Genomic DNA, 72,089 nt, shown 5'->3' with positions numbered 1-72,089 from the left:
ATATGTCCATTATCATATCGCAATACACTGCATTGCACTCCTATGTATCAACTACGGACAAACCATACTTTGTTGCACGAATATAAATGAACAGGTCAAAATAAAAACAAAGTATCCCTTAAAGTGATGACAATAGACATAATGTAGCAACCCTAAACACTTTGTATAAAGAAGGAGAGATATAAATAATATCTCTATCCAAACATGAAGGGAGACCACCCACCTATCTGAAGTAATCAAGATAGTGAATCACCTATCAAATGTGGAGTATGAAATGGAGGGGCATTGTGTTGGAATGGTAGAAGGCAATATAAAAAAAAATATCTGTTAATGTATAGCCTCAAATCGGGGGACATATCACATAGATGAAAGCAATGAAGGTAAAGGTGTACTATGGAAAATACGGATTTAACCCTATAAATTTCACAATAGTAATTATGGGTGAAAATCCGCCGTGGAAAAGGAAGTGCAGTTGATAACTTGTTAGCTATATCCCACAATGTTGAAAATGATCTATAGTCATCAACATGAATCCAGGACAAAGAACAATGTGCAAATAGCAAAGTGAGATAAGACAAATTCACCCAAGACGAAGGAGGTGTAATACTGGTATAGCGATGTAGTTGCCACTAGTTACAAACATCCACCAATTCACCCCACTGCCAGACTCCCATACATCACTTGCAGAGACAATGAACAGTCTTTTGCTGGTTTTATTTTTTGTTTATTGGGGAATACAACTTGGTTGGGGAAAAGGGTATATGGGATGCCCATAGAATAGTTAACTTCTGCCATCATATTTAAAGGTTTTAAAAGTTAGTAAATATTTGAGCCTGAAGAAATGATATGCATTTATGGTAGCTATGATCTTCCTCCTGCATTCCCTTCTGCATCAGCATGCAGACTATCGCTCCTCCTCTGCTTAACTCCCACAGACTATTGCTTCCAGGCATTCCACAGCCATGACTGTGTAAGGGTGAGGACATCACTCTTGACCATGTAAGGGTGATGTTCCTAGAGATCTTCTCCTCCTGCACAAACATATCATGACATTGTTAGTGAAGTAATATGTCACATCTTCTTCTGTATGTTAGAAGGACCCACTCTAAATAGTTCCTCTGACTGGCTCTTGTTGCTCGCTGCTAGTGCAGAGGCCTGCAGTACCTCTCCCCGGAGGCCCAGTAGTTTAGAAGCACATGTTGGGTGATGGACTACTGTTCCCAGCTAGCCCAGCTTGCAAATCCTGGGCCCTCAGGCCACATCGATTTGACACATCTCCCCACAGTCTCTCCTCTGACCCAGGACTCCTCATCATTTACCGTGTAATGATGACTTTGCTAATGACCGTGTAGAAGCAAAGTTCCCTCACAAACTTTCTGGCACATCCAGCCCTCCACTGTGGTACACTCACCGACCTCTCTCTGCCCTGAGTCCTTGATGGAGAACTTGACTGGACCATACGTTCCGACAGCTTCACCTGCCCCTCTGCTCCAGGAGTTCTTTATCAACGACCGTGTGATGATAAAGACATTGCCAATGACCATGTAGAGGCAAAGTTCCTTCCCAGCTCTCCCCGGGCCTCCTCCTACGATCGGCGCACCCTCCCCAGATGGGTGTGCCCTCCTTCTGCTGTCTAGTATTCCATCCTCCACTTCACTCAGCCGACAACTCTCCCTAGTGGCATGTTACCTCAGCTTATATAGGAGGCCCGCCCCCTGCCAATACCAGTTGGGGATTGGTCAGGGCTCCCACATGAGCAGCCTGCCACTCCAGTTCCAGGCCCTGCCCCTCTTCCAGAACATTCTCCCTGGAAGCAGGGGAGGCACCGTAGAACTAGAGCACAGGTGGTCACACCCACCGCTACTCTAAACACTCCCAGCCCCCAGATCAAAACAGACAGGCCTAGCTTGTAGCATAGGCCTGCCTTAAAAAAAAAAAAAAAAAAATATATATATATATATATATATATACACATATAAATATACATACACATATATATATATATATATATATATCTCATGTCACACATATATATATATATATATATATATATATATATATATCATGTCACATATATATATATACCGTATTTATCGGCGTATAACACGCACCCCAAGTTTAGGAGGGAATTTTAAGGAAAAAAACTTACATTTAAATGCCCATCAATGCAGCCTTATCAGTGTCATTGAAGCCTTGTCAGTGCAGCCTTGTTAGTGCAGCCTTGTTAGTGCAGCCTTTCCCAGTGTCCATTGCAGCCTTGTCCCAGTGCAGCCTTGCAGCCATGTCAGTGCAGCCTTGTTAGTGCAGCCTTCCCCAGTGTCCAGTACAGCCTTGCAGCCATGTCAGTGCAGCCTTGTTAGTGCAGCCTTCCCCAGTGTCCATTGCAGCCTTGCCCCAGTGCAGCCTTGCAATCCCCGCTGATCTCCGCTCATTTTTTGCGATCGCGCCGACATACACAGTGTACAGATTCAAATATGGCGCCGGAGGACTCGGCGGAGCAGAGCGAGCGCCGCAAAGATTGGAGGGACTGGGCGGAGCCGAGATACACATACCCTAGTGTACTCGGCTCTTTTCGGCTCCGCTCACAGTCACGCCCAGGGCGGGACTGGGCGTGACTGTGAGCAGAGCCGAAAAGAGCCGAGTACATTCGGCTATGTGTATTTCGGCTCCGCCCAGTCCCTCTGATCTCTGTGGCGCTCGCTCTGCTCCGCCGAGTCAGCCGGCGCCATATTTGAATCTGTACACTCGGATGTGTATGTCGGCGCGATCAAAAAAAATCAGTGGAGATTGGCGGGGATCGGCGTATAACACGCACCCACGATTTTCCCCTGATTTTAAGGGGAAAAAAGTGTGTGTTATACGCCGATAAATACGGTATATCATGTCACATATATCATGTGACAACTCTGATGAAATGACACTTTGCTACAATGTAAAGTAGTGAGTGTACAGCTTGCAGTGTAAATTTGCTGTCCCCTCAAAATAACTCAACACACAGCCATTAATGTCTAAACCGCTGGCAACAAAAGTGAGTACACCCCTAAGTGAAAAGTCCAAATTGGGCACAATTAGCCATTTTCCCTCCCTGGTGTCATGTGACTTGTTAGTGTTACAAGGTCTCAGGTGTGAATGGGGAGCAGGAAGTTTTTTTAATTTGGTGTTATCGCTCTCACTCTCTCAAACTGGTCACTGGAAGTTCAATTTGGCACCTCATGGCAAAGAACTCGCTGAGGATCTGAAAAAAAGAATTGTTGCTCTATATAACAATGGCCTAGGCTATAAGAAGATTGCTAGGACCCTGCAACTGAGCTGCAGCATGATGGCCAAGACCCTACTGCAGTTTAAAAGGACAGGTTCTACTTAGAACAGGCCTCGCCATGGTCGATCGAAGAAGTTGAGTGCTCGTGCTCAGCGTCATATCCAGAGGTTGTCTTTGGGAAATAGACATACGAGTGCTGCCAACATGGCTGCAGAGGTTGAAAGGGTGGGGGGTCAGCCTGTCAGTGCTCAGACCATATGCCGCATGTGACAGACCTAGCCGGGAGAGAGAGTTTTGGAGGGGACTGTATGCTAGCCTCTTGCCGATCGATCGTGGGCCCTAGCATTTGGGGGAACGGTGCTCTTTGTGAGCTGTATGCCTGGGGACCCTTGAGGCGGTATTATGCCCCGTACACACGGTCGGATTTTCCGATGGACAATGTCCGATCGGAGCGTGTTGTCGGAAATTCCGACCGTGTGTGGGCGCCATCGGACATTTTCCATCGGATTTTCCGACACACAAAGTTGGACAGCAGGAGATAAAATTTTCCGACAACAAAATCCGATCGCGTCAATTCCGACCGTGTGTGGCCTGTTCCGACGCACAAAGTGCCACGCATGCTCAGAAGAAATTCCGAGACGGGACAGCTCGTTCTGGTAAACTTAGCGTTCGCAATGGATACAGCACTTTCGTCACGCTGCAATGTTCAAAATGGTTTAATACAGCGCACTCTCTTCTTCTTTATAATGTGACAAGAATTAAGTAGTTTTGATGCTCATATTCACACACACTTCTCACAAACTTCTTTCGTTACTATTTATCGGGATTCCCTCAATATATTTTGATTTCTCACATCTGACAACATATTTTTGTATATATTTTTTTTTTTTTGGTGATTTTGATTTGTACTCCCGAAAATGTTTGTGTGTTTTTTGTGACAAGTTCCCACAACACCATTGATATGTTGTTCTATTTAATCTGTAAGAGATTGTTTGGTGTTGTTGTCCCTTGTTAATTTCACATTTTATGTTAGAAATGTACCTGAATCCTCACCAACAAACTGTCCTTTTTGGATGAAAACACACACAGGAGAGTAGAATTTACCTAAAAAAAATTTATTAAGGGGTCACAACTATAAAAAAAACAAAGAGGGAGGCAACGCTGGAGAAACTGCAGAAGTGGGCGAAGCCTTGGACCCCCAGGGCAGACATCAATTATTTAAAAGCAAAATTGGTGGCCTGAGGAGTCCATATCATAAGGGAGGGCAGTCTGGTCCAGAAGTCCCAGAGATCCGGAAAGCAGCAGATGACATCTGTGTCCCCAGGCTGTGGTCATACGAGAGACTGCATCTTCTGTCAGACCAGACTGAACCCAGGGCAATCACTCTTTGGTCTTCTTTCCACGCCTCCTTCCACGTGGTGGCTCTGGTGGTGGAGTTGTGGCAGCAGGAGGAGGAGGAGGAGGAGGAGGATCGTCGATCTCAATGACATCCGTCTTGGGTGTCAGTTCCCCACTCTCCCCCTTACGTAGGACTTTATAAATCAGGTCCTCAGAGAGCTTGCGTTGGCCCTCCTGCATGCCCCGCAATTTGGTGGCAGCCATGCAGGCAAAGGCCTCTGCAGGACTGGGGAAGGCTCTGAGGGACGCAGAAGCCTCCTGGATCAGCCTGTATGCTGAATCCTGCACAGGACTGGGAGTGGCCTTCCTGGCCCTTTTGTATGGCAGGTGGAGGGGAGGAACCTGAGACTCAGTCAGGCTGCGACTTGTCCCAGGCTTCTCTTGGCTGACACCTAGCCCCGCCTCCTCCTGGCTGACACTAATCCCTGCCTCCTCCTGGCTGCCACATTCCACAGCCTCCTCCTGGCTGAGGTCTTCCTGTGTATGAAAAAGGGACATAGTTTTAGTATTTTTTCCATCAATCACACACAATTTTCACCTCCTGACTGCTGCAAATTGAATGTTAACAAATATAACAGACTATCCTTCTGAGCCCAGCAGTTTTCATTCTTGTCCCAATTTTGGGTGCCCACTACTGTCTATTGATATGTAAAACACTTTCAATTAATGATCAATAATAACATCTAGTAAACATCATTTATTTATTGCCCAGAAATCTGTAGAGGAATGCTATACCTGACTCCAGCTGGGCTCCTCCACTTCTTCCTGGATGGAAGGCCCAGGTTGGACATCGGAAGCCTCAGCTGGTATGGAAGGAAGTGTGGAAGGAAGAGTAGAGAGGGATTCCCTGACTTCAGTGTGGTCTGACAGAAATCGCAGTCTCTCATAGTACCACAGCCTGGGGACATAAATGTCATCTGCTGCAGCTCTGGACCTCTGGGAATCTGTGACCTTCTTGCGCTCCCTAAGATAAGTGCTCCTCAGGCCACCAATTTTAGCTTTTAAATAAGGGATGGTTGCTGTGGGGACCACCGGCTTCACCAACTCCAGCAGTTTCTCCAGCGCTGCCTGCCTCTTTTGTTTATGGTTATAGTGGGGGGGTCTCACCTGCCACAGACAGGGCAGCTCCCTGTACTTGTCTATGAACAGGGGCAGGAAATTGTGGTCATTGAACCCATCCATTTTCTCTGCAAGACACAACACAAGACAAACCCTAATGTCAGGCCAAACTCCCCTAATCTTGTTACAATATAGGCTTCCATTTCGAAGCAGTATAGGCCCAAGTTTAGATCCTACCTTCGTTATCACGATCGGCGTCTCCGATGCTCCTTCCTCCGCTCACAGATCGTACGTGTTACGATTTATACACACTGCGCATGCGTATAACTCCGCCCGCCCCTGACGTTCTTTCTAGTCTATTCCCCGCCCCTTTTCATTCGGCGCAGTGGGGGAAGAGCACATGGCGGATAGACAGCAGGATCGTGCTAATTGTAGCAACGAGGAGGAGGAGGAGGAGGAGGAGGAGCCTGAAACGTCCCAATCCAGAAGGAGATTGAAGGACTCAAATATGTCCTTTGGGGAGATGTTGGAGATGGTGGACATCCTGAAGAAGGCCGACTATGATGGAAAGTATGGGCCTTACCCCAACCCCAATGTCCGAAAGGCCAAGATCATGGCGAAAGTGGTCAGGAGTCTGCACCGGAAATTCGGGGTACGACGATCGAAAGATCAGCTCAGGAAGCGGTGGTCGGACCTGAAATTACGAGAACATGAGCAGTACAGAAAGATCCGGAGAGTGCTGCAAAAAAGTAAGTAGTTGTGCTGTGTTCCTATTGTTTTTGTGTTTATTACGTTTGTGCTGCTCCATGTGCTTTTAGGAACTGTTGTACAGTTTAAAATGGCAACTTTCATGTTCATGGGCACATTATTCGTTCGGATCACACATTTTTATTTCGGACTATAAAATACCATTGTTTAGCCCATATGCATTTGGCCACCATTTTGACGCCCTATACTTGGCTTCAAAGAATTGGGTTGTGTAGATGGCTTTGTTACTAGAATGAAAGGCAAACTAGATTGTGTGTAAGGAGAGGACACTGAGCAGCTGTTTTCACATCTGGACACTGGAGCACTAGTGTGGGACACAAAAACACCATTTTTATTAGGGGGGGGCACACAGGTGCTCCAGTGTATACTATAGGGGGGGCTACATCTGTGAAGCTTGTACTAAACAGGTAAAGTATAGCAGCTTGACAAAGGACACTATAAAAGCTACATCTTGGAACTCGGCTAAAATAGATAATTGTACCCCACTTCCAAGCAATGTTTCATCTTTATAGTTCTGACATTAAATATCTGTGTGCTAATTATACCATTTTTGTTTTACATAGGGGATAAAAGACTCGGAGGACACCCCTCATCCGAGGAGACCAGAGCCCCCCCCCCCTCTAGAAGAAGGGGAAATCCCACCAACACAAGATGAGCAGGAGGATGAAGACGTGGTGGAACTAGTCACCACAACAGGTGAGTATCTGCGACCACAGGCTCAGATAAGAGATGGATGGCGGCATTTTTTTGGAAACCTAATTTATTTTGGGTTCCTCTCTTTTTAGGTGATCGTGAGGTTGTGGATGAAGATCCTTTCACATCCGAAAGTGCCCAGGTCCTGATCGGGGAGATCATGGGGTGTAATTTACAATTGGAAATCATCAAGCAAAACATCAATGATGTTATTCCAAAATATAAAAACATCATTGATGTTTTGGGGCGAGTTTAAAGCCCCTCCAAATCACTTTCTTCTTTTGTCTGCTACAATGTGCGAAATTTTTTTGTGATTTTTCCCAAAGCCAAATTTGGAGGATGCACACAGTGTGTCAACATGTGCTATCTGCCATCACGGGAGATCAATGGACGCGTTTTGGGGGTGCAACCCCTTCCTCAATAATAAAGTAGCGGTGAGGAAGGGCTTTCTCCCCCAAAACACGTCCCTTGATCCCCCCTGATGGCAGATAGCACATGTTGACATTGGGAAATTTGTGTGCATCTTCCAAATTTGGCTTTTCCAGGGGTGATTTCCCCCCATCTGAACGCAATATCAAACCCAGTTCCTAAATACTCATGTCTGATATTGCCTTCAAGTTCTACCAAATGTGAACTTTGTAAGATCAAGATTTGTGTCTTTCTTGTTGGTTTTACACAGGCCTGTTTTCTATAAAATGCACATTTTGATTTTGGATAATGACACCACAAAAATTGTTATACAACAAACATGTTGGTTTGTCAGAAAAACCTTTGGTAAATGCACATGTGATTGTGCAGGTATTAAAAAGATTGTTCATCAAGAATGTGTGGATTATTGTCTCAACGCTACAACACTTTTGGGATGATGTAATTGTTTTATGAGAAAATGGGGGTTATTTCCTAAGGGCAAATCCACTTTGCACTACAAGTGCAGTTTCAGTGCAGTTGCAAGTGCACTTGTAGTGAAAAGTGTCTTTGCATTTAGTAAATAACAGCCAACAGTGCTTTGTATAAGGTTACACAATCACGACATTTTCTGGACTCCACACATTTCTGTCAGGGTCAGCTAAAACAAACATAAACAATAGAAATGAACTCAGCGCTGACTCATTAATGGACAATGCAATGAGTAAATGCAAGCAAGCACAAAGGTAAATTCAACAAAAGACCTCAGAAAACATATATTTAAAAAGGTGCTGCGCAAATAAATTGTCCTTAAATAATATATCAAGATTGAACGGACGTAGACAGGAGATGGGGACACCAGTGGATAATCAAAACGCCAGGGGTTGAATCAAAGGTGACTAATATCCCTTCACCATACATAGATGGCCCCTCACCTGCAACCTTCGACCTGAAACAGGTCACATAGCGTAAGCAGACAAGCTGATCCAGGCAATAATGACTCCGTTCTTAGAATCCAACTCCCCCTCACGTCAGATAACTCAGGTGTTGCATATGCAAATGAAACATACAGAATATAGTGCTCTCTGTACAAACTTTATTCAAAAAAATGGTAATTGAAGTGCACTCACATATACCGGCACTCAGGTCCGTGGGGCCCCACGCTGATGAAGTCCCGCCCACGGACGTAACGCGTACGGGGGCCAGGTAGCGCATGACGTCACCCGCGGCTGTCAGCCTGTGTCTACGATCACACGCCAGTTAGCCGGCACTCGGACCTGAGTGCCGGTATATGTGAGTGCACTTCAATTACCATTTTTTTGAATAAAGTTTGTACAGAGAGCACTATATTCTGTATGTTTCATTTGCATATGCAACACCTGAGTTATCTGACGTGAGGGGGAGTTGGATTCTAAGAACGGAGTCATTATTGCCTGGATCAGCTTGTCTGCTTACGCTATGTGACCTGTTTCAGGTCGAAGGTTGCAGGTGAGGGGCCATCTATGTATGGTGAAGGGATATTAGTCACCTTTGATTCAACCCCTGGCGTTTTGATTATCCACTGGTGTCCCCATCTCCTGTCTACGTCCGTTCAGCTAAAACAAACACAAGCAGTAAATGTCCACAAAGAAGAGCCTGGGGGGAGATGCCTGTCGAGAACTTGAGGTCCTGCAGGCTTCTCCCTGTGGCCAAATACCGCAAGGTAGCGACCAACCTCTGCTCCGGAGTGATGGCTTGCCTCATGCAGGTATCCTGCCTGCTGATATAGGGGGTCAGCGAAGCCAACAAACGGTGAAATACGGGGTCCGTCATCCTGAGAAAGTTCCTGAAATCATCAGGATTATTCTCACGGATCTCACGGAGCAAAGGCATATGACAGAACTGGTCACGCTGAAGCAACCAATTCTTGGTCCATGAACTCCTCCCCACCCTGTTCATGGACTGGACTTGTGTCAAGGTCAGGACCCCAACACCAAGCCCCCGCACAGCACGAACTGTACGAGGAGTACGCATACGAAACATGCCTAGAAAACGGTCGGCTGCTCAGAACGAAGTAACAGAACGCACTGAAGAACAGCAAGGCCTGTGAAGAGCGACCTGAAAACCAGTAACGAACGAACAAGAATACAATGACTACCTAAAGTCACGTGGAACTTGCTGCACGCACTGAAGAGCAGATACAAACCCACAAGCACAAACTGAACGGCAGAAAACGATCTGAAAGCCACGAGTCTGAAAAAGCGCGAATCGTCTCTCACCAAACTTTTACTAACACGAGATTAGCAAAAGGAGCCCAAAGGGTGCCGCGCTTGGTTCTGAACCGGCCTTTTCTAGTCTCGTCGTACGTGGTGTACGTGACCGCGTGGTTGGCGATCGGAAATTCTGACAACTTTGTGCGACCGTGTGTAGGCAAAACAAGTTTGAGCCAACATCCGACGGAAAAAATCCTAGGATTTTGTTGTCGGAATGTCCGAACAAAGTCCGACCATGTGTACGGGGCATTACTGTGGATTCGGGTCCTGGTCCCCCAGGACACACAGACTCTGGGGACCCTGGATTTGCCATATTAGAAATAGTGGCTGATTCATAATGCTGGGACAGATACTGTTAGGAGATGCTGATGTATATTCCAACACCTGTCTGTCTGTTGTCTGCTAAAATGTGTATTATAAATAAGTCTCTAGTATGGGATCTAAGAGTCATTAGATCCCCATTGTTGTTTTTGTTAATTAACTCTGCTATTGTGTGAAGAAGAGTCTATGTTGATTGTGATAATGTTGATTGGATTTTCTGAACTACAAGAAGGGCAGTCTGGCCTAAAGGTCATGTCTGAGTCATCTAGGCTGTCTAAAGGGATTAGTTAATTAGCTCATGTCAATTAGGTTAATTAGGTTACAGCTGTATTGTTAGAGTAATATGAGCAGGTGGTCTGCACCTCCTCTTTTATTGTATAAATAAGACTGTATTCCTGTCAATAAAGAGAGATTCCTGGTTGAACTTACATACAGCCTGCCTGGTGTTTGTTCTGAGCTACACAACTGGGTTAGAACGGCACATAGCTGAAGTTCTAATCCCGGAGCATTGGATGACCGAACCATCAGACGTTGCAATCTGATTCAATAGCTGCAGAGGAGTGTCGGGAGAGTAGAACCGAGCGAGCAAGGGGCTCGTTACACCGCACATTGCATCAAATTGGTCTGCATGGCTGTCATCCCAGAAGGAAGCCTCTTCTAAAGATGATGCACAAGAAAGCCCACAAACAGAAGACAAGCAGACTAAGGACATGTATTACTGGAACCATGTTCTGTGGTCTGCTGAGACCAAGATAAACTTATTTGCTTCAGATGGTGTCAAGCATGAGTGGCGGCAACCAGGTGAGGAGTACAAAAAAAAGTGTGTCTTGCCTACAGTCAAGCATGGTTGTGGCAGTGTGCATGAGTGCTGCCGGCACTGGGGAGCTACAGTTCATTGAGGGAACCATTAATGCCAACATGTACTGTGACATACTAAAGCTGGGCATGATCCCCTCCCTTTGAAGACTGGGCTGCAGGGCAGTATTCCAACATGATAAGGACACCTCTCAAGTGGCCACTGCCTTGCTAAAGAAGCTGTGGGTAAAGGTGATGGACTGACCAAGCATGTCTCCAGACCTAAACCCTATTGAGAATCTGTGGGGCACCCTCAAACAGAAGGTGGAGGAGCGCAAGGCCTCTAACATCCACCAGCTCCATGATGTCGTCATGGAGGAGTGGAAGAGGACTCCAGTGGCAACCTGTGAAGGTCTGGTGAACTCAATGTCCAAGAGGGTTAAGGTAGTGCTGGAAAATAATGGTGACCACACAAAATATTGATACTTTGGGCCCAATTTGGACATTTTCACTTAGGGGTGTACTCACTTCTGTTGCGGTTTAGACATTAATGACTGTGTGTTGAGTTATTTTGAGGGGACAGCAAATTTACACTGTTATACAAGTTATACACTCATTACTTTACATTGTAGCAAAGTGTCATTTCTTCAGTGTTGTCACATGAAAAGATAGAATAAAATATTTCCAAAATGTGAGGGGTGTACTGTATATATACTGTGTGTGTGTGTGTGTGTGTGTGTGTATATATATATATATATATATATATATATATATATATATATATATACACATACACACATACACACACATATAAAAATACACACATACATATAAAAAAATAAAAACAAAAATAAAAATAAAGAAATATGAAAATAAATAAATAAAAATAAGATGGAGGTGAAAATGAGAACCGAGAGATGTAAATAATTTAGATGAAAATAAGACAGACAAACCATAAGGTATGTGTGTTTTAAACTAAAATCCCTTTTTCACGGTGGATTTTTATGCATAATTACTATTGTGAAATCTATAGGGTTAAATCAGTATTTTCCATAGTATACCTTCACGTTTATTGCTTTTATCTATGTGATATGTCCCCTGATTTGAGGCTATACATTAACAAAAAAATATTTTTATATTGCCTTCTACCATTCCAACACAATGCCCCTCCATTTCATACTCCACATTTGATAGGTGATTCACTATCTTGATTACTTCAGATAGGTGGGTGGTCTCCCTTCATGTTTGGATAGAGATATTATTCTCCTTCTTTATACAAAGTGTTTAGGGTTGCTACATTATGTCCATTGTCATCGCTTTAAAGGGATACTTTGTTATTATTTTGATCTGTTCATTTATTTTTGTGCAACAAAGTATGGTTCGTCCGTAGTTGATACATAGGAGTGCAATGCAGTGTATTGCGATATGATAATGGACATATATCTTACCCGATGTAGACTTTTTATATATATATATATATATATATATATATATATATATATATATATATATATATATATATAAAACTATATATATAATGTGGCAAATACTTATATATAGTACGCATTTTCGTACATGTATCAACAATATGTGTGTGGTTTGTACCACATCACATATATTTTCCATTTGTTTCTCTCTTTGTGCTTTTATCCATTTTCTACTTTTTATTCCTTCTCATATTACTTTGGATATAGGTGACATTTTTTTTTCTCCTTTTTTTTTGTATTGATGTCTAAGTCTATAAAATGTTTTTAATTTGTATGCTTAGGTTATTCCATTTACATATGCATCAGTTGTTTCCTCAGCACAGGTGTCTTTCGGTGCGGCTCAATTTGGGTATGCACTTTAAATATCTTGTGTTGAGATCATAGCAATGTGAACAAGCACAGTATATCCATGTGAAACGCGTTAACTTTGGTCTTGTTTTACTTGTCTGGCATGCAACAATAAAGAATTTCTACAAGCATTTACTTCATTCCATGCACTTTCATGGGCACCCAACACTAACATTGGATCCCAAATATGGTCAGACCATTCCCCCATTTGTCATTACAACTCCCAGACACCACTAAATGCTCTTATTATGACTTATTATTGGACTTACAAAGACTTATTATTAGACCCTCACTGTAAATCTGAGGTTTGTTCTACTATATCTAATTTAATCGCTGACCATGCCTCTGAATATTTAGGGGTTACCTCAAATAAAATGAATATTAAATTAATATAATTAATATAGTAAATAAATAAAAAAAGTGTGAAGTCCCTAAAAACCCATACCAGGCCCTTAATCCAAGTTTGCAACCTGACTGGTCAAAAAAAGGAGGGATAATTATGCGCCCCTGCCCCCCTGAACCATATCAGGTCACATGCCCACAACATGGGGAGTGGGGGGAAGTGCCTTGCTTGGCAAAGCACTTTGTTTCAATTTTGATGAGGACAAGGGCTTCTTCCTCACAACTCTGACTGGTGGTTGCGGGGGTCTGCATGCAGGGGGCTTATCATTTAATAATAAAGGGGCCCCCAGATACAACCCCCCCATGTGAATGTGTATGGGGTACTCATTCACAAAAAATAATTGTAACCTAGAAATAAACACATCCAAATGTTTGACAAGTCCTTTATAAAAAATAAAACAAAAAAAGTTCCTCGATGTAAGCCCATCATCAACCATGATGCCCACCTACTTGCTGAAAAAAATAACCCAACGACCTGGCGCACACCATCATGATGGTACTCATAGCTGAATGGCAGCTCCCCAAGCTGTCATTTGCTGTCGTCAGCTACATACAGTAAGTGAAGGGGTGGGGGTGGCGGTGACATCATTTGAATGGCCAAACAGCCAGTGCAGACCAAACATTCGGCTTATCCCTAGTCTTAATAGAAAGAGATGCATTCCTAATTCTGTCAACCTTCCATCTCTGGTTACCACATACAATCTCATCTCAACTACGCATGGACAGCCTGGCAAGAAAATAATTAAGTGTTCTTGCATAGCAAGACCACTTACTGTTATCTCACATATATATTATTATTATAGCCAAATTTACCACCCTATCGCCTCCCACAGTTTTTACACTACATAGACAAGTAATATACCGAAACGTGCGGATTGTTCTCGATTGGTGTGCTATTACTTTGTGGAACGTTTCGCCAAATGGTTCACGAAATATTGTTGTTTTTGCGGCAAAATTAGTCCCATAGAAATGAATGGCGAAATTTTCAATGTCATTTAATTGGTGTGCTATTACCTTGTGGAACTTTGTGAAAAGCTGAAAAATACCAGTGTGAATCCGAAATCAATGTCATTTAATTGGTGTGCTATTACTTTGTGGAACGTTTCACCGAATGGTTCACGAAATACCGTAGTTTTTGCGGCGAAATTGGTCCCATAGGAATGAATGGCGAAATGTTCAAAACTAGAGTGGGAGGTGACAAAAGCTGACAACCCCATGATCATACCACCCTAACTCCTCCCACAGCTTTTAAACTACATAGACAGTAATATACCGAAACGTGCGGATTGTTCCCGATTGGTGTGCTATTACTTTGTTGAACGTTTCGCCGAATTTTAAGAGTGGTAGGTGACAAAAGCTGACAACCCCATGATCAGCCAAAACATTATGACCACCCCATGATCAGCCAAAACATTATAACCGCCCCATGTAAAAAATTGAAAAAAAAAATTCATTTTTGAAAAAAAAAACATTTTCGAAAAAAAAAATCATTTTGAAAAAATAATTCATAATTTTTGAAAAAAAAAAAACTTTTGAAAAAAATGTTCAGCTCTTTCAGCTAATGATGGGACTTTTCACAGTTACTCCAGCCACTCCAACCACACAACAGTTACTCAAGCCACTCCACCCAGTTACTCCACCCACTCCAGTTGTAGAGGCAAGAACACTTTTCACAATTTCCCCAGAAATTGTAGCTTTTCTAGTTTAAAATGACTATCCTGCTGGTATTGCTCTCAAGAACGACACATATAAAACTGTTTGTGACAAATGGATTCCATGAATTGTTTACATGGGCACAGATAAGTTCAGAGCCCTGGCATAACCAAATCAATTTCATGACCTTATTTTACATTACCCTTATAAAATAATAGTACATGGTTATTTACGAAGACTTCACCCTTTCCTCCTACCTCTAAGACCTTTTAAGTAACTAATTACACATACCTTACATACCCTCTCCTCATTATATAATGAATCCCTCCAGGTCAAAATAGCAATGGGGTGAAATTGTTTAGCTTTGTACACCTGATTTGCTAGCTTATGCTTGTTACAATTATTCAGTTACATGACTTTGTTTTCATTGGATATGTATTTGTTGATCATAGTCACTCTTCATCGTAGTCTTTGATTAGGCGGGTCTGTTGACATTGGTGCTACCCAGCAACCAGGTAAACGCTGCATGACAGTCAATGTGAGATGGCATTGAGAAGATGATCAGCCAACACAGAGAAATAAATTTCTATGAAAGTAGTGGGGGACATCAAACATGTAAAGAAAACAGCACTAAGCTGATTAACCTATAGAGAACCATGAACACAAATAGATTAACAAACTAGGGTGTATGGGGGACACAGAAGGAAAAAGCTGAAAGTAGGGCCCACAAAGGGAAACAAGGTGAAACAATGCAAATACACCTGGTAACAAACAAATTATGATAACAACAGCAAAAAAGCACAAAATAAACATTAGGAAAATAGGAATAAGGATGAGCTAAACATACCTAGTATTATGCAGGTTCAGTGAACATTGCTAAAGTTGAACCCCACTGAAGTCAATGGAGCAATCTGTTAAAAACAGTAATGGACATGTTTTACACTAATACTGTAGTTACAAGTAAGGCTGGGTTCACACTGGTGCGATTTTTAGACATCACATGTAATTCGCAATGTACTGCTGTGCAGGTCACATGCAATGTCTGTGCGATGCAAATTCAGCCATACAAATTGTATGGCTGAATTTGCATCGCATTTGCACCAAAATGGTGCAGGACCCTTTTTTTAGTTCTCACTGGAATCAGATCACATGGGTGTTTACACCCATGCGATCCGATTCCTGCACTATTTGGCAGTTTGCACTGCAATCTGCAAACCGATCTGGAGGTATCATTAAGTGGTCTTGCATAGCAAGACCACTTACTGTTATTTCACATATATATTATTAAGTGTTCTTGCATAGAAAGACCACTTACTGTTATCTCACATATATATTATTATTCTTATTATAGCCAAATTTACCACCCTAACTCCTCCCACAGCTTTTACACTACATAGACAGTAATATACCGAAACGTGCGGATTATTCCCAATTGGTGTGCTATTACTTAGTGGAACGATTCCCCAAATGGTTCACGAAATATCGTCGTTTTTGTGGCAAAATTGGTCCCATAGGAATGAATGGCGAAATGTTTAAAACTAGAGTGGGAGGTGACAAAAGCTGACAACCCCATGATCAGCTAAAACATTATGACCATCCCATGATCAGCCAAAACATTATGACCCCCCCCCCCATGATCAGCCAAAACATTATGACCCCCCCATGATCAGCCAAAACATTATGACCCCCCCATGATCAGCCAAAACATTATGACCCCCCATGATCAGCCAAAACATTATGACCACCCCATGATCAGCCAAAACATTATGACCACAACATGATCAACCAAAATATTATGACCACCCCATGATCAGCCAAATAATTTATGACCACCCCATTATGACCACAACATGATCAGCCAAAATATTATGACCACCCCATGATCAGCCAAAACATTATGGCCACCCCATGAAAAAAAAAATAATAAAAAAAAAATAATAATTTTTGAAAAAAAAAAAAAATTATTTTTGAAAAAAAAAAAAAATTTGAAAAAAAAATCATTTTTGAAAAAAAAAATCATTTGAAAAAAAATTTTTGAAAAAAAAAATCATTTTTGAAAAAAAAAAAAAATCATTTTTGATATTAAGCTTTTTAACACTTTTCACGGTTACTCCAGCCACTCCAACCACACAACATTTACTCAAACCACTCCACCCAGTTACGCCGCTCACTCCGGTTGTAGACTACTGTAAGTGGAGGCAAGAACACTTCACACAATTTCCCCAGGAATTGTAGCTTTTCTAGTGAATAATAGTTTTTATGCCTTTGTAGCACACCCCCTAAAGAGCCGCAGATAACTGGGATCCCCCACACCGCACAGCCAGGTACACCGAATCTTCACAGGCACTCTTGAGTCAGAAAATAGTTTGTGACATTGTTTTCTTTTATTAGTGGGTAATAACTTGGATAGGGATGGAAGATTATGGGATGCCCACTCAACTTTAGCAAAACTTCAGGGATATTCTTCCTATTTCTTATTATTCTTACAGGCAAATTTACCACCCTAACTCCTCCCACAGCTATTACACTACATAGACAGTAATATACTGTTCTTCCCAATTGGTGTGCTATTACATTGTGGAACGTTTCGCCAAATGGTTCACGAAATATCATCATTTTTGTGGTGAAATTGGTCCCATAGGAATGAATGGCGAAAAGTTCAAAACTAGAGTGGGAGGTGACAAAATCTGAAAAATCAGGACATGTTTTCTAAACTGCCACCACTCCCTCATTTTTAAGCCCACCTACACAATCTTATAACAAAACATTCAGCTATCCCTGCTGCCACTAAACATGTCCACGGCTAAGTCATAGTCCTGATAGTTTTCACAATATGACCATTTGTTTGTAACTCACGCCGTCCATTGACATTCATTGAAACTCTACTCTAGCCACTTCAAATTTGAAGGGCAATATCTAAACTGCGACTGTGCCTCCATTTTTAATATTTCAGAGACATACTATGCATCAAAATCTAGGTCTGGGTCTTGTGATTCTCACAATATAAAGCTCTTCGCTGTAGGATTTATAGTTTTTAACCACTAGGCGTCCGCACTATAGCCGAAAGACGGCTACAGCGCGGACTCCAATTGCCGGGAGGGCGTCCCTGGACGTCCTCCTGTTTACTTCCGCGTTGCGCGCTCCCGCGGGCGGGGTCCCTTGGACACAGCCAGTCACAGATCACCGTAAACGGCCAATGAACGCGGCCGTTTACAGTGCGATCGGCGGTGCCAATGAGAAAGGATCTCATATGTAAACATATGAGATCTTCTCTCATCGCCGGCTCTCCCTCCTCTCACAGACAGTGTGTGAGGAGGGAGAGCGAACCGCTGCAGCGGTAAGTAAACAGAAAAAAAAAAAAAACGAAAAAAAAGTGTCAGCACTGTTATCTTCCCCTGCCATCTGTCCTGCCATCTGCCCCTGCCATCTGTCCTGCCATCTGCCCCTGCCATCTGTCTTGCCATCTGTCCCCACTGCCATCTGTCCCCAGTGCCACGTATAAGTGCCATCTGTCATCAGTGCCACATAGTGCCATCTGTCATCAGTGCCACCTGTCAGTGTCACGTGCCATCTGTCATCAGTGTCACGTGTCATCAGTGCCACGTATCAGTGCCATCTGTCACCAGTGTCATCAGTGCCACGTATTAGTGTCATCTGTTATCAGTGCCACGTATTAGTGCCATCTGTCATCAGTGCCACGTATTAGTGCCATCTTTCATCAGTGCCATGTGTCATCAGTGCCACATATTAGTGCCATCTGTCATCAGTGCCATTTGTCATCAGCGCCACATGTCATCAGTGCCACATATTAGTGCCATCTGTCATCAGTGTCACGTGTCATCAGTGCCACGCATTAGTGCCATCTGTCAGTGCCATGTATTAGTGCCATCTGTCATCAGTGCCACGTATTAGTGCCATCTGTTATCAGTGCCACATCAGTGTCACATGTCATTGTCCTGGTTCTCCAGGGCCTTCAAAAGTGTGATAGGTAGTCAGGAAATTAGAGGTGTAATTTATGCTCCTAGAACACGTGATGGTGCTCCCTGCATGTTGGGTCTCTGTATGTGGCCAGGCTGTGAAAAAGTCCCACACATGTGGTATCGTAATACTCAGGAGGAGTAGCAGAATGTATTTTGGGGTGTTATTTGTGGTATATACATGCCATGTGAGAGAAATAACCTATTACAATGACAATTTTGTGGGGGAAAAAAAAATCTTCATTTTGCAAAGAATTGTGGGAAAAAATTACAACATCAAAAACCTCACCATGCATCTTACTAAATACCTTGGAATGTCTACTTTCAAAAAAGGGGTCATTTGGGGGGTATTTGTACTTTCCTGACTTGTTCGGGTCGCAAGAAATGAGATAGGCCACCAGTACATCAGGTGTGATCAATTTTTTATGATTTGCACCATAACTTGTAGACTCTCTAACTTTCACAAAGACCAAATAATATCCACTAATTTGGGTTATTTTTACCAAAGATAGGTAGCATTATAAATTGTGGCCAAAATTTATGAAGAAAAATTACTAATTTGCTAAATTTTATCACAGAAACAGAAAAATGTTCGGTCTTGTTTCATTTATAGCGCAAAAAATAAAAAACCCAGAGGTGATCAAATACTACCAAAATAAAGCTCTATTTGTATGAAAAAAAGGACAACAAATTCATTTGGGTACAGTATTGTACAGTATGACTGAGTAATTGTCATTCAAAGTGTGAGAACGCTGAAAGCTGAAAATTGGTCTGGTCACGAGGGGGGTTTAAGTGCCCAGTTGTCAAGTGGTTAAAATACGACCGTTTGAAGTACTGCACAGTTATTACAGCTATCATGATCCTGTGCATTCTGTTTTGAGCAGTGGTTGTGAAGCATAAACAGGGCATGAGCGTTGCCAGGAAACAGTGGTTGTTCATTTCTCACTCTATCAAGCTTGTCATGTGCACTTTTTAAATTTGATCAATCAATTTGTTAGTGTAATGTTTACTATCTTTACTCACTCCTAACACTCCACACAGTTACTCTGCCCACTCCATAAAGTTACTCTGCCCAGTCCAACCTTTCCACAGTTACTCCAGCCACTCCAACCACACAACAGTTACTCAAGCCACTCCTCCCAGTTACTCCGCCCACTACAGTTGTAGACTACTGGTGGAGGCAAGAACACTTCACACAATTTCCCCAGAAATTGTAGCTTTTCTAGTTAACTTTGCATTAACACCCGCAGCAGTTCGCAGATGTCAGTGTGAACTGCCGGCAGGTGACATGCGATGCGGGAACCCACACTGGAATCACACTGGTTCCCGCATCGCATATATGTGAACTGGGACTAAATTATTACAGCAACTGCATACCTACTATATAGTGTACAGTATATAAGAGCAATATAACGAAACAAAGAATTGGGTGCTGATAATCAAGTCCTCCCTATTCATTAAAAATACAGTTAAATGAGAAGCAATGGACTAGCGGACAATAAATACTGTACATTCCATTTTTTATGCTTATATACTCAAAGGAGAGACCTAGGGGTCTCTGTTGGAGAAGGGTTCTTGCACCCTGAAACATCCCTTTTTTTGAAACCTCACTTTGTTCCTTTCTCTGTGTGGTCATACTACCTAATACTTAACATATGTACAGCCAGGGCCGATAACAGGCGCCTGGGAACAAAAATATTTCTGGTGCCCCCACATGGGCGTGGTCATCTTACTAACTCCTCCACTTTACACATGTTTCTATGGCAATGGCTCAAACACAGAGATGCTTCCTCAAGGAGTTTTCATTACCCTGGGATTCTCCCATGATCTCTTAACAATAAACAAAACACAGGACAAGAAGCAGAGTACTTTTGGGACCTGGAGGGGGGGCTTCTCTGATGGACACAGAGAGGGCTTCTGTTAGAGAGTCTGTCAGAAAGAGCCACCAGACATACTGCAGACATACTACAGAAGATGGTCAGAGACTGCAGACATGATACAGGAGATGATCAGAGACTGCAGACATGATACAGGAGATCAATGCATCAAGTGCAGCCTCATCAGTGCCCATCAATTGCAGCCTACCAGTGCCCACCAAATGCAGCCTACCAGTGCCCATCAAATGCAGCCTTTTCAGTGCCCATAAAAGGCAGCCTACCAGTGCCCACCAAGTGCAGCCTACCAGAACCCACCAATTGCAGCCTTCCAGTGTCCCTGGATCACACAGAGAGGTGACGATCTCCTACTGTCATGGAGCTTGGATTTTAATCTCCTGGGCGACCACTGTAACAAAGTCCCGCCTCCTAGACCGGCTCACGGCTTCTATGATACATGTCAATCAGTGTTCCATCTACTATCACACGAGCCGGTCTAGGGGGGGTGGGACCTTGTTACAGTGCCGCCGACAACACACACAAACCCAGCTCCATGACACACAGCGCTCCCGCTGTGTGTGACAAACAAGAGGAAGAGGCAGTTGCCTGGAGGGGAGCGCTGTAACCTGCAGCCACAGATCAAAGTGGCCCCAGGGCAGGTGGCCTACTGGGAAATTTCCCGGTAGGCCAGTCCGGCCCTGCACATCAGCAGCCACTGAAAAGAAAACTAAAAGAACACTTGTATCAGGAAGAGGAGCGGCCCCTCCCCCCGAGCACTGCCAGGCTGGACGGGCTGCCTTATGCTCACACTGGTATTCTGGACGGACACACACAAGGAGAGTAGGAGGCAGGGCACTGGGAATAAAAACCAGTCCTGGAAAAAATGTCATACCAGCCCAACCTCATAACGACATTATTTTCTTAAAAGGGAAAACCATGCATTTTAAAGCACATTTGAAGAGTGTATTATACAGTATATAGAGAAGGCAGACTTGCCTGGCGGTGCTGTCACTGACCTCCTCTCAGGTGCACCATGCAGGGCTCAGTCAGTCGGCTCCAGCTTGGTGGCTCTGGTTTTATTCTATAGTCTCCTCTCCACAGTCCATACACGTCTGACTTCTCCCATGACCCCCATCCTGGCAGCACTGACACTCTTGGCTCCTTTTCAGGCTCCCCCCTCAGAGACTGCAGACATGATATAAAACAAGAGATGGTCAAAGGTTGCGGACATGATAAAAGAGATGGTTAGAGGCTGCGGTCATGATACAGGAGATGTCAGAGGCTGAGGGCATGATGCAGTAGATGGTTAGAGACTGAGGACATCATAATAAAGATGGTCAGAGACTGCAGACATGATACAGGAGATGGTCACAGACTGCAAACATGATACAAGAGATGGTCAGAGACTGCAGACATAGTACAGGATACGGTCAGAGACTGCAGACATGGTACAAAAGATGGTCAGAGACTGCAGACATAGTGTAGGAGATGATCAGAGACTGCAGACATGATACAGGAGATGGCCAGAGACTGCAGACATGATACAGGAGATGATCAGAGACTGCAGACATGATACAGGAGACGGTCAGAGACCTCTCTCTCCCTCTCTCTCTCCCCCTCTCTCTCTCTCTCTCTATATATATATATATATATATATATATATATAGAGAGAGAGAGAGAGTATATACAGGGTAGAACCCTCAATCCAGTGTCCAGGTTTTGCTTTACTCATTCAGTCTGTGTGAGGGCACAGGTATACAGGGTCATTATCTGAGCATAGATCAGGGCAGGTAGACTTGGAGTTGTTGCAGTTGCTGCAGCTAGCTGGAAGGTGTGCTCCTGTCTGGAGACCAAGGCAAGATCCTTGAGACAGCACTCCGTGTGGGAGAGGTTCCAGACCATTGGACTGAAAGAGTTGGGCCAGCTGAGAGAGTCTGGAAGACTGGGAGAGTTTTGGAGACTAGAGCTGAGGCAACTGGGAGGGATTCCAGGGAAACCAGAAGAATCTTTAAGTCTTGGAGAAGTGAGAGTGCCCGGGGGCATAAGGAGAACCTCTACCTAGAGGCTTAATTGCAGCGAGGTACTGCAATTAAGGCTAAAGGATCCTGAGGAGCCTGTTTTTAGGGATACTATTGCCAACAGTGGCAGAGCTGCTTAACGTAGCCAGGTGGGCTAGCATTTTCATTTGGTGTGAAAATGAACCACCTGTATAGGAAACCCCATGTTATAAAGACTTTGTCTTCTTAACCACTTGACCTCTGGAAGATTTACCCCACTTCATGACCAGGCCATTTTTTATGATATGGCACTGCACTACTTTAGCTGACAATTGCAGGGTCATGCAACACTGTGCCCAAATAAAATGTATGTAATTTTTTCACCACAAATAGAACTTTATTTTGCCCCCCTACAGGCGGAAGTGCAGAATCACGTATATAAACAGTTGTGCTCAAAAGTTTGCATACTCTGGCAGAAATTGTGAAATTTTGATATTAATATTGAAAATATGACTGATCATGCCAAATAAACTGTCTTTTATTTAAGGATAGCAATCACATGAAGCCATTTATAATCACATAGTTTTTTGGATCATTTAAATCATAATGATAACAGAAATAACCCAAATGACCCTGATCAAAAGATTACATACCCTGTAATGTTTGGCCTTGGTACAGACACAGAAGTTGGCACACACAGGTTAAAATGGCAATTAAAGGTTAATTTCCCACATTTGTGGCTTTTTAAATCACAATTAGTATCTGTGTATAAATAGTCAATGAGTTAGCTCTCACATGGATGCACTAAACAGGCTAGACACTGAGCCATGAGGAGGTAGAAAATAACAGTCAAAAGACCTGCGTAACAAGGCAATTAAACTTTACAAAGATGGAAAAGAATATACAAAGATACCCAAAGCCTCAAGTCAGTACTGTTCTATCACTTAATAAGAGGTGGAAAATTTGGGGATCTCTTGATACCAAGCCAAGGTCAGTTAGATCAAGAAAGATTTCAGCCAAAACTAACATGTCACACTTTAAAATTGTGCTCACTCGTGGAATGCTGCCAAACTTCTTTACTTAAAAATATCCTTAGGCTATGCATTAAAATTATTTACAGGTTACCAGTTTAGAGTTACAGAGGAGATCTAGTGCTAGAATTATTGCTCTCACGCTAACGTTCCTGGCAGTACCTCACATGTGTGGTTTGAATAGCGTTTACATATTCGGGTGCGACCTACATATGCATTTGCTTCTGCGTGTAAGCACGAGGGGTGTTTATTTTATTTTTATTTTTTTACACTTTCCCTTTGTTTTTTTAGTTTTTGATCACTTTTATTCCTATTACAAAGAATGTAAACATCCCTTGGAATAGGAATGGGGCATGACAGGTCCTCTTTATGGAGAGATCTGGGTCTTTAAGTCCCCAGATCTCTCCTCTATGCTGGAAAGCCTGAGATCAAAATAAAAAAATAAATAAAAAATCGATCAGTGTTTACATCTGCCGGCGCCATAAGTGACAGTCGTTTCCTGCATCCGAGGGTAATAGAGATGGCCAGGGACCATCTGGTCCATGGCCAGCTCTATAGTAAACCACCGCCGGCAGATTTATTCTCTGGCTCTCCGATCGCACGGGCGAGCCGGAAGTAGCACCGGAGGGCAGCGGTGAGGGGGGGACGTCCCCTCCCACTACCTGCAAAAGCAATCAAGTGGCTGAACAGCCGCTATGATTGCTTTTACATTGCAGGGAATTACCTTAAGTCCAGGACATCATATGATGTCCACCTAAGGATAAGTATCATGTTCATCTTTTTTAACATGTTTATGTAAAAAAATTTTAAAGCGGACCTTTGGTCATTTTTTCATCTTTCCATCTATTAAATCTTCTGCCCTTGCTGTTTTAACTTTGGATAGCAAAACTTTTTTTTCCTTCCAGTAAATGCCTTATACAGCCCACTTCCTGTTTCTTGTCTGGTAAAAAGCCTAGGCTTATGACATCATGCACAGCTCTCTCTCTCACTCTCGTGAGAGTTTGCCAGGAAGGGAGGGGGGATGAGTTATAAGAGGGCCAATGAGAGCTGCAGGGCTGCAGAGCTGGAGATGTGCCTCTGTGTGTCTGTGTAAATCCAGTAAGTGAACAGGCAGCAGCTTCAGTTGCCCACAGTTAAAATGGTTGCAGCCAGACTCAGTGAAGGGAGATTTCTGCAGCATATTTGGCAAGTACAGAATCACAGTATATATAAAATAATATGCAAAGTGGTTGGAGGGAAGCTTCAGAATGGCAAAGATGTTTTTACTACAAATTAGTTGAGCAGACTGAAGTTCCTCTTTAACTATACATCCCCATTATGTTGTGTTATCTAATATGTTTTCGTTTTGTGTCCGCAATACCAGGAGAATTTGCAATGAATCAAGTCGGATGAAATTTGTTATTCTAATGTCCCGTCGGACATTTGTCGGACTTTCCGCCAACAAATGTTGGCTAGCAGGTTCTCAAATTTTCCGCCAACAAATGTTTGTTGTCGGACTTTCCAATCGTGTGTACAAAAGTCCGTCGGACAAAAGTCCATGCATGCTCGGAATTAAGTACGATCCGGAGATATAAATAGCGTTCGTAATGGAGATATCACGTACGTCTAGTACGTCACTACGTTCGTAATTGTTGGCCAACATTTGTGTGACCGTGTGTATGCAAGTCAAGTTGGAGCCAACATCCTTTCAAACAAAAATCCACGCTTTTGTTGTCGGAAAGTCCAATTGTGTGTACGGGGCATAAGAGTTCCTAACTCTTCCTAAAGCTATCCAAAACAATCCAAACCTAAAAATCAGGTACACTAATACAGTTAGGCCTCATGTACACTGCTGCTGGTAAACTGACGTTTAGGAGTAGTTGGGCATTTTTTTCAGCTGCTCCTGAACTCTCCTCAATGTTATCTTATCAGTACATGTACACAGAGTCATTTATAGTCATTTCTAGGCAGTTGAGTTCAGAAGCATTTTTTGGAAAAAAAAAAATCTTGTAAATGTGTGTAAACGTGGTAACTCACGTTTAGCCGTGTTTCGTTTACAGGCATTTTTAATTTTTGACTATTTAAGAGAAAAAAAAAAAAAAGTTTCTAAAACACAAGTGCGGCTAAACGTGGCACGTAAACGTGGCACAACTGACATTTTTAAACATCAGGAGAGGTTGTAAAACGTCCCTTGTACATTAAGCCTAACAATCGCCTCAAGCTAATTTTTTCTGGAAACTTGCCATTTGGAGAAACTTATTAAAGTTTAAAATGTATACTTTCTTTTTCAGAAATTTAGCAGAATTGGTGATTAAAAAAAACAGTAAATAATTGAAATAATGAAACTACACATTTTCAATAACACATCAGTCAGTATTAATTGTATTGTATTATGTGCCTGCTTTCTTGGTATACATTAACCACTTGCTCTTCGGAAGGTTTTCCTTGTCAAAAGAAGTTTATTGAGTATACAATGTTATAAAGATACATAAAGTAAGTTTACAAGGATCTATAAAGTAAGCTCATTGTTTTACAGTAGGGTTTATATAGGTAAATATCATGAAATTTCAAATATTAAACATTGGGTTCACGTAAACCTAAATTAAAGATATATATCATTTCCTTAGTTACTTTTGTAGGTATTTAAATGATTTATACCTACTATACACATTGTTTACAAGTAGAGTGTATATAGGTCAAATAAATTCTGATAATGAGCTTTAATCGTAAGGTGGAGAAAAGGAAAGAGAAAGAAGAAAAAGGGTTGAAAGGTAGAGGTATGGTCCACAAGGTTGTCCCGCTCATCAGTTTATTATTCTTTTTAGTTCTCTTTGAAGCCTTAGAATGGGTGTCTCTGTAAGTCATTTAATCTGTTACCATGGCAACAGGACAGAGTCATTGAAGTTTGACAGGAACTGTTGTTTTATCCAAGGATGCCAAAGTTTTTCAAATTTTGGAATTTGATTTTGATCGATGGCTACCATCTTAGCATGGGACATTGTATTATTCATTCTGTGAATTGTTTCTGCTAGTACCAATGTAGGAGATTTCCATGCCTTGGCCACTGTTTGTTTTGCAGCCGTTATTAGTTGGCTCTTCGGAAGGTTTTAACCCTTCATGATCAGGGCATTTTTTGCTGTTTTGCACTGTGGTACTTTAACTGGCAATTGCGCGATCATGCAATGCTGTACCCAGTTGAAATTTATATATTTTTTTCACACAAATAGAGCTTTCTTTTGGTGGTATTTGATCACCTCTGGGTTTTTTTCTTATATAAACAAAAAAGAAAAAAACAATATTTTATACTTTCTGCTATAAAACATATCCCATAAAAAATATAGAAAGTCAAATCTCCTAATAAATTGTGGCCAAAATGTATTCTGCTACATATCTTTGGTAAAAAAAAAATCCCAGTAAGTGTATATTAATTGGTTTGTGTAAAAGTTATAGTGCCTTATGCAGAACTCTAGACAAGCATACTGGCAATACAATACTCCATGAGGATTCTGCTAAACGACCCTATATGGAAAGATGGGAACAGGACTTGGGAGAAGCACTGGAAGCAGCAGAATGGGGAAAACTGGCTTAACTTAACTTGAAATCTTATACTGTATCAATACCTTCTTGATTGAGGCAAATTACAAAGTTTTTCTACAGTGGTACTTAGTACCAGCCCACTTGGGGTCCTCTATCCTGGGGGCCTCCTCCCAATGTTTCCATGGCTGCGGTCAGGAGGAAACAGTCCTTCCCACTTGGTGGACTTGCTGTAAAGTAAAGCGGTTGTGGATCCACACTTATCATTTTATGTATTCCCTCACTCAGGTAAATCTAACCAAGACCCCGCAGCAGGCTGTTTTAGGGAAGCCAGTGGAGGGAACACTGGTATATGTGAGACACCTGATTGCATTCATTTTCACAGCAGCCAGGGTTTCCATTGCACAGTCCTGCAAATCCCCTTTGAACTTCTAAGGATAAACTGAACTTCTCAGGCCAAACTGACGTGGATTTTGATTGATGAACGCATGGATTCTATCCTCCATGACAGGCTGCCTACTCCGTGAAAACATGGGATCCCTGGATAAAAGATCTCTCAGGACCCTCCTGATCTGGATGGAGGGACATTTGTATAATAGATAGAGGGTGCACGTCTTGTATCTTGTATTTTCTTTTTCTTTTCCTTTTATTTTTCTTTACTTTTTTCTTCCACTTTCTTTTCTTCCGTATGCTGGTTTAACTCTTATGTCATTGTTGGTCCTGTGTGACGTATTTTTCATATGTATTGGAGAAGGGCGAGAAGAGGTCCACAGATTTATATAGGTTGTAGTTAATTACAACTTGAATCAACATTGTGTTGTTTTTTTATTGATGATTGTGGTATTGCTGTTTCCAGTGTGTTTAGGTTTTTTGGTGATTACAGCCCTGCTACCTTACCAAATATTAAGAGGTTACTTATAGGCTGTTTGTTATTTGCTGACACTTTTCTGCAGCCTATACTGTATGTCACGACTGACCAAGAAATTGACGTTCTGCTGTTTTGTACCTTTTTGTTATTGCTGATAACATTAATTAAAATTATTGGAAAAGAAAGTTATAGCGTCTACAACTACGGTATATGTACTGGAATTTTTATTTATTTTTTATACTACTAATGGTAGATATCAGGGACTTATAATAAGACTGTGATAGTGCGGCGGACAATCTGACACTAACTGACGCTGGGGGGGGGCTGACTTACTGCCACTGATATCACCAGTGGCATTATTATAGTGATCAGTGCTAATAATATGCACTTTCAATGTACTAGGTTTACATCTAGGGCAAATCAAGGGGTAAATGTGTGCCTAACAAGTGCTTATGTGTGTACTGTGTGCTGCTTTTCCTGGGGATCTAGTTGTTTTCATTCCCTGCCCAGGCAATGAACAAAACAAGAGATCCCCTGTCACTGAACACAGCTGTGTTGCTTAAACTCACAAAGCTGTGTTTGGGGAAGCTCAGAGCCAATCTCCGGGTGCCGGCGGTCAATCCTTGGCCAGTTACCAACAACATTTTCATTGTTTATATTATAAAATTTTGCAAATAATAATTTTTTTTTCCATAAATTTAGACCAATGATAGGATTCAGCAGCTGGGAGATCAGATACAGTATATGTAGCTACACCAAGAAAACTGGGACCAGACCATATATGCATATCTTTAAAGTGAGATTTATTTACAGTGAATGAAAGATCATCACACACCAGCAAACAATAAACATAAGAACGCATGAAAAGCAAAACGAAATAACAAATGCCTAACCAGCAATTCTAACCACACTTAACTATATAAACTATATTGTTAAAAGTAATGGGACACCTGCCTTTACACGCACATGAACTTGAATGGTATCCCAATCTTAGTACGCAGGGTTCAGTATTGAGTTGGCCCACCCTTTGCAGCTATAATAGCTTCTGGGAGGGCTGTTCACAAGGTTTAGAAGTGTTTCTATGGGAATGTTTGGCTATTCTTCCAGAAGCACATTTGTGAGGTCAGGCACTGATGTTTGATGAGAAGGCCTGGCTTGCAGTCTGCGCTCTAATTCATCCCAAAGGTGTTCTATCAGGTTGAGGTCAGGACTTAAAACTGTGCAGGCCAGTCAAGTTCCTCCAAAGGGTCGGTCAACTCAATATTGAACCCTACGGACTAATGCCCTGTACACACGATTGGACATTCTGACAACAAAATCCATCTGATTTTTTCAGACGGATGTTGGCTCAAACTTGTCTTGCATACACGCGGTCACACAACGTCAAGAACGTGGTGACGTACAATACGTATGACGGGACTATGAAAAGGCAGTCCAATACCAAGTGCGCCACCCTTTGGGCTCCTTTTGCTAATCTCGTGTTAGTAAAAGTTTGGTGAGAGACGATTCGCGCTTTTCAGACTTGTGGTTTTCAGATCGTTTTTCTGCTGTTCAGTTTGTGCTTGTGAGGTTTGTATCTGGTCTTTAGTGCGTGCTGTGAGTTCGTATTTCATTATTCAGTGCGTTCTTGTCCGCTTGTTGCTGATTTTTCAGGTCGCTCTTCACAGGCCTTGCTGTTCTTCAGTGCGTTCTGTTACTTCGTTCTGACCAGCCAACCATTTTGAAGCCATGTTGCGTTTACCTACTCGTCGTAGAGTCCGTGCTGTGCGGGGGCTTGGTGTTGGGGTTCTTACTTTGACACAAGCCCAGTCCATGAACAGGGTGAGGAGGAGTTCATGGATGAAGAATTGGTTGCTCCAGCGTGACCAATTCTCTGAAATGCCTTTGCTCCGTGAGATCCATGAGAATAATCCTGATGATTTCAGGAACTTTCTCTGGATGATAGTCCCCGTTTTTCAACATTTGTTGGCTTTGCTGACCGCTTATATCAGCAGGCAGGATACCTGCATGCGGCAAGCCATCACTCTGGAGCAGAGGCTAGTCACCACGTTCCGGTACTTGGTGACAGGGAGAAGCCTGCAGGACCTCAAGTTCTTGACAGGCATCTCCCCCAGGCTATGGGGATCATTATCCCAGAGATCTGTTCTGCCATCATCCAGGTCCTGCAGAAGGACTATATTAAAGGTAAGTTTTCTCCTTGAAAATCTCATTATATGTATTTAATGCTTGCTAATGTATTGTATTTCTTTCATTATTCCCTAATTACCATGATTGTAATATGCTGTGAATGTCCCCTTTGTCCTATGCATGCTGGAATTTTTTAAAGTTTGTTTTTTGTCCTTCATGCATATTTGCCTTCACTAACCTCTCCAGCATGCTATCCTGGGCCCATATCCACCTAGTCTAGTCACTTAACAATGTATTTTGTCAGCTCAATTGTAGTGCTTTATCCTAAACACCCCCTAAAATGTGTACAAATGTTATTTGTGTCCTTAAATTCATGCAGAGTGCCAGAGGCTTTTTTTTGGGGTCCCAAAAACATTTGGAACCCACCTCCCCCCAACCGCTAAGTCAACCGATACCAATCATCTATCTGCTGACTTTGCCAAACCCATACACACTATACCGACCTCTTTTGTGGTCAGATTTCTGTATGAATTCATCAAAGCATGTAGCGAAAGGGCCTGCCTGAATGCTTTCAAATGGTACTGTTTAAAGTTTTTTTTCTCCTATTATTATCTTGATAGGTAATTTCAGAATGTAAAAATGTGCTTCCATTTATACAGTGTGTATTTATATATTTGTATTATGACACTTCTTACCTGTCCAGTGGGCTGCCAATAGTATAAGTAAGGAGGGGCTGGACAAAGTAACACACATTATGTATGCATTCATCTCTCAATGAAGTGGAGAGGGTTACCTGTCCAAAACATCTCCCCTCGCTAAAATTTTTACAATGGGCCATTAGAGGGGGTGAGGAATCTGATAGGTGGACCTTATACTTTTGTCTTTAAATACTCCCTAAAATTAATGTTATAGTGATTTTGGCCAAGAATATTTGTGTCTAATCGGCTTTCAATGTTTATGTGCAAAATTACCAATTTTTTTCCCCCTTGTTTCACTCAACAGTTTCCTTCCACGCCACAGGAATGGCAGAATGTGGCCTCCCACTTTGCCCAGTGGTGGGACTTTCCCAACTGCGGAGGGGCAATTGCAGTGAACTGCAGTGATTTGACCTCACGTTACACCTGAGCGCAGAAGGTGCTGCCTGCTCCACGCTGCCGGAATACACCCGCTGGTGGACACCGGTACTACGGCCCAAGGATGCAACAGTGCCACCAGCAGGTGAGTCCTCTTATTACAGGTCCTGGATGTTGGAAGACACCCGCTGGTGGACACTGGTACTGCGATTCAAGAGACAAACAGCGCCACCAACAGGTGAACCTTTTCATGACAGTACCCCCCTCAAAGGAGTGGCCTTCGGTTGCTCCAACTAGATGAAATTGTCCAAAGTTAGTGGCCTCACACCAAACAATGGATTAGAGCACGTCAGGCTGGGCATCAGGTGCTTTAGACTGGGCAGTGGATAAGTCAAACCGGACAGCGGGCACATCAGAGCAGACAGCGGGCACATCAGAGCAGACAGCGGGCACATCAGAGCAGACAGCGGGCTCTGGGTCATTAAGCTGGGCAGCAGGCTCCGGGTCATCGAGCTGGGAAGCAGGTTCGTGGAGGTCGAGCTGGGCAGCAGGCTCCGGGTCATCGAGCCGGGCAGCCTGCTCCGGGTCGTCGAGCTGGGCAGCAGGCTCCGGGTCCTTGAGCTGACCAGCAGGCTCTGGGTCATTGAGCTGGGCAGCAGGCTCCGGGTCATCGAGCTGGGCAGCAGGCTCCGGAACATTAGGCCGAACAGCGAGCACCGTAAGGGCAGGCTGGATCATAGGCACCGGCTCAGCAGGATGTGAGGGCTTGCCGGGTATTTATCAGACTGCAGTGATTTGACCTCATGTTACACCTGAGCGCAGAAGGTGCTGCCTGCTCCACGCTGCCGGAATACACCCGCTGGTGGACACTACGGCCCAAGGATGCAACAGTGCCACCAGCAGGTGAGTCCTTTTATTAAAGGACTGGGTAACGGGCACTGGCTCAGCAGACTTGGTAACGGGCACTGGCTCAGCAGACTGGGTAATGGGCACCAGCTCAGCAGACTGGGTAACGGGCAATGAAACTTCAGGCTGAGACGCGGGCAACGAAACTTCAGGCTGAGACACGGGCAACAAAACTTCAGGCTAAGACACGGGCAACAAAACTTCAGGCTGAGACACGGGCAACAAAACTTCAGGCTTAGACACGAGCAACAAAACTTCAGGCTGAGACACGGGCACCAAAACATCAGACTGAGACACGGGCACCAAAACTTCAGGCTGAGACACGGCACCAAAACTTCAGGCTGAGACACGGCACCAAAACTTGAGACTGAGACACAGGCAACAAAACTTGAGGCTGAGACACCACTATCAGGACATCAGGCTGGAAGGCAGGCAATGAGACACCAGGCTGGAAGGCAGGCAACGAGACATCAGACTGAAAGACAGGTACCAGGACATCAGGACATCAGACTGGAAAGCGGGCACATCAGACTGAGAAGCGGGAACATCAGCCTGGGAAGCGGAGACATCAAGCTGGAAGGCAGGCATCAGGACATCAGACTGGAAAGCAGGCACATCAGACTGGAAAGCGGGCACATCAGACTGGAAAGTGGGCACATCAGACTGGAACGCAGGCACATCAGACTGGAACGCGAGCATCAGGACATCAGACTGGAAAGCGGGCACATCAAACTGGAAAGCAGAGACATCAAGCTGGAAGGCAGACAGCAAGACATCCAGCTGGAAGGCAAGCACCGAGACATCAGGCTGGAAGGCGGGCACATCAGACTGGAAAGCGGGCACATCAGACTGGAAAGCGGGCACATCACACTGGAAAGTGGGCACCGAGACCTTGGGCTGGAATGCAGGCATCAGGACATCAGACTGGGAGGCAGGCATATCAGACTGGATAGCAGGCACATCAGACTGGAAAGCGGGCACCGAGACCTCGGGCTGGAAGGCAGGCATCAGGACAGACTGGAAAGCGGGCACATCAGACCGGAAAGCAGGCACATCAGACCGGGAAGCAGAGACATCAAGCCGGGAGGCAGGCACCGAGACATCCGGCTGGAAGGCAAGCATCGAGACATCAGGCTGGAAGGTGGGCACATCAGACTGGAAGGCAGGCACCGAGACTTCGGGCTGGAAGGCAGGCATCAAGACATCAAGCTGAAAAGCGGGCACATCAGACTGGAAGGCAGGCACATCAGGCTGGAAGACAGGCACCGAGACTTCAGGCTGGAAGGCAGACATCAGACTGGAAAGCGAACACATCAGGCTGGAAGGCAGGCACATCAGGCTGGAAGGCAGGCATCAAAACATCAGACTGGAAAGCGGGCACATCCGACTGGAAAGCAGACACATCAGACTGGAAGGTAGGCACATCAGGCTGGAATGCAGCACATCAGGCTGGAAGGCAGGCACCGAGACTTCGAGCTGGAAGGCAGGCATCAAGACATCAGACTGAAAAGCGGGCACATCAGACTGGAAAGCGGACACATCAGGCTGGAAGGCAGGCACATCAGGCTGGAAGGCAGGCACATCAGGCTGGAAGGCAGGCACATCAGGCTGGATAGCAGGCACTGGGTTGGCAGGTTTAGGTGGGTCATCAAGTTCAACTGGCATGAACGCAGGCTGGAACAGGTTGGTTGGTGTGGAGGCAGGTTGGGTTACTAGCAGGATGGTGTGGGTCGGGAAGAACTTTAATTTCTTTTTTGGTTTAGCCACTGCAGCTTTGTATGTAGGTGCAGGGTCGTAAGAAAAGAATGTAGCTGAGTAAAAGGAAGACCAAGGAACAGTGGCTGGAGGAGGGTTCTGTGGGATTGTTACAGGTGGAGGAGAAGAGGCAGGTGGATTGAAGGCAGGATAGGTGCTACTCTTGGAGACTGGGTAATAGTATTTGGTAGGGAGCTGAGTAAACTGGGCTGTAGCTGAGGTTGCCATAGGTGACGGGGAGATAGATTCTTGGGAAGGCAGGTGATTAATGGCAGGGCTGGAATGTTGAGGCTTAGCTAAATGCAGGAGATCTGACCATGCCTATAGCACAGGTTGAACAAACGCTGATGCACACACAGCCTGACTAACCAGGGATTGCACTGAATGGATGCAATCAGACAACACCTGCTGTGAACAAGCGGAATAACATTCCATAAAAGAGGCTGGATCATCTTCTAATAACCATACCAGGGATTCAACTTGGCCATGATTGAAGGGGGGAGAAAAATCATCGCTTCCTTCGGGAAAACATGACAGGGCTGCCTTTGTACATAACTGGATTAAGGGCTGAACATCCTCAAATGACATGTCGCCCTGATCCACTAGGGAATGAGCTGATCGGATAGTTTCCATCAGCTGATCACTAGTCCACCTTTTTAAAACCTGGCGACAATATTCACCATCCTCTTCAGCCAGTAGAGAATAATAAATGATTTCATTGAAATCCATATTGGTAGAACAAACCAGGATGGTTCCTCAATGCAGCCACGTCTGGTCAGGGATGGCCTTGGTGTACTATCATGGAATTTAGTAGACCAGACTGTGTGGACTGCACAGAGGAAACCAGAAACGTATGTAAGTGCAAAAAATATTGGTGTTTATTAAATAGGTGGCAAGTATGTGAAATATAAACAGTGCAAAAACCAACCACAGACCCACAAACAATAAATAGTATATACAGACAAATGGAGATACCAGAATCGTAAACAAAGCCAGGCCGAGGTCATACACAAGGAGGTCAGCAGATGGGTAAGGATGGGAAACCAACAGGACAGGGAGAGGATGGATAGGCTGTAGGGCAGGGATCCAAGGGAATCAGGAAACAGGAGGCAGAAGTACAGGATGGGCTCGGGATAGGGATTGGATCCGATCAGGACAGAAACAGGCTCAAGGTCAGGATTACAGGCAGCAAGATCAGGGCACAGGGAGAGAAACATCAATGCAAGGATGTGAGGGCTTGCCGGGTATTTATCAGACTTCAGTGATTTGACCTCATGTTACACCTGAGCGCAGAAGGTGCTGCCTGCTCCATGCTGCCGGAATACACCCGCTGGTGGACACCGGAACGGCCCAAGTATGCAACAGTGCCATCAGCAGGTGAGTCCTCTTATTACAGGTCCTGGATGTTGGTGGACACTGGTACTGCGATCCAAGAGACCGACAGCGCCACCAACGGGTGAACCTTTTCATGACATCACGAGGTCCGTTTAAGATACCTGGAATACTATAGAGGGGCCATAGATATGCCAGACAATGTCTGAGACGTTTTTTAAATAAAAATATATTTGAAACTGAACACATATTTGCTTTGATTTACTGCTTGGCTTTCTTTTAGCTGTCTCCTCGTTTATCTTTTAATGGTATTATTTTTTTCAGACCTTTTTCTTCAACAGTGCAAACAAAATTTCTTTGAGACATGAGGTGACAATCTCTTCTTCGGCTAACTATTATTATTACGTTGTGGGTCTGCTACACACACACCTTGTTTTTGTTGTTAATGTATGTAATGCATTACTGACAAAAATATTCATCATTTTCAGCACCATGACCGAAATTTGGGGAGTCCTGAAAATGGCGTGATTGTGTAAAATGATAAAGCACTGTTGGGTGTTATTTACATATGGAAAATCCACTTTGCACTACAAGTGCACTTGAGACTGCACTGAAACTACACTTGTACTGCAAAGTGGATTTGCCTTTAGTAAATAACACCCATTGCCACGGAAAAAATCAACTTTACCAAAAACTGCTTTTCAGCATTTAAAGAAGAAGCCACACATTGTCGATTATAAAACTTTTTACTTAAAGCACAATCACATGTGCGTTTATAAAAGGGTTTTTGAGCAAACCAACATGTTTGTTGTATAACATATTTTTAGGTCACATTAAGTTGAAATCGCCTTTTATAGGTAAAACAGGCATGTTTAAAACCATAAAACAATACACAACTCTGGAACTTATAAAGTTTAACTTTTATAAAGTGAAGGCAATATCAGACTTGAGTATGTACAAACTGTGTTTGATATTGCCTTCATCAGATGAGGTAAAGTCACCCCTGTAAAAGCCGAATTTTGAAGATGCACACAAATTGGGATTCAAAATGGAGATTTCCCTCCTGATCCCATGCCTAATGTCAACATGTGCTAGGTCCCATCATGGGGGATCAATGGACGTGTTTTGGGGGTGCAACCCCTTCCTCTCACCTACTTTATTATCGAGGAAGGGGTTGCACCCACAAAACGTGTACATTGATCTCCCGTGATGGCAGATAGCACATGTGTGCATCTTCAAAATTTGGCTTTTAAAATATGTAAAAAATTAGTCATAAAAACAAAAATAAACAAGCAAAAAGTTAGGGATTTCTGGGTGTTTTAGATTCTCCCTAAAACATCAATGATGTTCTTCATTTTCTTCCCAACTTTAGCCATGATCTTGGCCTTTCTCACATTTGGGTTGGGGTAAGGTCCATACTTCCCATCATAGTCGGTCCTTTTCAAGATGTCCACCATCTCCACCATCTCTACAAAGACCATATTAGAGGCCTTAAATCTCCTGCGAGATCGTGACGTTTCTGGCTCCGGGCTTTCCTCCTCCTTGTTGCTGGTATTATCATGCACCTGCTCTGTCTCTGCCATGTGCTCTCCCCCACTGCGCCGAAAGAGAAGGGGCGGGGAATAGACTAGAAAGAACATCAGGGGCGGGCGGAGTTTCACGCATGCGCAGTGTATATAAAGCGTAACATGCGTGCGTCGTACGTACGATCTGTGAGCGGAGGAAGGAGTATCAGAAGCGCCGATTGTGATAAAGAAGGTACAATTTTAACTTGGGCCTATTTTGCTTATAGATTGAGGCCTGTATTGGGACACGATTTTAGGAGAGTTTAGCCTGATATTAGTGTTTGTCTTGTGTTGTGTCTAGCAGAGAAAATGGATGGCTTCAATGATCACAACTTCCTCCCCCTGTTCATAGACAAATACAGGGAGCTGCCCTGTCTGTGGCAGGTCAAACACCCGCATTATAATCATAAACAAAATAGGCAGGCAGCGCTGGAGAAACTGCTGGAGTTGGTGAAGCCGGTGGTCCCCACGGCAACTATCTCCTATTTAAAAACCAAAATTGGTGGCCTGAGGAGCACTTATCTTAGGGAGCGCAAGAAGGTAGAGGATTCCCAGAGATCAGGAGATGCAGCAGATGATGTTTTTGTACCCAGGCTGTGGTACTATGAGAGACTTAGTTTTCTGTCAGACCAGACTGAAGTCAGGAAATCCCTCTCAACTCTTCCTTCCGCTCTTCCTTCCACCCTATCTTCCACCCCAGCTGAGGCTTCCGACATCCAACCTGGGACTTCCAGCCAGGAAGAAGTGGAAGAGCCCAGCTTGAGCCAGGTATATCATTGTTCTACATATTTCTGGTCAAAAAATAAATGATGTTTACTAGATGGTAATATTGATCACTAATTGCTGATTTAATAAAGGCGTTTACATATCAATAAACAGTAGTGGCCAAAAATGATTGTAACAAGAATGAAAAATGCCGGGCTCAGAATGACAGTCTTTTATATTTGTTAACATTCAATTTGCAACAGTCATGAGCTGAAAATTGTGTGTGATTGATGAATCAAAAACTAAAACTATGTCCCTTTTTCATACACAGGAAGACCTCAGCCAGGAGGAGGCTGTGGAATGTGGCACACAGGAGGAGGCTGTGGAATGTGGCAGCCAGGAGGAAAGGGTTAGTGGCAGCCAGGAGGTGGCTGGGCTCAGTAGGAGCCTGACAGAATCGCAGGTTCCTCCCCTCCGCCTTCCAATCAAAAGACCTAGGAAGGGAAGGAATGTGGAGGAGTCATCGCTCAGGCTGATTCAAAAGGCTTCTGCGGCCCTCAGAGCCACCCCCACTCGTGAAGAGGCCTTTGCCTCCATGGCTGCCACAAAACTGCAGGACATGGAGGAGGGGCAACGCATCATGTGTGAGGAAATCATTTTTATAACATTAAATAAGGGGTTGAGGGGCCAAATCACACCCAATACCCACCTGTGTGAGTTGCATCATCCTCCTCCTCCTCCTCCTGCCACACCTCCAACACCACAGCCACAGCCTGGAAGGAAGAGTGGAAAGAAAGACAAGAAAGTGATGGCCTGGGTTCAGTCTGGTCTGACAAAAGATGCAGGCTCTTGTATGACCACAGCCTGGGGACATGTATGTCATCTGCTGCTGTTCCTGATCTCTTGGACTTCTGGACCAGATTGTACTCCCTTTTATAAGGACTCCTCAGGCCACCAATTTTGCCAGAAAATAGTTGATGTGTGCCCTGGGGGCCAAAGGCTTTGCCAATATCAACAGTTTCTCCAGTGTTGCCTTCCTATTTATTTGGTTATGACCCCTAATAAAGGTTTTTTTTTGTTCAGTTTGTTTGTGAGTAGGCAGGTACATTTCCAAAATACAATCTGAAATTAACAAGGGACACCAACACCAAGCAACCTCCTTGAGATTAAAAAAGACAAGATAATAATGGTGTTGTGGTAACACACCCAAAACAATTATGGAGATCACCAAAAAAAATAAAAAAACAGGAGATCTGGATTAAAAAAACAAACAACAAATACAAAATATAAAAATATAAAACCAAAAAAAAATTAGCGTAGATCTGACAAATAAAAATATTATATTCATGAAATCAGGAGAAATAATCAAAAAATACGTTTGTGAGAAGTGTGTGTGAATATGAGCAGCAAAACAACTTCATTCTTCTAGCATTATAAAGAAGAAGAGAGTCCACTGCATTAAACAATTTAAAACATTGCAGCGCGATGAAAGTGCTATATCCATTACGAACGCTAATTTTACCAGAACAAGCACTTTGTGCGTAGGAATTGTCTAGTACAGTCGGAATTTACACAAACGGATTTTGTTGTCGGAAAATTTTATAGCCAGCTCTCAAACTTTGTGTGTCAGAAATTCAGATGGAAAAAGTCAGATGGAGCCCACACACAGTTGGAATTTCCGGCAACAAGCTCCGATCGCACATTTTCCGTTGGAAAGTCCGACCGTGTGTATAGGGCATAAGGCTTGGATGCAATTAAAGCTCATGTGTGTCCCAATACTTTTGACAACATAGTGTATATACAAATGTACAAATGAGAAACAGATAAGGCAGGGGAAAGCATGGAGCAGATGGGAAGGGGAAAAACAAAACTGGGATGGGAACAAGGCAACAGCATACTGGATTGAGGGCAAGAGCAAAATCAAGATCAAGATAAAATGGCTACAGAGTTAGGCAGCAGCTCAAGAAACAGGGTACAAGCAAGAGAAACCAAAACACTGAGGCAAGCGCAGTAGCTAAGGTAGAACCAGGTGGAGATTGCTGGAACCTGCTGGCTGCTGGGAGATACCTGCTGGTGGATACTAAAACTGCAGCTTTCCGCCCAGAACACCACAGTGCCAATAGCAGGCAAACTCGTTCCTGGTAAAAATAACCTAAACCAGTGTACATTATTTATTCTGTGTGAAAGTTATAGAGTCTACAAATTATGGTATACACTGTATATTTGGAAACTGATCTGATCAATTCTGATGTCACATACCTTGTTTGGAGGCCGAGTTGACGCGAAGGCCTCACTTGTGGCTTTGGTCCGAGCACGCCTGATTGTGGTGACAGAGGTGCAAGAAGCACAGGTGCCAGTAGCTTGGTAGCAGGTGATTGCCACAGTAAGAGACATAGTCAAGATGAGCCAGAGCCATGCACAGTGAGGCAGCAGCATGGTCAGGAAGCAGGCTGAAGTCAGGACCAGGGAAGCCGGCAGAGCAAGGTTCAGTAGCAAACTGAGGTCGGTATCCAAAATACAGAGAGCAAGGTCAGGAACAAGCCGGGTCAGCAACAGAAGATCAGTCAGCAAAAGCAGGAGCACAGGAACACAGATCATGGGAAAGCTGAACAATATCCAACAAATAGCACACATCAGGGTTTTTTTCAAATAGGCAATTTTCATGAGCATTAGCTGTATTATTTTCCCGACAGATGTACTGAGTGTATATCTCATTTCTTGAGGCCCTAAAATCCCAGGACAGTACAAAAACCCCCCAAATGACATATTTTCAAAAAAGTACACAATCCAAAGTATTTAGCAAGGGCATTGGGGAGCAGGGTCGTCTTTAATATTGATTTGACCCTGGGCAAACATTACCTTTGTGCCCCCCGCCCCAAATTCAGGTCAGGCACCAATTGAGATTGGTTGCCAGAGGTTATAGCATATCATTACTGCTCATTGACTGGATGCTAGAGGTTGCAGCAAACATTATGACTCATCAGTTAGTTGTTAGAGGTTACAGCACATCATTTCTGCTAACTGATTGGTTTTAAGAGACTACTGCATATCCTCATCGCTCACTGATTGGTCGCTAGAGGTTACGTTTACTGCTCACTCATTGGTTGCTAGAGGTTACATGCTTACCGCTCACTCATTGGTTGCTAGAGGTTACATGTTTACTGATTGGTTGCTAGAGGTTACATGTTTACCGCTCACTGATTGGTTGCTAGAGTGTCAGAAACCATGAACCAGACCGACACAGAAGTACAGTAAAATCACACTTGTTTATTAATAATAATAAACAGGTAAAGAGAGTAAGCGTAGTCAAAGCATAGCTAGAGTCCAGTAACCAGATCGGGTAGTCAGCCAAGCCAGAGTTCAGTAACCAGATTGGGTAATCAGCCAAGCCAGAGTTCAGTAACCAGATTGGGTAATCAATATATAATAAATGTGCCCGCGCTAGTATAGTGTCACATAAAATACATAAAAAATATTTTCACATATAAAACACATGTAATGTGATAAATAAAACCATACAGGTAAAATATAATGCAAATAACTATAAATGATAAACCACCAAGTGCATATAAAGGTGCAATCGTGGTAGTAACTAATAAAAGTGCAACGTGCTAAAATATAAATATCAAAACACTTTCCAGTGACAAATGAGTGTATATCCCAATTAATAAATACAAATCACAAAAAACGTGAATAAATAGTGTCCATAAAATGAATAAACATCATGCTTCTTCTGATGGGTGTATAAATCACAACACGTGAAAACTGTGCTCTCCCGTGACACCCCACATGTGCTTGCGCTCACCTTCAGTCCTGTGACACAGTAATTAAACGGTGTCAAAATAAGCATTGGGGCCACTCCTAGGCTCACTCAGGATACAATGATGCAAAGACACTCCTCCCAGGTGAAACTGCTAGGCTCACTCAGGTTACAATGGTGCAAAAACACTCCTCTCAGGTAAAACCAAGATCCAAAATCATAGAAAAAACAAACAGAGGGACTCCATAGTGCAATATAGCCAGGACATTTATTAAAGAATAAGCCCTCCAAGAGGGTACTCACATTGGATGGGTGCTAGAGTGCACCAGACTGTACAGGTAAGATAATAAGCAGCTGATCGTATGGCGTGCGGTATGGCATGTGCAATCCTCCTCTTCTGCTGACAGCTCCGTCCTACCCCTCCCGGCATCCCCCAGAGGAAGGCACGAAACCCCTGTGCCGAATACGCGTCGGGGAGGGGTAGGACGGAGCTGTCAGCAGAGGAGGAGGATTGCACATGCCATACCGCACGCCATACGATCAGCTGCTTATTATCTTACCTGTACAGTCTGGTGCACTCTAGCACCCATCCAATGTGAGTACCCTCTTGGAGGGCTTATTCTTTAATAAATGTCCTGGCTATATTGCACTATGGAGTCCCTCTGTTTGTTTTTTCTATGATTTTGGATCTTGGTTTTACCTGAGAGGAGTGTTTTTGCACCATTGTAACCTGAGTGAGCCTAGCAGTTTCACCTGGGAGGAGTGTCTTTGCATCATTGTATCCTGAGTGAGCCTAGGAGTGGCCCCAATGCTTATTTTGACACCGTTTAATTACTGTGTCACAGGACTGAAGGTGAGCGCAAGCACATGTGGGGTGTCACGGGAGAGCACAGTTTTCACGTGTTGTGATTTATACACCCATCAGAAGAAGCATGATGTTTATTCATTTTATGGACACTATTTATTCACGTTTTTTGTGATTTGTATTTATTAATTGGGATATACACTCATTTGTCACTGGAAAGTGTTTTGATATTTATATTTTAGCACGTTGCACTTTTATTAGTTACTACCACGATTGCACCTTTATATGCACTTGGTGGTTTATCATTTATAGTTATTTGCATTATATTTTACCTGTATGGTTTTATTTATCACATTACATGTGTTTTATATGTGAAAATATTTTTTATATATTTTATATGTGACACTATACTAGCGCGGGCACATTTATTATATATTTTTTTATCTATCTACACGCAATGAAACGTGGTTCAGTGCTTGCAGCTTAAATAGTTTACTCCTTAGAGGCATTAGTCCATCTGTGGCTCGCAAGACACCTATATTTTGTCAGATTGGGTAATCAGCCAGGCCAGAAGTCAGGGATCCAAGTAGAGGAACAGCAAGCAGGATAAGGAGCCAGAAGGGATGTCAGCAAAGCCAGTCTTTAAACAGGAAAGCAGGAGATGGTTTCTTGTGATGTGACCAAGGCGAAGGCAGGAATGAAGTGTGCTGGAGATCTTTAAGTAGGTGGGACTGACGAGCAGATCCACAACAGCTGGTTAACTGTGGAGAGAGATGAGAGCTGGCAATTAGCCGACAGCTGTGCGGCCAGCTCAGAGAAGGAAGGGCTGAGCCAGCCCTGACAGTACCCCCCCTCCTCAACGACCCCTCGGAGGGCCACCGGGCTTGGGGGGAAAACCTCTATAGAAATCACGGAGGAGGGCAGGAGCATGTATGTCCGAGGATGAGACCCAGGAGCGTTCCTCTGGGCCGTACCCCTTCCAATGCACCAGGTACTGTATGCGCCCACGGAACCTATTGGAGTCAACAATGGATTGTACCTCATACTCCTCATGGTTCTCAACCTGTATAGGGTGAGAATGTGGCACCGAGGTGGTAAAGCGGTTGCAGACCAACGGTTTCAATAAAGAGACATGAAACACATTTTAGATGCGCATACTAGGAGAAAGGTCCAACGCGTAAGCCACTGGGATAATCCTGCGAAGGATACGGAAAGGCCCAATAAACCAAGGTGCGAACCTCAGTGAGGAAACACGAAGTCGGAGGTTGCGATATGACAGCCAGACCCTGTCCCCAACCTGGTAGGAAGGTGCAGGCAGGCGTCTGCGGTCAGCATGGAGTCTGTACCTATCATTAGCATGACGTAAAGCCTCCTGGACTTGTGACCAAGTGGAACAAAGACCACGGAGATGCTCCTCTAGCGCAGGAATACTCTGCGGAACAAACAAGTCAGGCAACATGGAAGGTTGGAAACCATAATTCACCATAAACGGAGACAATCGGGAAGCAGAATTCAAGGCACTGTTGTGAGCAAACTCTGCCCATGGTAAAAGGTCTGACCAGTTGTTGTGATGGTCAGAAATATAGCAACGTAGGGATTACTTCAAGGACTGATTGACTCGTTCTGCGGCCCCATTAGACTGCGGGTGATACGCAGAGGAAAAATCAAGCTGAATTCCCAGCTGTGCACAAAAGGCTCGCCAGAACGGGGACACAAACTGACTACCCCCTGTCCGAAACAATCACCTTGGGTAGCCCATGTAAGCAAAAGATCTCCCGAGCAAAAACGGAAGCCAGTTCCTTAGAAGTGGGCAACTTCTTAAGTGGAATACAATAACACATCTTTGAGAACCGGTCAACCACCATAAGGATAACTGTGTTGCCTTGGGAGTTGGGCAACTCCACAATGAAATCCATAGACAGGTGGGTCCATGGCCTCTCTCCACTGGGTATGGGTTGTAGGAGGCCCACTGGAAGGTGTCGTGGAGTCTTACTCTGAGCACACACGGAACAGGCAGCTACAAAGGCAGTTACATCAGCACGTAGACTAGGCCACCAGAATTGTTGGGAAATGGCCCAAACAAGTTGATTCTTACCAGGGTGGTCAGCCGCTTTGGGAGAATGGTAAGTCTGGAGCACGGCAGTACGGAGACACTCTGGGACAAAGCAGCGGTCACAAGGTTTCTCAGGAGGAGCGTCCACCTGAGCAGCAAGAATTTTGTCACCCGAAGGAGAAGTAAGACTGGTGCGAACCGTAGCCAGAATACGATCAGGAGGAATCATAAGAACCGGAACCGACTCTAACTTGGAAGTGGAGGAAAATTGTCGTGACAAAGCGTCAGCCCTTACATTCTTAGTACCAGGTAAGAATGAGACAATGTAATTGAAACTTGACAAGAAAAGAGCACATTGTGCCCTTCTGGGAGAGAGGCGTTTAGCCTCAGACAAGAATGTGAGATTCTTATGGTCAGTAAGAATGAGAACTGGCCTAGTGGTACCTTCGCGGAGATGTCTCCATTCTTTCAGGGCTAAAATGATTGCCATCAGCTCTGTCACCAATCTCGTAATTGCACTCGGCAGGTGACAATTTCTTGGAAAAGTAGCCACAAGGATGCATAGCACTCTCAGAGGTTGGACGTTGAGACAGAAGGGAGCCAACAACAGTCTCCGAAGCATCAACCTCAAGGATAAAAGGTAAAGTAGGATCAGGATGTGCCAACACAGGAGCAGAAACAAAGACAGCCTTGAGACTTTCAAAGGCCTTAATGGAATCCGGAGACCAACTCTGTGGGTTACCATTCTTTCTGGTCATATAGTTCAGGGGCTTGACCAGAGACGAGAAGTTACGAATAAACTTCCGATAATAGTTGGCAAAACCCAGGAAACGCTGCAGAGGACGTAATCCCACGGGTCGAGGCCACTGTAGGACTGCCGAAAGTTTCTCTGGGTCTATTGAAAAACCAGCAGTGGAAATGACATAGCCCAGGAATTTAACCTGTTCCTGATGGAACTCACACTTCTCCAGTTTACAATAAAGATTGTTCTCTCTTAATTTCTGAAGCACACGACAGACATCTGTGTGGTGGCTCTCCAGTGACTTGGAAAATATGAGGATATCATCGAGATAAACCACCACACATAACTGCAACAAATCTCAGAGAACATCGTTAATAAATTCCTGGAAAACTGCCAGGTCGTTACAAAGGCCAAAAGACATTATGAGATTCTCATAATGGCCTGTTCTGGTATTAAACACAGTTTTCCACTCATCGCCCTCCTTAATCCTCACGAGATTGTAAGCCCCTCCCAGATCAAGCTTAGTGAAAACCATTGCTCCCTTGAGGCGGTCAAATAACTCTGTAATCAATGGGATCGGGTAGGCATTCTTAATGGTGAAATGATTGAGACCCCTATAATCATTACAAGGTCTCAGTTCACCGCTACTCTTCTTCACAAAGAAGAAACCAGCACCAGCAGGAGACGAGGAAATTGCGGATGAAACCCTGAGAAAGTGCATCTGCAACATACTCCTCCATGGCTTTATCCTCCAAGACCAACAAAGGGTAAACACGGCCACGAGGGGGAGTGGCACCAGGTTGAAAGTCAATTGCGCAATCATACGGCCGTTGTGGAGGCAAACTACTGGTTTGACCTTTGTCAAAGACATTGCTTAAATCACGGTACTCCTCTGGCAGGTAGGAGAGTGAAGAGGTACACAGGACCTTGGCTACCTTCCGGAAGCATGTTTCACTGCATTGTGGTGACCGGGAGAGAACCTCAGCACGGAGCCAATCAAAAGAGGGGTTGTGCCTCTGTAACCAAGGATAACCATTTACCAGCGGAAACTTAGGAGAGGAAATCACTTGGAATTGGATTATCTCATGGTGAAGAGCCCGTACGGCCATGGACAATGGAACCGTCTCATGAATCACATGGGCAGGCTGTAGAGGTCTCCCGTCAAGAGCCTCAATGGCAAGTGGAGTGTCACGCAACTGCAGTGGAATCGAGTGCTTTGATACAAAGGCAGCATCAATGAAAAGGCCTGCAGCCCCAGAGTCGATTAGAGCCTGTATCTCGATAGACGACTTAGTCCAAGAAAGGGTGACCAAAACCAGGGGCTTATTCTTCTGGATAACTGGGGATGACACAACACCACCTAAGGTCTGTGATAAAAATTATATATACTAAAGCACTGGTATGGATATCCAAAAAAAACAAAAAATTATATATATGAAAAAAATAGTAGATAAATAAATGAATCAAGCCGCAACCAAGTAAATATAGTGCTCTGACACCATGTGACACGTCACATTCAGGTGGTGCCCTTTGAAAATTGACTTTACACGGAGAAATTTACATATATATTTTTCGCTTTATCATAAATACTTTTTTATTATATCACTATATTTATTGGGATATTGTTTGTCACGAAGATCTGAAGCATTTTAAAACACATATATTTAAATATTTATAAACCTATATTATTGCATCACAATAGTAGGTTGAGTTTACCACCTAAGGTCTGTCCATGACAGGAACTCAAGGTTCGGGTGTTCCCAGGACGGGTAGGACAAGACTTCAAAAAGTGACCTGCCTGGCCACAATAAAGGCAAATACTCTTTCTCCTCCTAAATGCTCTCTCATCCGCAGAGAGACGCATGAAGCCCAAGTGCATGGGTTCACCTTCACTGAACGACTCGGTACCAGGAGGCATGGGAGGTGAGGGAGGCACGAGTGGGACTGCAAAGCTCGGAGGCAAACGTACAGGAGGCTTCCGCAAGCGCTCCTTATAAGAAAATCTTTCTCTGAGTCTGGAGTCAATGAGGATGGCAAACGAGATCAAGCTCTCCATCTCAGTGGATATATCTCTGGCTGCTATCTCATCCTTGATGGAATCCGAGAGACCATGAGAAAAAGCAGCCACGAGGGCCTCATTGTTCCAAGCAACCTCTGCTGCCAGAGTACGGAACTTAATAGCGTAGTCTGCAACAGTTCTTGTACTCTGTTTGATGGACATGAGGCACTTGGCAGCAGAAGCGAAGCATGCGAGAATGTCAAATACCCTTTTAAAAGAGGCCACAAACTCTGGGAAACTCAAGACAACAGGTTTTTGCATCTCCCATAGAGGGTTAGCCCAGGCCAAGGCTCTCTCAGAAAGCCAAGATATCACGAACCCTACTTTGCTTCTGTCCGTGGGAAACGCCTGGGGCAGCATCTCAAAGTATATCACAACTTGGTCGAGAAACCCTCTGCATTGAACTGTATCGCCCTCCAAATCGCTGGGGAAGTGGGGCAGAACCAGACATACCTCTTATAGAGGTAATACTCAAGGCGGGTGCCTGCACAGAGACTGGCGCAGCAGCAGGGACGGCCTGCAACTCAGGTTGTACTGGAGCAGCCACAGTGGGGGATTCCAGGTGAGCGACTCAGGAGTGTTTGTAACGCCATGGCAAACTGATCCATGCGGTGATCTTGCTCATCCAATCTGGCAAAATATTACCAACAAGTGGATTAACTGTATCTTCTGAATTCATGGTCTTCACTTACTGTCAGAAACCATGAACCAGACCGAGACAGAAGTACAGTAAAATCACACTTGTTTATTAATAAAAATAAAAAGGTAAATAGAGTAAGCGTAGTCAAAGCATAGCTAGAGTCCAGTAATCGGATCGGGTAATCAGCCAAGCCAGAGTTCAGTAACCAGATCGGGTAGTCAGCCAGGCCAGATGTCAGGGATCCAAGTAGAGGAACAGCAAGCAGGATAAGGAGCCAGAAGGGATGTCAGCAAAGCCAGTCTTTAAACAGGAACGCAGGAGATGGTTTCTTGTAATGTGACCAAGGTGAAGGCAGGAATGAAGTGAGCTGGAGATCTTTAAGTAGGCGGGACTGACGAGCAGATCCACAACAGCTGGTTAACTGTGGAGAGAGATGAGAGCTGGCAATTAGCCGACAGCTGTGCTGCCAGCTCAGAGAAGGAAGGGTTGAGCCAGCCCTGACATAGAGGTTACTGTGCATCATTACCACTTACTTATTGGTTGCTAGAGGTCACAGCACATCAATACAGCTCACTGATTTGTTGATGAAGGTTACAGCACATCATCACCTCACTGCCTGCACACCATGGGCTGAAGAGGTTAGCAGACCCACCAATAGACAGAACATTCCTAGAACTTGCTATTAGCAATGAGCAGAGCACACACAGCTATGAAGGTTAACTGAGTGCAGCTAGGAACAGAGCCCAAAAGGAGCAGTATCCCTGAGGACAGGCTACCAGAAATAAATGACTAATTACGCCACCTACAGTGGAGCAGTGTGGAGGGATAAGCTACGTACAGAGTGCAGGATTAAGATGTGTGCTATGGACAGAGTGCAGGATTTAGGGGTGAGCTGTGTAGAGAGTGCAGGATTCAGGGGTGAGCTGTGTATGGAGTGCAGGATTGAGGGGTGAGCTGTGTATAGAGTGCAGGATTGAGGGGTGAGCTATATACAGGGTGCAGGATTTAGGGGTGAGCTGTGTATGGAGTGCAGGAATTAGGGTGGATCTGTGTATGGAGTACAGAATTTAGGGGTGAGCTGTGTACGGAGTGCAGGATTGAGGGGTGAGCTATATACAGGGTGCAGGATTTAGGGGTGAGCTGTGTATGGAGTGCAGGAATTAGGGGGGATCTGTGTATGGAGTACAGGAGTTAGGGTTTTGTTGTGTACATCCAAGTCCCCCACCCAGCAAGTGCAGAGCTCTCCTCTCCCCAGATTCTAGTTTGGAGCTTACCCCGTCAATACACAGCATTCCTCTGGCATGAATCCCCCCTACCCCCTTTCAGTACTGAGCACATCCCAATCCTCACCAGCTAAATAACGTCAGAGTGGGGCTGCAGAAGAGCAGCTGCAACTTACTACATGTCCGTGGCTTGGAGCAGCTTCTGCCTGTGTAGTGTGTGCATTCCCCTCCCTCCTCTGTTCTCTCTGCTCTCTTATAAAGATCGAGGATATGTTTTGCAGAGCAGGGAGGAATGTGAACGACCGCCGGGAGGAGAGTGCTGTCACTTGTAAATACAGAAGCAGCGCTCCTGTATTTACAAGTGACAATAGCGGGCAGCTCAGCAACTAGCGCCGGAGGTGGAGGAACTCCGGCTGAAAAAAAGCCAGCGGGCAGCACAGGCTCCAGGGGCAGCTGCTTTGGGCCCCTCAACAATGGTGGGGCCCTGGGAAGATGCCCCGTTTGCCCTGCAGTAAAGACGGCCCTGTTGGGGAGTTTTGTGAAATTGAAATTTTTTGTCACAATTTTTTGAAAAATGAAAAAAAAAATTTTTTTTTCACAAAGTTATCATTTTAACAAGTTATTTCTGACACACAGCATAGACATATCTGAAATTACACCCCAAAACACATTTTGCTACTCCTCCAGAGTATGAAGATACCATATGCGTAATGCTCTGTACAAACGACCGGTTTTGCCGTCGGAATAAACTCTGAAGGTTTTTACGACGGAGTTCCGACGGAATTCCGCTCAAGCTGTCTTGCATACACACGGTCACACCAAATTCTGACCGTCCAGAACGCGGTGACGTACAACACATACGACGGGGCTAGAAAACAGAAGTTCAATAGCCAGTAGCCAATTCCGAGCATGCGTCGTTTTTGGTGCGTCGGAACAACATACAGACGAGCATTTTTTCCGATAGTAATTTTTCCGTCGGAAAAATATAGAACATGTTCTCTATCTAAGTCCGTCTGAATTTTCGACACAAGAAGTCCGATGGGGCATACACACGGTCGGAATATACGATGAAGAGCTCCCATCGGACTCTTTTTGTCGGAAATTCCCCTTGTGTGTTGAAGTAGAATAGTAAAGTATCGAACCAGGCAGAACTTAAGCAATGCAGGTTTATTAACAGCTGATAACATACAGGTTTATGTTCAAAATATTACAATATACAGGTCTAATTTATACAGTTTCTTACAATGCAAGCATATTAGATATAAATATTCTTATCCTCTAACCAAATTGAAACGATTGTGAAGTGTTCTCACCTTGAACCAGAATGGGTCTTTACTGCCAATTCTTGGGAACCTCTCACCTGATAGGGACCAGCCGATCTGCCAGTGGTCTGGTCCCCTCACAGAGTTCTGGGTTCCAGCTCGACCAAGTTCTTGAGGGAAATTCACCTGAGACCACACTTCTGGAACAAGTTAAGAAGTCTTCTCTGACTCGTACGAGGAGACAAGTTAGGACAGATACTTGCCCATTGGTTCTGACCTCTATGACCCGTGCAATAGGGCAGCATACATAGAGTTCAGCCTTATGAGCTCCTATCCGACTTGTCCGAGGGGACAAGTTAGGACAGATACTTGCCCATTGGTTCTGACCTCTATGACCCGTGCAATAGGGCAGCATACATAGAGTTCGGCCTTATGAGCTCCTATCTGACTTGTCCAACTAACAATTGCAGAGCTTGCATTTATATACTCTTTTACAAGTCTTATCTCAACTATCTGTCTTACATATGATTGGTCGCTAAGGTCTACGTCAAAGTAACCAACCATAAATCTGACACCTGTTCTACAACCAGATAAACTTAATTATTCCCAAAATTCCTATATGTTCATTAAACTGATTTATAACTGTTTTTGTCCAATTAAAAACACCTGTATAGAGACAGTCTGGCACCCAGCTGTGTTATCAAACTCTCCTTATCTTGATAAGATTTAACTAGCTTCAAGGATTTGCAGATTTACAACTTTGAGACAATTAACTTTCAATAACCCCACCAGATGTTTTATATGTTTCACTATATGCATGTATTTTAACAGTTTTAATGAGGGCACAAGCAGACCTTTGTTTGACCCTGTCAAACTTAATTAATGTTCTGTACATAACTTTCCTGTATTCCACCTAATTATTTTAACCACCTGTTTTCTTATCTGTCTGAGACAATTCTACATAACTTGAATCTATTCTAATGAACTTTCATCCAGTAGACTATCTTATACATTACATTACATTTTCGAGAACACCTGTTTACAAGTACTTGTCATAAAGCAGAGGTCATTTAAAGTTCAACACTTAAAAATGAAGACTTTCTAAATCTGGAAAACACAGTATACATTATTAAAGATTAATAATTGTTGCTTTACTTATTGAATAATAATATTGATAAAACCACTACTATATAATAATATAAATAATAATAATAATAATAATTATCAATAAAATATATGCAAATCAATATATACAATATGAAATACATTGGCTAATATGAGATTCCACAACATTTCCCCCCTGTTGAGGCATAAGCCTCACAGCAATTACAGTACAGATCACCCACCATGCTCCTCAGAGACCCCATGCACCCAACACTGATCACATAAATTGTCCAAAAAAAAATAAAAAATAAATCAGTCCAAAAAATAAATAAATCAGTCCAATCAAAAACACACTGCATCTTCTTCTGTAGCTGCAAAGTCCTTCTCCATATGTGGCACGGAAAACATAGTTGTCAGTCTCAGTGGCATTGTGATCATTCTTGCCACAAACTTCTTGCAACAGGCAACAGTTACTCAGCAACATCACATCAAGGATAACAGGGAAGAGGAGCAATCCGTTTAGCTAGTGAATGAAAGCCAAGTATGTGGTTCCAAGGAGCATTCAGCAGACTCAGTCCCATAAGGCTCTGCCTTTTCCTGCATAGGTCTTTTCAGCTTAGCCAAGTGCTTGATGTTTTTTTTTTTTGGAGAGATCTCCTTCTTCATCATCATTTGCTGGTCCAGTATCATAGCACAAGCTGCTTTGGATGCTGTAAGACACAAGTTCAGTGCATACCTGTTCTGCAAAGATACAAGTCTCAGATTTTCCAGTTCCTCCTTTTATGCATGAAATCCTTCCTTTGTAGTAATTAACATTTGTAACAAGTTGCATCATGTCTTCTGCGATCACCCGATATTTGTCTGGATATAAAATACACTTCAAAAATATAGTTATAAAAAATAAAAATAAAGTCAGTGTCAGGATACAATAGGTCTCTGGCAAGCACTTCAGGGCAACCTACAAAGCAATGGCTCCTCCACTCTCATCTTATCTAATAACTTAATTTAGTGTGTTCCTTTTACTTCTACAACATCCGCTAAAATAATATAAATATATCTATATAGTTTTATCATAATACAATACTCTTACAATATTAATAATAATTATTATTATAAATCCCTTGAAGTACATGTTTTCAGTACAAAGTATTTTATATAAACTATTCTTTTACATTTCCCAACCTATACTATTTCCCATACAATAATTGTAAATTCTTATAATTTCTTAACCTTGACTCCACCTTTCAGTCACTATTACCCTGGTCATGTCATACTGTCAATATAGTCAGTCCAGAAATTTCATTAGTTTTAATTTTGTAGTCTTCCCACAAAGTTTACTAAACCCAAAACCATTTCACTTTTTGTCCATCCCTGCACATACTATACTGCAGAATATTATACAATAACAGTCAGCATGGGTCTCTTCTGTCAGTCACTGCTATACTGTCTAAGTTAGTAGCCTACCTCTCCTATGTCTTAAAACATGAATTATAAAACAAAATCAAGACAAATATCATAACACATCCTATAAAGCATCAATAGCATACAGTCTTTAGCGATAATGTCATACTCATTACATTACACCTCCCCACTTTTTTTTTTTTTTTCCAAAAAATGATAAACTATTTGTTTATAATGATTGAACATTTACTCAAAGTGGAACTCTACTCACAAAAATGTGATAAAACAAGGTTCATTAGCAAGAAAAATACATTCCACATTAATTATTATGCTACCATTTTACTGAAACCCATAACCTTTGAGCAGCAGTAGAATTTCAGGCTGTCAGCTGACTGGCCTCTAGATTTTAAGCAGTGCAAAAAAAATAGAGCACAACTGAGCCTGTGTAGAGCAGGGTAGAATAGTGGATTGTAAACAGTATAGGCACTTATTTTTTTACTGTGCTTCATAGCTACACCTGCAAAAGGGGTCAGCCTCAAGTAACCCAGCAGGAATTAATTTTCTGACCAAAGTTCCACCTTAAGGTGTTCACAATAATAATACTTATAACATATATAACAAAGAAAACAACAGTAAGTCTCTACATACAAAGTATCACATATAATTAATTAGCATTGTCCATTACTGAAATACTTCCAATGTCTTTGTCTGCAACAGTCTCTTGTACTTGTACTATTGCACTTGTGTGAATAACACTCTTGGTAATCTCACTCAGACTTTGACTACTATAGAAATGGAAAATGTCACTGTCACAAATGTGGATTTAAATGGACACTTGAATTGTGAGTTCTTCCACTTCCTTTTATGATCTTTAATGTACTTGTAGTCATCAAGGGTTACTGACATACATTCCTTTAGTGGCTTTGATTGGAACAAGAGATCACATCTAAAACAAGGATCTGTTTAGAAACAAAACTACACCGATTTGGTTAATTATTTTAAACACAAGAACATTTTATCTCCCACTGTACAGCATGAAGTCTAAGCAACTATCATTTGCCTCTAGAACTCCTAAACTTAGTGACAAATCTATCCAAAGTTTCATATGGCCCAGCAAATTGTATTTCATTTTGTCTACAACAGCCCATACAACCTATCCACCAATGAATATGAGTGTGGACACAAGGTTCTATCGTCTATGCCAAGCATAAAGTAGAATGGAACTGATTTTTCATAAAAATGGGTACAATTATCTGATATCAGTGCTGTATACACTCCAATCCTGGGAAAAATTTCCCACATCAGACACTTAGCTGTTGTCTCATACATTTGCATGACCATATGAAAAACTGTGATTTACTTTAAAAAGGAGCAGACATTTATTAAAGTATATCTATATCTACAGCTTTGTTCTTTCATTGCAATAAAGTCTATACACAGGCACACAAAACAGACTTTGAAGAACTACATTTTGTGAAACTACATTGTGATTGTTCATAATTAAAAAGAAATCAAAATAAAATTACATGGTCACTTGCACAGTCTGTTAAATCTAAAGAGGTTAAGAAAATGTGCATTACTGTCCCTTTCTTAAGAATAATTATATACAAATTTTATTGTTAATTAGATCATATTAATGCAGAGTGACCCTAATCAAAAAACTGACTTTGCCACCTGTAGTAGCATAACTAGGAACTTGAATAATAAAAAAATCAAAAGGAATGAAATTTTACAAAGGATAACTTTGCATATGAAAACGTGCTGGCTGCTCCTGGAATAAAGAAACAAATTATTTATTTAGGCAAACTAATAATCAACCTGATAATTACTAAATATTGTAATCAGGTAGGACAAAATAAGTTCTAGCCAATACCAATAAGGGACCTTGCTCACCAGAGCTTACAAGCTAAGATTAAAAATTAAGACTCTAATTATCTAATTCACCCCCCTGTATGTGCTACATATAGCACATATAATAAGATGGTAGCACTGTTACCATGCATCACTCTTCACTATTCTTTTTAGAAAATAAGAAACAAACATAAATTTGGCGTTCCCTTGTACCAAATAAATAAATCCCATTACTATCTTTGTGATTACTACTAAGTAGGCAATATATAAAGATGACAGTATACATAATACTGTACAATAAGATAGGGACATGACAAAATAAACAACAAAAGCTACAAGGGAGAATAAGCACCCTACTTACAAGAGTGATATACTAAAAATAAAATGCACCTTTCACTACTACAGTCCATAATATAAAAGACAAAATACCTATTATAATCTACAGTTTATATTCTAATAAAAAATCAACAAATGTTTAAGAATAAGAACGTATTCTGAGATTTTATTTATTTTCTGGTCAGCTCATCCAGTTTCTGTCTAAAGGCACCTAAACGTGCCCCTTTATCTCAGTACAGAGCACTGAGATGAGCTGTCACAAAAAGTGATTTAATGTACTGTAGTTGTTGCACGTACGTGCAGACAGCTATTTCTAAAATGGTGACTATACTTTTCTGCTCTCCTACACTCATACTGAAAGAAATACATTATCTTGCTTAACATGTAAAACCTACAACTGTAAAATGTTTTTAAGCATGACATTAATTACATTAGCAACATTGAATTTATCTACAGATATTTTCCTTCCAAAAGCAGTATGCTGGATACAAAAAAATATGGGAGAACTTTGTGTCGTAAATTACTTAAAACAAACAACTTTCTTTTTTCTACAGTTTAAATAACTTCTAACTCCCTCAGCTCATTAATGGTGCTATCTAGCTGAGGTACATATTCAAAAGAATATAAAAAAAAATAAAAAAAATTAAAAATGAATCGTGCCTTCCACACACACACTCACTCACTGCCAATAACATTTAGAACTTTGACGCTAAAGTCAATCAGTCACCATAGATGTATCAATCCCTAGCCTCTTAACGAAAGACACATACAATCAATCACATAGGGATTCATTTTACACCTCATACAAAAAAAACACACACACACATTTAACTCATATAAATATAAATCCTTCTATCAAATACTAATAACAAGTGTCACGAAATCAAAGATATGACACAGAAAGTTCTAATTGTATTTGTATGGAAGATACATACTATTTCCACATTCATCATACACTATGCAGAATTCAGCATCAGTTACATACTTCTTACAATTCACTCATAGAACTAACACATAGGGTCCTTTCACACCAACATTTTTACAACCACTACAGACTTATTCTAACCTAATTTGGGAGATGATCAGTCTCCCTCACACATACAATATTCCCTAACATTCTACAAACATTACAAATAAATTAACTTACATTTGTGAACATTCATTAACAAAATGTCATTATCTTCTGTTTTCTATATAGCAATACACAGTCACTCCACCTAGCAAAGTATGCATACATATGAACACAAATTCCTGACTATATATAAATATACAAATATTCACAGAACATTAAAACTGACAGCTTAGTTAGTAATTACTTATGGACAGCAGTGCTCAGAGTAAAGCCAATAGGCACCGTATGCGCATACGTCTCCTTACCAAAACGCTTGTCTCAAGACACGAAAAACCGCCAAGCCCTGCTTGCCACGGCGATCAGGAATGTCTCAACCTGATCTTAACTCAGACCGTTATAACAGATACCTATAAACACATACACTTATAGCACAAAGACGATACATACCTTTTAACTTTGTTAACAAATGGAGCTCCAAAACCTTCACCTTATTTACCTGTCAGGACTTACCTTTCCTGACATCAACCTTCTAAACTCATGAGTTTTATTTTACACCACAAAGGTACCTTTTCTACTAGTAGCTACATATCAGTACTGTTTCAGTTTTTTAACTTAGGCTTTCTAGGGATCTGATAACCCCAAAGCCTTCTCCTGATTGATTACCAATCCAGGAAACCAACATGCATGTTAACGCAGGTTCTCCAGGGGTCTTTAACCACTTGACCACTGGGCACTTAAACCCCCTTCCTAACCAGACCAATTTTCAGCTTTTGGTGCTCTCACATTTTGAATGACAATTACTCATTCATGCAACACTGTACCCATATTAAATTTTTGTCCTTTTTTTCACACAAATAGAGCTTTATTTTGGTGGTATTTAATCACCACTGGGTTCTTTATTTTTTGCGCTATAAAAGAAAAAAGACCGAAAATTCTGTAAAAAAATAAATTTTTCTTCATTTCTGTTATAAAATTTTGCAAATTAGTAATTTTTCTTCATATATTTTGGCCAAAATTTATACCGCTACATATCTTTGGTAAAAATAACCCAAATCGGTGGATATTATTTGGTCTTTGTGAAAGTTATAGCGTCCACAAGCTATGGTGCGAATATCTGAAAATTGATCACACCTGAAGTACTGACGGCCTATCTAATTTCTTGAGACCCTAACATGCCAGAAAAGTACAAATACCCCCCAAATGACCCCTTTTTGGAAAGAAGACATTCCAAGGTATTTAGAAAGATGCATGGTGAGTTTTTTGAAGTTGTCATTTTTTCCCACAATTCTTTGCAAATCAAGTTTTTTTTTTTTTACTTTTTTTTTTTTCACAAAATTGTCATATTAGCAGGTTATTTCTTACACTCCACATATGCATACCACAAATTACACCCCAAAACACATTCTGCTATTACTCCCGAGTACGACGATACCACATGTGTGAGACTTTTACACAGCGTGGCCACATACAGAGGCCCAACATGCAGGGGAGCACCTTCAGGCATTCTGGAGTGCCCAGGCCAATTCTGACATTTCTCTCCTACATGTAAAAATCATCATTTATTAGCTAGAAAATTACATAGAACCCCAAAACATTATATATGTTTTTTTTAGCAAAGACCCTAGAGAATACAATGGCGGTCATTGCAACTTTTTATCTCACACGGTATTTGCGCAGCAATTTTTTTAACGCTTTTTTTTGGAAAAAAAAACTGTTTTGTGCTTTACAAAAACCAAAACAGTAAATTTAGCCCAATGTTTTTGCATAATGTGAAAGATGAAGTTACGCCGAGTAAATAGATACCCAACATGTCACCTTTCAAAATTGCACGCGCTTGTGGAATGGCGCCAAACTTTGCTACTCAAAAATCCCCATAGGCGACGCTTTAAAATTTTTTACTGGTTACATGTTTTGAGTTACAGAGGAGGTCTAGGGCCAAAATTTTTGCGCTCGCTCTACCGATCGCAGTGATACCTCACATGTGTGGTTTGAACACCGTTTTCATATGTGGGCGGGACTTACATATGCGTTCGCTTCTGCATGCAAGCACACAGGGACAGGGGTGCTTTAAAATTTTTTTTTTTTTTTTTTTTTATTGTTCATTTTACTTTATTTATTTTTGTTTGATGCTTTTTTACAAAAAAAAAAAATTTTGACCACTTTTATTCCTATTACAAGGAATGTAAACATCCCTTGTAATTGGAATATAGCATGACAGGTCCTCTTTACAATGAGATATGGGGTCAATAAGACCCCACATCTCACCTCTAGGCTGGGAAGCCTGAAATAAAAAAAAAAAAAAAAAACGATCCTGGCTTTGATCGTAGCGGTGAGTCGGTAGAAGCAGCGGAGTGCGGCGGGAGGGGGGACATCCCCTCTCGCCTCCCGTAAGAACGATCAAGCAGTGGAACAGTCGCTATGATCGTTCTTATGGTGTAGGGAATCGCCGGCTGAAAAAGCTGATATCTGAATGATGCCTGTAGCTGCAGGCTTTATTCAGATATCCCCGCACAAAGTCAAGGACGTTGTATGACAGTCGGCGGGCGGGAAGTGGTTAAAACGTATTTTTTTTTTTTAACACAAAGTTGTCCATTTATACAATATTTCTAACACATAGCATGTACATACCAAAAATGACACCCCAAAATAGATTCTCCTGCTCCTCCTGAGTACGGCGATACCACATGTGTGAGACTTCCACAGCCTGGCCACATACAGAGGCCGAGTACAGCCGAGCGTGGCTCAGCATGGCAGGGTATGGCTGGGTATGGCGGGGTATTGCAGAGTATGGCGGGGTATTGCAGAGTATGGCGGGGTATTGCAGAGTATGGGGGGTATTGCAGAGTATGGGGGGTATTGCAGAGTACGACGGGATATTGCAGAGTATGGCGGGGTATTGCAGAGTATGGCGGGGTATTGCAGAGTATGGGGGGTATTGCAGAGTATGGGGGGTATTGCAGAGTACGACGGGGTATTGCAGAGTACTGCAGGGTATTGCGGGGTATTGCGGAGTATTGCGGGGTATTGCAGAGTATTGCGGGGTATTGCGGAGTATTGCGGGGTATTGCAGTGTACTGCGGGGTATTGCAGAGTATTGCGGGGTATTGCAGTGTACTGCAGGGTATTGCAGAGTACTGCGGGGTATTGCAGAGTATTACGGGGTATTGCAGAGTACTGCAGGGTATTGCAGAGTACTGCGGGGTATTGCAGAGTATTGCGGGGTATTGCAGAGTACTGCGGGGTATTGCAGAGTATTGCGGGGTATTGCAGAGTATTGCAGAGTATTGCGGGGTATTGCAGAGTATTGCAGAGTATTGCGGGGTATTGCAGAGTACTGTGGGGTATTGCAGAGTATTGTGGGGTATTGCAGAGTATTGTGGGGTATTGCAGAGTAATGTGGGGGTATTGCAGAGCAATGTGGGGGTATTGCAGAGTAATGTGGGGGTATTGCAGAGTAATATTGGGGTATTGCAGAGTAAGGTGGGGCATACAGAGTATTGCAGAGTAGTGGGGATGGCTGAGCATGGATGGATGGATGGTTGGATGTCTCTGTGCAGCGCTGTGGGCACTACACAACCAGCCCACAGCGCTGCAGCCATCCATCCATCTCCCTCTCCTCCACAGTGTACCGATCGGTACACAGGAGGGGAGGAGAGGAACCGGCGTCATCAGACGCCGCCGGTCTGTTTACATGTGATCGCGCCGTCATTTGACGGCGCGATCACATGGTAAATGGCCGCGATCAGCGGCCATTTACCGGGATCCGTGATGCGCCGGGTCCTGAGGACCCGGCGGTCACGGATGTGTTCGGGTGCGCGCCCCAGGGGGCGCGCGAGAGGGGAATTCTGTGAGGACGTCATATGACGTCCTCCCAGAGTTAAGCAACCGCCCTGCAGCCGTCATTCGGCTATGGGCCGGTTGTTAAGTGGTTAAGTCCCCAAAACCTCATCCAGACAAAATTTTGCAGTCAAGGTAAACAACATGCATGTTACACAAGTTCTCCAGGGGTCTTTAAGTCCCCAAAACCTCATCCAGACAAAATTTTGCAGTCAAGGTAAACAACATGCATGTTACACAAGTTCTCCAGGGGTCTTTAAGTCCCCAAAACCTCATCCAGACTTAAATTCGCAGTCCAGGGAATCAACATGCATGTTACGCAAGTTCTCCAGGGGTCTTTAAGTCCCCAAAACTTTATCCTGACTAATTTTTGCAGTCCAGGTAAACAACATGCATGTTACGCAAGTTCTCCAGGGGTCTTTAAGTCCCCAAAACCTCATCCTGACTAATTTTTGCAGTCCAGGGAACCAACATGCATGTTACGCCTAGGTTTACATAGAGAGTAATTAACCCTCTACAGGGGTACCCCTTCGGAAAAGAAAGAATTGAAAGAAAAGAAAAAGAGAAAAATAAATAAATAAATAAATAAATAAATACATTTTCTACCCAGGGTATCTCATCCTGTACAATGTACTTTAAGGCACCCACAGTTGAGAAAACCCAACCTGCCATCACAAAGATCTGCCTGGTGGACAGCGATACTCCAACAACAACCACCCGCCCATCCTAGCGCTAGCAAAACACGGCACAACACAATGCAGAACTAATAATAGGTGTCTGCTAACCTGATATAAATTGCGCAAAATTGTGTTGAGCTCAGTGCCTCAGTGCCTCACCAGCATGGAGTTAGGCAAGATCGGAGTTGAGGTTATGCTGTCCCCGTACGGGCCACCAAATGAAGTAGAATAGTAAAGTATCGAACCAGGCAGAACTTAAGCAATGCAGGTTTATTAACAGCTGATAACATACAGGTTTATGTTCAAAATATTACAATATACAGGTCTAATTTATACAGTTTCTTACAATGCAAGCATATTAGATATAAATATTCTTATCCTCTAACCAAATTGAAATGATTGTGAAGTGTTCTCACCTTGAACCAGAATGGGTCTTTACTGCCAATTCTTGGGAACCTCTCACCTGATAGGGACCAGCCGATCTGCCAGTGGTCTGGTCCCCTCACAGAGTTCTGGGTTCCAGCTCGACCAAGTTCTTGAAGGAAATTCACCTGAGACCACACTTCTGGAACAAGTTAAGAAGTCTTCTCTGACTCGTACGAGGAGACAAGTTAGGACAGATACTTGCCCATTGGTTCTGACCTCTATGACCCGTGCAATAGGGCAGCATACATAGAGTTCAGCCTTATGAGCTCCTATCCGACTTGTCCGAGGGGACAAGTTAGGACAGATACTTGCCCATTGGTTCTGACCTCTATGACCCGTGCAGTAGGGCAGCATACATAGAGTTCAGCCTTATGAGCTCCTATCCGACTTGTCCGAGGGGACAAGTTAGGACAGATACTTGCCCATTGGTTCTGACCTCTATGACCCGTGCAATAGGGCAGCATACATAGAGTTCGGCCTTATGAGCTCCTATCTGACTTGTCCGACTAACAATTGCAGAGCTTGCATTTATATACTCTTTTACAAGTCTTATCTCAACTATCTGTCTTACATATGATTGGTCGCTAAGGTCTACGTCAAAGTAACCAACCATAAATCTGACACCTGTTCTACAACCAGATAAACTTAATTATTCCCAAAATTCCTATATGTTCATTAAACTGATTTATAACTGTTTTTGTCCAATTAAAAACACCTGTATAGAGACAGTCTGGCACCCAGCTGTGTTATCAAACTCTCCTTATCTTGATAAGATTTAACTAGCTTCAAGGATTTGCAGATTTACAACTTTGAGACAATTAACTTTCAATAACCCCACCAGATGTTTTATATGTTTCACTATATGCATGTATTTTAACAGTTTTAATGAGGGCACAAGCAGACCTTTGTTTGACCCTGTCAAACTTAATTAATGTTCTGTACATAACTTTCCTGTATTCCACCTAATTATTTTAACCACCTGTTTTCTTATCTGTCTGAGACAATTCTACATAACTTGAATCTATTCTAATGAACTTTCATCCAGTAGACTATCTTAATACATTTTCGAGAACACCTGTTTACAAGTACTTGTCATAAAGCAGAGGTCATTTAAAGTTCAACACTTAAAAATGAAGACTTTCTAAATCTGGAAAACACAGTATACATTATTAAAGATTAATAATTGTTGCTTTACTTATTGAATAATAATATTGATAAAACCACTACTATATAATAATATAAATAATAATAATAATAATAATAATTATCAATAAAATATATGCAAATCAATATATACAATATGAAATACATTGGCTAATATGAGATTCCACAACAGTGTACAAGGCATTAGACGTTTTTTACCACATAGGGGCCACATAGAGGGGCCAAAAATCAAAACCTTCAGGCATTCTAGGCGCATAAATTACACATCTAATTTCTGGACTACCTATCACATTCTTGGAGGCCCTGGAGCACCAGGACAGTAACACTGCAACTGGTGTGAAGGTGATTAGGGACAATATGTCTGATGCTGTGATGACTAGGGACACTGAGAGTATGTAAAAAAAAAAACTTTACATAGTGACACTGTACTACTCCGGGGTGGTGGTGGTGGGGGGGGAGTGATCAGAATTTGTTTAAACTGTGATTGCGTATTACTGTGGTGATCAATGTAATAAGCAATAGACATGTGCCCTCCAAAAAAATACGTTCGTTTTCACTTTTGGTCATTTGTTTTTTTGTTTTTTTTGTTTGCTTTTTTTTTTGGGTCATTCGTTATGATCTCAATTCGTAAATTCAACAAATTTGAAAATTCATAAATTCGAAAATTCGAAAATTTGAAAATCCGAAAAGAAAGAAAATCTAAAAATTTCAACGAATAACTAACTAACTAATAATAACTAACTATCAAATTATAGGTATTGGGATTTCCTTTCAAATTTGGCTGTTAGTGAACATAATGAATACGCATTTATCTGAAGTTACGAATTATCCGAGATAACAAATGCCGCAACTAAACAAAGGAAACTAAACTAATTAATATTAAATAATAATAATAAAAAGTTTTAATTATTATTATTGTTATTTATTATTATTAATTTGTTACGTTCCATTCGTTTAGATACGGCATTCGTTATTTCGAATAATTCGTAATTTTCGGATAAATTCGTATTAGTTACATTCACTAACAGCTAAATTTGAAAGGAAATTCCAATACCTATAATTTAATAGTTAGAAATAGTTAAGTTATTATTAGTTAGTTATTATTTCAGATTTTCTAATTTTTGGATTTTCAAATTTTCGAATTTCCGAATTTTCGAATTTACGTATTTTCAAATTTACGAATATTCAGAAAAATTTGTCAAACAGGTTTTCGTTAATTTGGATATTTCTGCATTAACGAATTTGTCAAAATTCGGTAACCGAATACGGAACAAAACGAATTGCGCATGTCTAATATGCAATCAGAAAAAGACTATGTAAAAGTTTAATTCATGAAGCCTTGTGTACTACTGTGATTCTGTAATTGGTCACAGCTATCACATGGTACAGGGCCACTGTGATTGGCCCTGGTACCATATAATTGCTATGACCAATCACAGAGCTCACACAGTAGTAAAGAATTACATCATTGCATACTATTGTTCACAAGCTTGCTGTGATTGGTCACAGCGATCACATGATACCAGGGGCTCACAGCGGCCTGGTACAACGATCTGTGATCAGCTGTGGGTCACTGGTCCTCCTGCTCTAAAAACCGTGCAAAAGCAGGCCATGTAGGAGGACGTATGGGTATGTCCATCCTCATCGGTGCTGCTCCTGTTTGTCCATTTATGTACTATGGCCAGATGGGAAGCTGTTAATGGTACCATGAATACAAATATAAAACAGATGGATTTACTCTTACCATAAAGATTTAACCCTCTATTGCTACATAGGTCACTCAGCCCTTTTAGGGAGAAAGACCCCTGTGTATCTTTACACCATACTGGTCAGATATGCCAGGGTTTGGATCCTCCTAGTGTTATGCACCGCCACTCAAAAATTAATATTATGGAGACATTTTCATTGTGTAATGCTGTCAAATTTATTAAACTATTAAAAACACTTTTATTGCACTCACATGTGTTTGTGCCTATGAACTGGCACCAGGTACGCACAGCGTTGCTTGAGAGATGGCCGCCATTGCCCGAGAAGCAGAAGTGACTTGCGCTCCAGAGACAGAATGTGACATCACTGGTGATGTATTGAACACTACCTCAGCACTTTTCGTCTGTTATTGGACATCTTCAGAAAGCTCAGGGAGTTCATAAGCGGCAGGGGTCAATTACATTACCAAATAAATAAATAAATATGATGCGCTAGAGTGTGCTAACCGTGCCCTAATCCTGGCACACAGAGATACAGTGCATATACAACAGAGTATAAAATAATTTAACCCCAATATGTGCTATATCCCCCAAGATAAACAAACTTAATGTGCACAAATAAACAATGCAGTGAGCATGTGAAATGGTAATATCAACGAAATGCTCCAAACTGAATCAGTGCAAACCAGGTGCTAAAAGTGTAATAAACAAATAAATAATAAAATAAATAAGGTTAATTCATAAATGATTCATATATGCAAACAAAAGCTGAAAAATGACATGTGCCAGCCAAAAAGTGCAGAGTGTCACACAATACATATACTTAATCGTCCATCATAAAATAGACATATATTAAACACAAAAGTCCTTAATGAAAGTGATGACAACTGTGCTTCAGTGATGATGTTCTCAAACGTGCTGCGATTCCATGTGCCACATATCATGCGATGGTGAAATGAAAGGTGACCCCCCCCCCAAGGTAAAGCGCTTATGAGCCACCCAGGGCTCAGTGTGGATCACAGGAAAACAGGCTCCAGCATAGGCTCAAATCATAGGTAAAAAGAGAAAGGAACCAAATGGTGTGATAACATTTAAAAAGTGTTTATTAACAAGGTCAGATAAAAAAACTCTCCCCCAGAAGGGGGTACTCACATTTTGAGGGTGCGTCAGTGCACCACTCAGAAGAGGCATACAATCTGGATAAAACAATGAGGTAATAGATGTAGCAGTGAGGTTATGGAGAGGTCAATTACATTACCAGGTTGCTTTTCCCCCTTCTTTACTTAATCGATGGGGAGAAGCGGAGCTTGCGCAGGCAAGGGACAGGAGTGGTTGAGTGTCAGCAGGCAGCGGGTTTGTTTTCCATGCGGGTCGGTGTAAATTGTTCATCATGATTGATGTGGACCTACATCTCTGGACGATGTGATTGATGATGGATGTATGTATGTCAAGGGACTTTTTTTAATAAAGTACTTGTCGAAAACTATATCTAAGTTTTATTTTCATTTGACTTTTTTTGGTGAATGAGTAGGGGTACATACTGATTCACATGGTGGGGGGGGGACTGGGATCTGAGGACCCCCTTATTGTTAAAGAAAACTTCCAGATTCTGATAAGCCCCCCTCCTGCAGACCCCATAGCCACTGTGCCAGGGTTGTGCGGAAGCTTATCCTCATCAGCATGGGGACAAATGCTTTTGCCAGTGGGGGTCACATGCTTGTCTTCCCTTTTTCTGGCCTGCCAGGCTACATGCTCAGATAAGGGTTTGGTGTGGATTTTTAGGGGACCACATGCCATTAAAAAAATGTTGCCATGCGGTCTTCCTTAAAATCTATACTGTAACCAAGGGCCCTTATGTCCTTGGGACACTGACAGCTCATTTGTTTACACTTTTTTTGGGAAAGATGCAACAAGTTTTTCACACCTGGATTTGGGGATCCTCTGCCATTCCTCCTTGCAGAGCCTCTCCATTTCTGTCAGGTTGGATGGTAAACGTTGGTGGACAGCCATTTTTAGGTCTCTTCAGAGATGCTCAATTGAGTTTAAGTCAGGGCTCTGGCTGGGCCATTCAAGAACAGTCACGGAGTTGTTGTGAAGCCACTCCTTCGTTATTTTAGCTGTGTGCTTAGGGTCATTTTCTTGTTGGAAAGTAAACCTTCGGCCCAGTCTGAGGTCCTGAGCACTCTGGAGAAGGTTTTCATCCAGGATATGCCTGTACTTGGCCGCATTAATCTTTCCCTCGATTGCAACCAGTCGTCCTGTCCCTGCAGCTGAAAAACACCCCCACAGCATGATGCTGCCACCACCATGCTTTACTGTTGGGACTGTATTGGACAGGTGATGAGCAGTGCCTGGTTTTCTCCACACATACCGCTTACAATTAAGGCCAAAAACTTCTATCTTGGTCTCATCAGACCAGGGAATCTTATTTCTCACCATCTTGGAGTCCTTCAGGTGTTTTTTAGCAAACTCCATGCAGGCTTTCATGTGTCTTGCACTGAGGAGAGGCTTCCGTGGGGCCACTCTGCCATACAGCCCCGACTGGTGGAGGGCTGCAGTGATGGTTGACTTTCTACAACTTTCTCCCATCTCCTGACTACATCTCTGGAGCTCAGCCACAGTGATCTTTGGGTTCTTCTTTACCTCTCTCACCAAGGCTCTTCTCCCCCGATAGCTCAGTTTGGCCGGACGGCCAGCTCTAGGATGGGTTCTGGTCATCCCAAACATCTTCCATTTAAGGATTATGGAGGCCACTGTGCTCTTAGGAACCTTAAGTGCAGCAGAAATTTTTTTGTAACCTTGGCCAGATCTGTGCCTTGCCACAATTCTGTCTTTGAGCTCTTCAGGCAGTTCCTTTGACCTCATGATTCTCATTTGCTCTGACATGCACTGTGAGCTGTAAGGTCTTATATAGACAGGTGTGTGGCTTTCCTAATCAAGTCCAATCAGTATAATCAAACACAGCTGGACTCAAATGAAGGTGTAGAACCATCTCAAGGATGATCAGAAGAAATGGACAGCACCTGAGTTAAATATATGAGTGTCACAGCAAAGAGTCTGAATACTTAGGACCATGTGATATTTCAGTTTTTCTTTTTTTTTAAATCTGCAAAAATGTCAACAATTCTGTGTTTTTCTGTCAATATGGGGTGCTGTGTGTACATTAATGAGGAAAAAAAATAACTTAAAAGATTTTAGCAAATGGCTGCAATATAACAAAGAGTGAAAAATTTAAGGGGGTCTGAATACTTTCCGTCCCCACTGTACATATATTTTTGGTGCATCCCAATTGAAGTCTATGGGGACGCATAATAATGCTACATCGTGCCAAGTTAGTACGGACCTTTTTCCAAAATCGCGGTAATCGCGGTAAGTTGCATTGATGTGAACGAGCACCATTGAAAACATGGATTTCCATTGTCATGTTATTCAGAGCGACTGAAATTGCATCTGAAATCCCACTAGTGTGAACCAGGCCTAAAAGATATGGTGTATCTTAGGGAAAATAATGTTTATAATCGAGAAAGCAGATACAAACATTTATTATATTGTATTTGTACTTTTCAGGTTTAAAGGTCAGTAGGGAAGAAATCCAATGTGTGTCTCAGATACGACTATTTATACTGGTGAAGGCATTTCATAAGGAAAAATTGTGAACTTATATCTATATAAAAGACATCAGATGGTTCCACTGGCTGATGTCCACCCACAAGTGCCAAATCAATATTGATTGGACTTAACTTTTCTTTTCTTGCTTTAAACACTCAAATGCATTAAAAATAAATTATTTTTTTTTTTACTCTAGTTTATTAAATTATATTAATCTGAAAACATCCTAGAAAAGGAGCTTTAAAAAAAGTTTCATTAGAACTTCGATAAGGAAAATGTTGAATATTTTAAATATGATAAGCACTGTGGCTAAACTATTGTTGATGTGAGTGGAAAATGCAAAAACAGATGTGACTCAACCATCTATCTCTCCAGTAATGTGGCAAATAAATCAAATGATGGTGTTAATGCAGAAATGAAAGATTTTACATGAAGTCTTTCTGGCTGATGACACTGGAAAAGTAAATATTGGCTGCACATATGAGATCTGAACAGATTGATTGTTACATAATACTTTTACCTGGAGGCATTTTAGTAGTACATAACACTGACTCACTGGATAAGGTCATGGGTGTGTTTGTAGATAATCATCTCAAGATAAATAAAATTTTGGATAAATATTACTTATTGTTGGCCTTAGCATTATAGGTTCAAACATACACAGACAAGACATGAATTCTTTGATTACACATACTTATAGTACTAGTCTCAGTGTGCTTGCTTTTATACCATTAAGGTTGAGTTGCATTCCGCTGCAATGCATTGCAGTAACAAGTCAATTACTGCAATGCACATTAACACATGTTTACAATAACAAACACCATGCCACATAAAACACCACAGAACAGTGGCAATCCAGTTGATATAAAGTAATTTTCACATTACCAGTGAAATGGAGTCAATGTCTATTAATGCAAATCTGTGCATAGGATAAATACATGTATTTAATTTAGATGCCTTAACATTCATTATAACATATGGGGCACTTTATTACTAGCAGAGACATATATAACACTCTGTGCTAATGCAGTTATCATTTATCTTACTGTGCCACTACCAGCAGCACACATGTCATCATTAGGGATGAGCCCACAGTTCATTCCAAACCTACTGTAGGTTTGGACCAAACTTTGGCTGTTTGGGTGCTCAGATGAATGCTAATGATTTGAAATCTATAGTCTGGTTAAACCACATAATTCATCATAAGTGTCCTTACACAGACTTGTAGAACTGAGAAAGACAATAAACATCCACTGCTCAATTTAACAATATATTTATGGTATTTGTCGGAGTTCAAATTTAAAGTCCAAATTAGCTCTTAATGTGGTTCTAAAGCCTAAACATTTTTTTTACCTTAACCACTTCAGCCCCGAACAATTATGCTGCATGAGGACCAGAGGACTTTTTCCAATTTGGCACTGTGTCGCTTTAACTGCTAATTGCACGGTCAGGCAATGCTGTACCCAAACGAAATTTGCGTCCTTTTCTTCCCACAAATAGAGCTTTCTTTTGATGGTATTTGATCACCTCTGCCGTTTTTATTTTTTGCGCTATAAACGGAAAAAGATCGAAAATTTTGAAAAAAAAATGATATTTTCTACTTTTTGTTATAAAAAAAATCCAACAAACTCAATTTTATTCATACATTTAGGCCAAAATGTATTCGGCCACATGTCTTTAGTAAAAAAAATGTCAATAAGTGTATATTTATTGGTTTGTGCAAAAGTTATAGCGTCTACAAACTAGGGTACATTTTCTGGAATTTACACAGCTTTTAGTTTATGACTGCCTATGTCATTTCTTTAGGTGCTAAAATGGCAGGGCGGTACAAAACCCCCCCAAATGACCCCAATTTCGAAAGTAGACACCCCAAGGAAATTGCTGAGAGGCATATTGAGCCCATTGAATATTAATTTTTTTTTTGTCCCAAGTGATTGAATAATGACAAAAAAAAAAAAAAATTACAAAAAGTTGTCACTAAATGATATATTGCTCACACAGGCCATGGGCATATGTGGAATTGCACCCCAAAATACGTTTAGCTGCTTCTCCTGAGTACGGGGATACCACATGTGTGGGACTTTTTGGGAGCCTAGCCACGTACGGGGCCCCGAAAACCAATCACCGCCTTCAGGATTTCTAATGCCCTGTACACACGGTCGGATTTTCCGATGGAAAATGTCCGATCGGAGCGTGTTGTCGGAAATTCCGACCATGTGTGGGCTCCATCGGACATTTTCCATCGGATTTTCCGACACACAAAGTTGGAGAGCAGGAGATAAAGTTTTCCGACAACAAAATCCGTTGTCGGAAATTCCGATTGTGTGTACACAAATCCGACGGACAAAGTGCCACGCATGCTCAGAATAAATAAAGAGATGAAAGCTATTGGCCACTGCCCCGTTTATAGTCCCGACGTACGTGTTTTACGTCACTGCGTTTAGAACGATCGGATTTTCCGACAACTTTGTGTGACCGTGTGTATGCAAGACAAGTTTGAGCCAACATCTGTCGGAAAAAATCCTAGGATTTTGTTGTCGGAATGTCCGAACAAAGTCCGACCGTGTGTACGGGGCATAAGGGTGTAAATGTTTTATTTCACTCTTCACTGCCTATCACAGTTTCGGAGGCCATGGAATGCCCAGATGGCACAAAACCCCCCCAAATGACCCCATTTTGGAAAGTAGACACCCCAAGCTATTTGCTGAGAGGCATGGTGAGTATTTTGCAGCTCTCATTTGTTTTTGAAAATGAAGAAAGACAAGAAAAAAAATTTTTTTTTTCTTTTTTCAATTTTCCAAACTTTGTGACAAAAAGTGGGGTCTGCAAAATACTCACTATACCTCTCAGCAAATAGCTTGGAGTGTCTACTTTCCAAAATGTGGTCATTTGGGGGGGTTTTGTGCCACTTGGGCATTCCCTGGCCTCCGAAACTGTGATAGGCAGTGAAGAGTGAAATAAAAAATTTACGCACTTAGAAAGCCTGAAGGCGGTGCTTGGTTTTTGGGGTCCTGTACGCAGCTAGGTTCCCAAAAAGTCTCACACATGTGGTATCCCTGTACTCAGGAGAACAGAATGTATTTTGGGGTGTAATTTCACATATTCCCATGGCATGTTTGAGCAATATATCATTTAGTGACAACTTTGTGCAAAAAAAAAAAAAAAAATTTGTCTCTTTCCCGCAACTTGTGTCACAATATAAAATATTCCATGGACTCGACATGCCTCTCAGCAAATAGCTTGGGGTGTCTACTTTCCAAAATGGGGTCATTTGGGGGGGTTTTGAACTGTCCTGGCATTTTATGCACAACATTTAGAAGCTTATGTCACACATCACCCACTCTTCTAACCACTTGAAGACAAAGCCCCTTCTGACACTTTTTGTTTACATGAAAAAAATATTTTTTTTGCAAGAAAATTACTTTGAACCCCCAAACATTATATATTTTTTTAAAGCAAATGCCCTACAGATTAAAATAGTGGGTGTTTCATTTTTTTTTTTCACACAGTATTTGCGCAGCGATTTTTCAAACGCATTTTTTGGGGAAAAAACACACTTTTTTAAATTTTAATGCACTAAAACACACTATATTGCCCAAATGTTTGATGCAATAAAAAAGATGATCTTAGGCCAAGTACATGGATACCAAACATGACATGCTTTAAAATTGCGCACAAATGTGCAGTGGCAACAAAATAAATACATTTTTAAAAGCCTTTACAGGTTACCACTTTAGATTTACAGAGGAGGTCTACTGCTAAAATTACTGCCCTCAATCTGACCTTCGCGGTGATACCTCACATTCATGGTTCAATTGCTGTTTACATTTGACGCCAGACCGACGCTTGTGTTCGCCTTAGCGCGAGAGCAGAGGGGGACAGGGGTGCTTTTTTTTTTTTTCTTTATATTTTTTTGCTTTTTTATCTTATTTTTAAACTGTTCCTTTCATTTTTTTTTTTAAATCATTTTTATTGTTATCTCAGGGAATGTAAATATCCCCTATGATAGCAATAGGTAGTGACAGGTACTCTTTTTTGAAAAAATTGGGGTCTATTAGACCCTAGATCTCTCCTCTGCCTTCAAAGCATCTGACCACACCAAGATCGGTGTGATAAAATGCTTCCCCAATTTCCCAATGGCGCTGTTTACATCCGGCGAAATCTAAGTCATAAAATGCTCGTAGCTTCCGGTTTCTTAGGCCATAGAGATGTTTGGAGCCACTCTGGTCTCTGATCAGCTCCATGGTCAGCTGGCTGAATCACCGGCTGTCTCCTGTTGAGACAGGAGAGCCAGAGAAAAACACGGAAGACGGTGGGGGGGGCATTCCCTCCCACTGCTTGTAAAAGCAGTCTAGAGGCTAATTAGCCGCTAGGATTGCTTTTACATGAAAGCCGACCGCTGGCTGAAAAGAATGATACCAAGATGATACCTAAACCTGCAGGCATCATTCTGGTATAACCACTCAAAGTCGTGAATGGCGTACCTGAAGACAAAAAAATGGTTAACAATAAAGCACAGTAAACAGTAAAGTATAAAAAAATTGCATACCTGAAAAGTAAACATGATAAAACATAATAACAATAAAACATTGCAGAATAGAATACAGTAAAAAAGAGCAGAACAATAGAGAGAGAATAGAGAGAGAGAGAACAATAAAACGACAACTATTTTTTTTTATTTTATATTTTTTTTTGTGTGTTTTTTTTTTTTTATTTTTACACTGTTTTTGTAACTGTAACTTTTATAACGGTAACCGGTTCCATGTTCGGGTCTCTCAAAATGTGATGGCATCTTGGGA

Source organism: Aquarana catesbeiana, linkage group LG01, assembly GCF_042186555.1.
Source record: "Aquarana catesbeiana isolate 2022-GZ linkage group LG01, ASM4218655v1, whole genome shotgun sequence".
NCBI classification, from domain to species: domain Eukaryota; kingdom Metazoa; phylum Chordata; class Amphibia; order Anura; family Ranidae; genus Aquarana; species Aquarana catesbeiana.
Note: the sequence above shows the minus strand (reverse complement) of the source record.